The 72,089-nt window shown below is 41.9% G+C and overlaps 1 protein-coding gene across 4 annotated transcripts; it reads right to left on the bottom strand.

The window, feature by feature from the left end:
* Positions 1-24,986: 24,986 nt before the first annotated feature.
* UGT8 (UDP glycosyltransferase 8) lies at positions 24,987-69,522 on the bottom strand. 4 transcript variants are annotated; one of them, XM_082050535.1, is made up of 6 exons: positions 69,031-69,522; positions 50,809-51,632; positions 33,159-33,301; positions 30,629-30,705; positions 28,901-29,120; positions 24,987-27,232 (listed from the first exon to the last, which is right to left on the bottom strand). In XM_082050535.1, exons 2-6 carry the CDS (start codon positions 51,628-51,630, stop codon positions 26,869-26,871), a joined length of 1,626 nt encoding a protein of 541 aa, XP_081906661.1. In that variant the 5' UTR covers positions 51,631-51,632; positions 69,031-69,522; the 3' UTR covers positions 24,987-26,868. The 4 variants fall into 4 exon arrangements, with proteins under 4 accessions (XP_081906661.1, XP_081906660.1, XP_081906663.1 ...); XM_082050534.1 differs by having other exon boundaries at positions 69,044-69,184; XM_082050537.1 differs by lacking the exon at positions 69,031-69,522 and adding an exon at positions 68,156-68,523.
* Positions 69,523-72,089: the final 2,567 nt, after the last annotated feature.

Raw genomic sequence — 72,089 nt, 5'->3', positions numbered from 1 at the left:
CTGCAAGCTGGCTGTGCCTGCATCTCCTGCTACAAGCCTCAGACAGCCCTTACACACCCCGAGCACAGGAGTCAGCAGGGCAGCCTTGCCCTGGTAAGAAGTTTATGTTGTTTGTCCAAAGAGGCATAAATAACAGCAGCTTTCAGCAGTGCTAGTTAAACAGACTGAGTCTCTGAGTCATCCGTACGAAGCTGTCATCTGTGCATCACCCTCTCCGCCTCAGCTTCTGGCTTCTGCAGGCTTAACATACACACATAATCTGCTATTAAAGTATTTAAACATAAAACATATTAAAGCAGATTTTGTCTTCTAGGAGAGTTAGCCAAAACTGAGCACTTACAACACTCCTCCTCTTCCTAAAATTGCCCAGTGAGAACTTCATTGGGTTTATCCGCTTTCTGATCAAGCAGAAATTTAAGAGGGGCTCTGCAAACAAAGGCACCTTTGGGGCACTTGTCAACGGAGCCTTATTACTGTTTCCATCCTGACAGTTGTTGAGATAAAATGAGGAGTCCTCCCAAATAGTACAATGGATGTAATTTAATAAGTGGCCAACAAAACTGTCATGAGCAAAGAACTGTTAACTTTTTTTTATTCCTTTAGTTTTACATACCTTGCAACTCCCTGTACTAATTCTCATCTGTAGCAATAGTGCCTACACAGCAAACACAAGTGCACAGGGGAGACACCACGTCTGCCTTGTCCCCTGCTGCGGCCACAGCTGCTGCGAGTCCATCGTCTTCTGTTCACCAGACTCCATCTAACCTACCTCTCCTCAACACTTCATGGAGAGAAGAATTTGAAACTGGCACATTTTCTCTTGAGGTCATTGGGTCTTGAACCTGAGCACTTTGACTTTGGTCATACATTTTCAAACTGACCTTTTTTTTCTATGCAGTCAGCCCTATAAGTTTTATCTCAATTTTCCAGAGCGAGGCACGTAGGTTTTTAAGGACATGCTTAGCTTAAAGCAAAAGAATATATGACAGTGGAATATTCCCAGCCTTAAATTTTGGGCACATGGATAAATGTCTATCTGAACCATGATCTCTTATGGAAAATAAAGATGATTTTCTGAAAATAATTGAGTTTTTGCACATTTATTTTCCTCTATCTTCCTTTATATATCTTTGTAATATAAAATTACAATGTCTGGCATCCTCCTCTGAGAAAAATGTCACGACCTGGTTTTTTAGTATCATCTGAAATCTTTCACTCTCAGAAATGAAAAATAAAACCCGTTTTAGACTTCTTATTAACAGGAACAAATGTGCTGACAGTTTAGCAGTACATGTGAATTATAGCAGCAGTAGCATGAAGACAAGCACTGAGAGATTTATAGCTGAAACAGAACTGTCCATGCAGCCCTGGGGCTCCCTTTCTCGATCCTGATCCAAACACCATCTGCCTTCACCACTGCTTGGTAGAATGGCTTAGCATCAGGTATATTCATAAATATCTGGCCACCTCATAAAACACTTCCTTAAAAGAGAGGCTTCTTAATTTCTAACCGGGTTTCCTTAGTCTGTGGATTTTATAACTCTGATTTAAATTATTCTGAGCTTCTTTTTTCCAAAGTCTCCACCAACAGAGGCAACCACAGAGAAGTACCATATACATTTCATAGTAACACTGCAACAGGGAAAAAGTTATGAAGATCTGAACATAACTAAACATTACAGTAAACCAACTACTAAATCAAAAAGCTAAACTGTTGAGAAGAAAAGGTATCTTTTAACAGACAAGAACACTCACATCCATGCAGCATAGCTGCTGGATGGGTTAATTGTTCTCTGAATAAACCTAGTTACCTTGGCTCGTGGTAAACAGACCTGTTGTCACTTCCACTGGCAAACACTTTTTTTTTTCTTATCTGTTTTGTTGTGTCCAGCTTGTCAAACAAACATTTCCTGAGTGGCAAATCCACCCACTACCCCATGTCATTGGACTTGAGTATTTAGTAACCCTGGGTAAAACAGCACTCCAGCACATGTGTGAGAAAAGAAAATTTACCCTTTAAATGAAGTTGGCTATAAGGCCACTTGAAGAATCACAAATCACTAGGGGATGTCACTAGGGAGAGGATGAGCAGTACCAGTCCCATGTGTTTTGGTTGAGGACCAGGATCCCACAGGGCCACCCTGTTCGCACATCCCCCGAACCCAACAGCTGCCGGGAGAGACGAAAGCAGCTTTCAAATGGGAGCTGATGACAAACCTCTTCCCCCTCCTGCAGGGACAGGCTCCGTCCCCAGCCTCCTCGCACCCCCGCCTGCAGCTCTGCTGACTTTGGCGTATGCTAATTGCATCCTATTGGGCCCACAGATGATCATCATTCAATGTAATTTGCAGCTAGGCCAATTTTTAAATTATTTTGGGAACTATAATACTTTGTTCTGTAAATGTTTACCCACTAAATATCAGATGTGTTAGTTTCCCAGTGCATTGCAAGAGAAATCTGCATATGAATGAAAGGGAAGTAGATACAGTCTCTGGTATACAGATGCACAGAAAATTACAAAAGCTTTGGATCCAGACACTCGGAAGACATTATGTTGTCTCTCCAATTTATCTTGTGTTGTTCTAGCTGTGGAAAATAAAACCGTAAATAATTTCATAATTTTTGATGTCCAGCTTTTATGAATTCCAGGGAACATTTGTGGGAACATTTCCCACTCAGCTGCTAATTTGATGGAGGTTATTTGAAACATGTTGAATATTTTTCTCTTTAAATAAAACAGCCCCTCCAGGAGGATGTGGAATAAATAACAAGGGAAGGATTCAAACTGGAAAACTTCAGTCATCAGGTAAAGACAAAGCCATGGGTTTTACACACTACAATTTGTGATATGAAGACTTCTGCAACAGATATAAGTGATACAAAAGTAACTATTTTCAGATATGAATGTAGGAGAGATATGAAAGTAAGGGGTTTTAGTGACTGCACTGATAAAATTACTGTCCCCACAGAAAGTGGTCTCACACTAAGGCACATAATTCTGTCAGTGCAGGCTGGGTGACCAGATGAGATGCCCATCCTTGTTTGAACTCCTCTGTTAACTTAAGCCTTGAAGTTCTTTCCAAGGAAAAGCACATCATCCTTTGCCACCTTTGCTCTCGTAGCTTTTGTTCTCCAATGTCATTAGGATGACTCGTAGCAAGGGATCAACTGGAACTGAACCGAGGCCACCTCCAGGCTCACCAAAGGCTTGAGAAAGCTGTGAAATCCCAAGGGAAGGAGCATCATCAGCTCAGAGTTACAGGCTGGCAGATGTAACACATTTTGCTCCTTCACTACGTTTATAGAGAAATTCCCTGCTGGCAGCTGCTGTGGTACAATACCCATGGCCTTAACAGGTCACCACCATCCTGAGGATTGTATGAGCTTCATCCAGAACAAAGTCCCCCAAGCAGAAAAAAGGCTGCTCTGCTTCAGTCATTAGTACAGAGGCAATTTTGACCCTATCCTCTCTAAAAGATAAGACTTCTCCTGTGTCCCTGTGAAAATAAGTCCCACCAAGCACACCTATTGTTTGCTGATGGCGAGGTCCCTGCAGACACCCACACGTGCTGCTAGTCATTGCAGCTCACACCACACCATCGCTCCTCCCTGGCTCTGTAATTTTCTAGATGTAACTTCATAGTTACAAGGATAATTTAAGAACTCTATCGCTACTGGTGCAATTTATTATATAGCCCTCTGTCATAACAATGTGCTTTGGACAACGAATAAACAAAGTTATTCATTCTTTTCACCAGTAAAGTTAGACTATTTGTTCAAAATGTGTGGTTTCAAGCATATTCTGTAGCACAGATCTAAGCCTACTCAGTATTATTCTTCTTTGGGATTGCATTCAAATGTAAAGATTGATTCAGATTTAATCCTTATGGCACACAGGCAAAGTAAAGGGAAATAAAGTAACTTATGTTAAGCTCCTATCATCACTAGATTTAAATAAGTTCTCTAGATATTTAATGAGCAACAAAGAAACATTTTAACAGAAATTTTTGCATTTGCTACACTGGGAACAAACAGGAATTAATTTTCCAAGTATTTCTACATTTTATTTTGCAATTACTATGTGGTTTGTAGCTATTTGTAAATGAATAATTTCTGTAAATATTTATTTGTAGAGATAGTGATTTGGCTATCTGTTAGGGGGAAAAAAAGTTACTTAATTTGTGCAGCCACACTTATTTAAAAAAAAAAGAGATCATTTTCTCTCTCTTCATCTCTCATCAGAGCTGGAACAGAGGCAGCTGCTTCCCCTTTTCTCTTTGAGTCTTGGCCCATGTGGTCAGAACACGTCCTATACGCTCAAGTCAACCAAGACAGCACCACCCAGTTGGTAATTTTGTAGGTTCACCACACTGTTCCCACTTATCTCAAAAATATGCACGAAGAAAAAAGGCCAACATTTGCTTTTCAGAGCTACGTGTTTTTTTTCCTGTTAGCTCCAAGAAAGATGTCAAGAATTTGGACCATGAGCTTGTGGTGAGTGTCCCTAGCTAGCTCAGATGGAAGACCCCTGGTTAATAAACATATCATAGAATCACTTAGGTTGGAAAAGACCTTTAAGATCATCAAGTCCCACCATTAACCTAACACTGCCATGTCCCCAAGTGCCACATCTACACCTCTTTTAAATGCCTCCAGGGTTGGTGACTCAACTGCTTCCTGGGCAGCCTGTTCCAATGCCTGACAACCCCTTCCGATAATAAATTTTTTCTAATACCCAATATAAGCCCCCCTGTTGTAACTTCAGGCAGTTTTCTCTCACCCTATCACATATCTGTAAGTAAAGAAACATTTGCTTACTCTAAGTTATTGTCAAGGATTCTCGCCAGTAGATGTGGCAGCCCCATGGGTGCTTGGTATTTATCAAGCTGCCCTGGTCATGTTTGCAGGTATTAGGCAGGCTTTTACCTTGTGAAGTGATTTTTTGCAATTAGGGCAGCATTGCTTACATGTCCCCAGTTTATTACAGAAGAACAATTTGACAGGGTTTCATTATACCACCTGTGGGGCTCTTGGCAAGTAAATATACTATAAAGTAGAAACAGTAGGACGTGCCCTGCAGACTGTAGCTCTTGCTCATTTTGAATTTTTCATTTTCCTGGCATGCTGCATAGTGGTGGCCCTTTGCAATAACGAAGACTGTTGTCTTTCTATCACTATTCTGTCAGGTGCCTCTGGGGAATCAAGAATCAGATAAAAAGTACAGCTTTCACTACCCAGTATTGGCATTGCCCTCCTTCCAGCTGACAACAAAGCCCCAGATCTTCCATCTGGGTTTATTATTTATACCACAAGTGTCTCCTTTTTGCATGCAACGATTCAAGGGAGCAGGACTTTTGCAATGGCACTCCAGAAGACAGCAGCAGGCTGGGGAATGGACTGTGAAGGGCGGGTCGATGCACTTAGCATGTTTATCCTCGTTTATATATAAATTTTGACTCGTGGTTTTTGTACACTCTATTTCCCTACGTATAAAGCCACTGACTGAACTCACTCACCAGATGTCAATCGCTCCTGTCAATCAGATACAATGTTTAAATCCCAGCAGTGACCAACGCTACAGGCTTTTGAGAAAAAAAATAAGGACTCACATAGACCTCAGTCTTAAGGAAGCTTCTCCCTGCCCTGCCATGTTTAAGTTTGTTCTTCACCACTACATTCAACTCCCTAACTAGTTCCATCCTGTCTTCCCTCACCCTTCAACCCCAAGGTGCCCAACAGACCCAACAGAACACACGACTTTTGTGCTTTCCTCACATTTTCCTCCAAACTACCTGAAGATGAGATTATTAAGGAGGCACCACTAGAGGAGAGCAAAATAGAGTTTCTGTAAATTTTATGACTGACAGCAAAAATACACCTTAAATGCCATCCAGCCAGACTCTGTCACCAAGAACTAGATTAACACTGACATATCTCTGGTGACCCTCACAAAGGAAATATGTTGCGCATTTTCTCATCACTGAACAGTTTAAATACACTAGGTCATCTACAATAGTACAGCTTATTTAAATCAGGGCTTGATCCTCCAAGAACTTCCTATTCTAGGAAGAAGAAATACAAACGTGAGCTCAGGCATGTAAATATTCCCCACAAAGGCTGTGGGACCACTAGTGTGCTAAAGGGCAAACATGCAATGGATTGATACTCCCTACTGTCAAATTGCTCAAGCTCAGATGTCCAGATTCATCCATTGTGAAGACCTTGTCTAGATGGTAGCTTCTGTGCCTGATAAAATCTATCTGTTGACATTTTATTTTACAAAGTGTCATCCATCCAGAGTAAATGAACCTTTTCTTTATAATCTATTTGGTCCATGTCCAAAATGTGGCAGCACACTTCGTAAACAGGGATGTAACCAAAAACATCTTCCATGTCAAAACTTTCATATTCCCTTGTGAGCCTCAGCTGCAAACACCATAGCCTCCCATTCCACAAGCAACATTAAATCCCTAGTTTATATTTGGATTTAGTTATATGTCAGCTGTCTTCCTGAGTACTTCTTTTGTAAGAAAAGAGGGATTGAAATTACCACTGTAATTGAGAAGTGCAGTCTATTCTGCTTGTTTGTCATAATCAGGAATGTAACAAAATGTTTTTCTCAAAGCTTTTGGCCAGTAAAATTATTTAAGCCATCAAGATTTCAGTCAAGCAGTGTAAGAAAGGTTATTTTCCTAGCTTGGAGTAATGACCAGAAAAGCCTCTACGCATTGCTGTTTATTATACACCTCATTTGCTTTGATATAATGCTAATACCAAACCAAAGTTCAAAGCCTGTGAAAGTCACATTTTCCTACACAGGGAAAGCACATTTTCCTCTGAAGCATCTAAGAAGGTATAATATAACTCCAGAAGGGACAGACAGTGCCTGGACAACTTGAGATGTTCCTTGCCCCAGGACAGTTTGTGCCCTCCCACATCTGCTTAAGTGCCCCCACAGCCATGCTTGTGTCTCCTGAGAATCATCCAAACAGGTGGGGAGCTCTTGCAGAAAGTCCCTAAAAGAGGTACAGAGAACAAGAAAATGCAAAGAAAAAAAGTACCAGAAACATAATCACGTGGCTTCCATTCAAAGAGAGACAAAGCAAAGCAGGACTCTGGTTCAGAAGAAGAAGCCCTGTGGCAACTCCTCAGTGACCAATCAAGTCTTCTACAGTTTGGAGAAGACAGCAAGGGAACAAATACCCAGCCATGACACAGGGACTGGGGGGAACTTGTGGAAAGAGCCATTAGCAGGTTACAAATCACAGGGAGCATTTATCTGGAAAAAATATCAGCATATACCACAAAACTGTAAGGGGGACCACCAGCTGGCTGCAAATGCACTGGGGCATACACAGTTTGACATATAGGAAGATGTAAAAGGACCGATCAATGGGCATGGCATGACCACGATTATCTATAATATTTCCAATATATTTTCCCAAATCTTTGGCTACAGACCACAACTGCTAGGCAGAAATTTTGCCAGGCCCAGGTTTAGGTTTCTGTGTGTACCAAGAGCACAGGAAAACAACAGTTACATTATTTTAGCATATGTGACTGACTTCTGCAAACTGTGATCTATCTTACTTATCCATCTTCATTCTGCTCAGGCTGTCCCCTTGCCTTCCTTCTTTTAAAACTTTGGGTCTTGATTAATCTTTTATCCAACCTATAGATGGTGAGCTCTCTAGAAAAGGACTATTTTTCTCTTATTTGTAGAATAATTTTTTGAATGCAATAGATTATTTTAACATTAATATAATAATAAAAATACTTGAAACTTACCTGTGCAGAAGAGAGGTACAGACACACAGCCCCTCACAGACAAAAGCTCAGCAACATTATTTGATACTAGAATGAGCAATAGCCTCTAGCAGAGAGACCAAAAAAGCATAATCCCTCCTCACCATCAAAGAACTGCAGAAAAAGTGAAGTTTAATAGACCGTGAGAGGTCACTTAACCCATTCTTTAGCCCCAAATCAAGCTCAGGTGTACCTATAGCACTGCAGAAAGGTGCCTGACCCACCTGTCTCGAGTAATCAAAGACGATTACTGACACCAGAGCACCCCCTGCAAGCTCTCGCAATCCCTCGCTGGCCTTGACATTACATGGCTTTCCTCACGCCTAGCCAGAACATTTCATGCTGCAAATTAAACCCATTATTTCTCATCTGACATCCACAGTTCTCCCTGGAGGGCACCCCCAATACAGCCCCTGTGGGGGGCGGGTGCAGGACAGGCAGGGAGGGCAGGTGGGCAAAGCCCAGGCCCCACGCATCCCTGTGGTAGGGCTGGAAAGCCAGAGGTTCCCTTAGACGCAGCATGGCCATATTTCCAGCTCCTCCACCTTTTGCAGAGCGCAGTAAAGCCACCTGCTTCTTCTGCTGTGTGGAAAGTTTTGTCAGATCTTACCTCAGGCAAAGGCACAAAGCTAAGCCCAGGAACAGAGGCAAAGAGCTCCACCATGAGCCCAGAAACCGATCTTAAAGCTGAGCTGTGAGAAAAACTTGAGAAAATGGGGCACGGCTCAATCTAACATAGCACATGTAGGATTACGCTCAGCTATGAGATTTGACATGTGTTGAGGAATGTTTTCTGCCTTGTATTTAAGAGCAGGATATTTTGTATATTTATCCTTCCTAAGGATGAAAAAGATGTAGTATTCTACATGTCATTTGGATAACATCTGGATTTCTCGAGGGCTTTTCTAAAGCCCTACCAGACTTCTGCACTCTTTAACCTCCTTCCTATATCTTTTTTCATTTGTTTGTTTGTTTTTTGTCTTTGTCACAGGGGATTTCTTATCTCTTTGGGTGTCTTCATAAATTGAATACGTCTGCAGCAATGGAACTCCAAGAAGCGAAAGGCAAAATAACAACGTTGCAAAACCATATGCTTAATTTCACAGTCCAGTTCCTCAATATGGAAGACAGAAATGTCTCTCTCCTGCATCCTCCAGCCTCACAGGCCTACATTATTCAGCAATTTATACTCATCAACCACTTGACACATTTTTTATGGATTAAACTTTCAGCCAAAAGTACCAACTGACAACACAAAATTTATTACAAGCTTTAAAAAATTGTATCACCAATCACCTGGCCCCATGCAGTTTCACTGTACGTAACAAACAGTAACCCAGGCTTAATACATATAGACAGCACCTGCACCTAAAAATTCCTGAAGTTCGAATTAACTTCATAAGGGCCAGGATTTCACTGTAGTCACTCAAGAATAGCTCCACCAAGGTCAGCAGAACAGCTCTGTGGCAGGAGAATCAGACTTTGTGTTTTGGCAAACCTTTCCATCCTCTGCTAAATGCAGCAGTGATCTTGCATCTTTGGAGCTTTTGTCTTTGCACTGTAGCTTTTCTAATACTGTTTTTTGGGTTTGGTTTTTTTTTTGGAGAAGCTAACCCCTGGAACTTCAGGCTATACCCAAGATGTATTTTAATCTTCCTTGCAATAATTTTTCCTATATAAGCAGTCAAATAGCATGGTCTAGTATGGGTAAATATCCCACTGTATTAATGAAGCTTGAAGCAAAAAGCATTGCTGGAATAAAACCACACGTTAACAAACAAAATCAGGAGGAAACATGTTCTGGAGGGAATCATATGTGCCACACGAATCATCTCACAATAAACAGCATTGATATAGCAGAATGGTTTGTATACAGGTTAAATTGAAATAAGAAGCTGGAATTAAAACCCTTCACTTCTGTGATGGTCTGATTCACCTCTGCTGATAAGAGGCCTGAGGTGCTGCTTAAGCTATAACACCCGGAGTATTTTCCCCCCATTTGGTGGATTTAAACGGCTCTGAAATCTCAGCAGAATGGTCGATCACGGAAGAAATTCCCTGTTCTGTTTGAGAGGATCTGACAAAAACCCGTCTGTGGAGGCCCCGGCCGCTGTGCTGCACCGCTCTGCCACGCTCGCAGCCATCTCCCTCGTTCGGGATTCAGCTTCTAGAGAAGAAGCAAACTCTGATTGTATATTACCAGCTTAACTTGTTTTTACAATACATCGACAAAACTACTGCAGCTGTTCTGTCTCGGTGTGAAATAATAGCTCTTGAAGAGCGCATCTCTAAGAAACAAAACGTTCCCCGGTATTCTGAGCAAGATTCAGCCAAGCTAATTTCCTCTCGAGTCTTTAAAGTATTAACTCTTTTTTTCTTTTCTAAACTATTACAGTTTGGGTGGAAGATGAATGTCATAGAAAAGGAATTCAACAATGCCACTGATGCTTTGAACAACCTTCAGAGTTGCCTTGAGAAGGTTACTGTGTTAATTTATCAGGAACAAAATATTATTTGTAATATACAGTGACTTCCACTCTGTGGCTCATTTGCATCTTTCCTGAGTAAGGACAGAGGGAAGGAATACACTAAAGTCCCAAAGCAGCAACTGTCCTTCAGTATTTAGTACCTGATTATGCTATCTACTCCATACAATCTACTCTATTTTTGCATCTGACAGCAAGGGAAAATACATTGAGAAAATGTGTTCGTTTCTGACCCAAGAAGATGAGGAAGTTGCCCAAATAAAGGAAGAGGGTGGCAATATAGTTTAAAAACACACACATCTTCTTTGAGAATGAGGATCCAGCCTAATTAAGGGGTAAAACAGAACCTTGCATATGTTAAAACTGACCTTGCCCAAGGACACAGCACTGTACCTAGCCATGATTTCTTAAAGCTGACTGCCCTGGTAGATTAGAGAAACTGGTAACTTGTGTTTGCACTTGCCTGCATGGACGTGATTTCCCTGTCCAAAATAAATCTCTGTCTGCACATCCTGGCTATATTTCCATATCACATTTCTTCATCATCAGTAACCCCTTTCACAACTGCATTTTCATACAGATTTTATTTTCTTCGGATTTAAAACTGAAAATGTCGCAGAGCTGCAGCAGATTAGCAAAACAAGGCCCCATCCTTGGCATAACACAAGGGCTGCAATTTCATCCCTGAAATTCGGCTGCTCCACTTGAATTGCGCTTTTGTGTTTTACGGCATCAACAGAAACATCTCACTGAATTACTGCCTTGTACTCGGTTACAGACAGCACTCAGTATTATCCGGCTTTTTGCAAAATGGCATCTCCGAACACATCCCCAGCGCACTGGGAAGAAAAGCTCGGACAGGGCTGGAGGAGGGAGAAATGTTTCCTTTTTATTTCTGCAGAGCTGGGGTCAGCGTTATTTAGGCCCCAAACTTCCACTTCAGCAGTCACATCACTCGTCACAACCACAACGGGGCAAATCGCAGGTCAGCGGTGCCTGTCACAAGGTGCCGCGGGCTGATGCAGACTCATTATTTAGGATGAAGCAGTCTGGAGACAGGAGTGATACTGTCAGTTTATGCTTCAGAAAGATGGTTGTGATTCATCCCTCTGTCCTGGAAGTTCACCCTGAGCAGTGATTATTCAGGAGTGAGGCTCTGCCAGGATTTCTTCCGAGGGAAAAGGCTGGTTCTCACTCTTTGGAGACACGGCACCATCCCAGAAACAAGCAAGAGCCAGAAACACCAGCTAGCATTTGCAAGGCAAATTTCTTGTAAAAAAGGGTCATTTCCACATTCTGCTGAGGGAAAACAAATATTACCCTTATCTTTCACTGGCCCTCAACTCCAAAATCAGGCATGTTAACGGTTATGACTTTTGCCTGGTAGGATGCTCCACGCCCTTAATCATCTTTGTTGCTCTGCGCTGGACTCTCTCCAGCAGTTCCCTGTCCTTCTGGAACTGAGGGGCCCAGAACTGGACACAATATTCCAGATGTGGTCTCACCAGGGCAGAGTAGAGGGGCAGGAGAGCCTCTCTGACCTACTGACCAGCCCCCTTCTAATACACCCCAGGTACCATTGGCCTTCCTGGCCACAAGGGCACAGTGCTGGCCCATGGTCATCCTGTTGTCCACCAGGATCCCCAGGTCCCTTTCCCCTATGCTGCTCTCTAATAGGTCATTCCCCAACTGTGATAGGCCTAATCCTGCACTCAGAGACTTGCATGACCCAGTTGATTTCAATACGTGAAATCTCCTGTATCACAGTGATCCTTTAGTGGGAAGGTAACATGTGAACATGGAAGGCTCTGCTTTACCAGTTATAAGTATCTTTTACATTATCCCTATTTAATTTTATGTAAATTTCACAAGCTTATTAACTATATAGAAAACATTACTGGCCCAAAGTAGGACAACAAAGCACTGCCCCTTATACTGACCACAGAGGCATCTCATCTGCAAGCAGCAGAACCAAAGCAGACAGCTGTCTCTGCAACCACCAGACAGACCCCAAGTTTGGAGCCCCCCAACACTGCAGTGCAGGGTCTGCGTCCGGGGTGGCACCAGTGGGGGGACGCAGGGAGGCAGCTGGGATCACAGAATCACAGAATGTCAGGGATTGGAAGGGACCTCAAAGGTCATCCAGTCCAATCCCCCCGCCAGAGCAGGAACACCCAGATGAGGTTACACAGGAAGGTGTCCAGGTGGGTTTGAATGTCTGCAGAGAAGGAGACTCCACAACCCCCCTGGGCAGCCTGGTCCAGTGTCTGTCACCCTCACCATGAAGAAGTTTCTTCTCAACTTTAAATGGAACCTCCTGTGTTCCAGTTTATACCCACTGCCCCTCTGGATCCCTATATGGATGTTTGCAAAGAGGCAAACAGCGGGGATAGGGAAAGGGACAGCACACTGCAGCAGGGCTCAAAGCCCAGCTGAATTATAATAATAATAGCCAGTAAAGAATATATAATAACATCTAACAAAAACCTCCTCCAAATGAGGAAGGTCTAGCTTTGCCTGAGGTGCTAATAATTTCGCTCTGCTTCAGTCTTTTGTTTGTTTGTTTGCTTTTGGGGGCGGGGGGAGCTGTTTGGTTGGTTTGGGGAACGTACGGCCCCAAGAGGCAGAAGAGAAGCGCTTTTCCCTATGGATCCCCCGGCCGCCCGTTCCCGTCTCCCTCCCTCCCGCCGCCGCGACGCCAGGTGGCAGCGCAGCCCCAGCCAAGGCCGGCGGCAGCGGCGCGGGGGGGGGGTGGTGAAAAAGAGGGGGAAAAAGAGACGGGGGAAAGGGGAGAAAAAAGCAGCAGGTTTGTAACAGGCTGCCTGCGAGGAATGCACCCGTCCGGCGGGAAAAGCGCCCGTGGGCTGCTGGTGCTTCCAGCCCCTGAAGAGAGCAGCACCAGTGGCCGCGCACACGGTGCACGCACATGGACACGCACAGGACGCAGACGCATGGACACAGAAGTATATACATTTCGGGGGGGAAGGAGTGTGTGTGTCCCTCCAATCAACACGTCTGGTTTAGGCTTTTAAAAATACCTTTTTAAAGAAAAAATAGCATGCATTTCTGAGGAAAGCAACATGTTGAGACAGATAACTGAGAGAAGCAAAGCTTCTCGGTGGAAACACTGAAGTGGGCTGTTTCGGCGGTGACAACTTTTTGCCACCTTATTTCCAAGCCCAGAAATGCCTAGAAATCGAGAAGGGGAAAGCACCCCCCCAGGGTTTTCCAATCCGTGTGGCAGGAGGGGCTGGTTGCAAATTTGTCAAGATCCAGGGTGAAATCATGAAGCGTTTTCCTCCCATAACTCCGTTTAAAAGACTGTTCTGGACCTGCATGCTAAAATTAGAAAGCTACCTAAACCTAAATGTTCTCCTGGCCAACTTCTACACATCTGGTTTTGCCTCAGGACCATTCTTGGGCTAAAACAGTTTCCCAAGTCCTTTTTTTCTGTTGTGCTGCTGTACAGTCATATCTCCTCCACACCTTTGCCTTTTAGCTAGGCTGAACGAGCCAAAAGCTTTGTTTCATCCTGAGAATTAGCTTCTCCTTTCCTGAAATTGATACCTTCAGTGTCAACAAATTCACAATTTTCCATGCTCTGCAGCCCAGGCCGGGCAGGACCGAGGGCCTCATGCTGTCCTCAGAAATAGGTCTCGGGGTCAGCGTGCTAAAGCCTTTTGGATGCAGACAGCTTGTAGGGCAACCACAGGGCACTTTCCATACTGAAAAATGCCCAACCTCCACAGTGGTAATAAAGCAGCCACACCACTAAGTCCTCCAAATCACATGCTCCAAGGCCACTTGTCCCCAAGGAGCCTGTGCTGCTGGGGTTAAGCTGGGAGGAGAAGTGGGATGAGAGAGATGCCCCAATAGCACAACTTCTCCTGTGGCTTATCCTGGCTGTGCCTGAGATGTGCAGCGGGACAGGATTGACCCTCAGTCATCACTGCCCGCAGATCAGGGGTTTTGCAAATGCCCAGAGCAAAAAACAGCATTCAAATGCCGTGCGGGTGACACACAGTTGTGTGAAACAAGGTGACCATGACCACAAACGGCCAGTCAGGCACAACCTCTCCAGCTTTAACAGTGACTATCCCGCAGGCCATCCGGTCTCTTCTGGAGCAGAGATTGCTTGAGACCTCGGCAACCTCAACTACCATAAATACCTTAGATATCACAACTCACAAGCCACTGCCCCTGGACCATGTGCCCATATCCACCTCTGGTCACTGAGGATTTCGGTGCTTGTTTTCTGATGTCTCCTTCCTCCTGTGATTTCAGCAAATCTGACGATTTTATCTTGTGTATCTCTGTTATGAGCTCTTCTCACGGAGCTGGATATTTGCCAAGCACTTCCTTAGCTGCTGATCTGAAGTTTGTTAAGCAGAGAGCCAAGCATACGCTGTAGCAATCTAACCACAAAACCCAAGCAGCACAAAAGGCATACCCATTTTTCAACACCTCGTTTCACAACGTAACAGATAAAGGCAGCACCCTGTCCTCCCTTTCCCACACATGTAACCTGTGCGGTTTTGTTTAAACATCAGCATTTCACAGCATTAGTGCTGGGGAGGTAGAGAGGAACTCCTGCTTAGCAGGGACTTTTCTGGGAGATCATTCCTCCAGATTTCTCATGGAGACCAGGGTGAGCAGGAAAACACAAAGGCAATGAGGAGGAGAGGACAGCAATGCTTCAGTATCTGTAGGAATACTGGTATTCAGCTCAACTGAATTGAATAGGGTTGACACAGAAAAAAAAAAAAAACATAATTAAGAAGTAAACTGGTTTGATTTGCATGACTGGTATCTTGAAATTGATGATAATCTCACTAACACAACATGATGTGCCTGGTCGTGGTCCGGTATTTGGCAAGGACTGGACAGTGTTCTGGTAGATCTGGCAGCCTGAGAACTGCTTGTACTGTATCAGGAAATTTCTGAACCACAGAAATATGAGAGACTAAAAAGCCCCTCTCTTTATACCCAGATCTCCTCTGGACACTGAAGATGGACCTACAAGCTTGCTTTTATTTTACAAAGATCATGGGGATCAAAGCAACTCAGTCCAGAATGCAGTTTACAGTCAGAGGGCTGAAGGCTTGGGAAATGAAACTTAGAGAGTGGCAGAAGTGATATGTTGCTTAAATAAGTAAGCACTCTCCTAAAGCCCTTCAGCCTGAACAACATTTCCCTTTTAATCTGATCCGAACATCTGGGCAGTCGCTGTGGTGCTCACACACCATCCACGCTCACAAGTCCTTTATTCCCCACTCCTGTACTGTGAGGCAGCCAATGCTCCCAACCATCGCTATGAGACAAGGAGTGTCTCCTCTCACAGCACCGGGATTTTGGCAGAGCTGGCCAAACCCCTCCAATTCCTCTACATGAGAAGGATGACAAGCAGCCGCACACAGCCCTGCGGGCATGGGCAGCACAGCCACCCCACAAGACAGAGGACATCTGCCTTCTCCTGGCTCACCATCCATGGAGACCTGGCTGCTAACGACACTTGGGGAAAGATGGAGAAACGTGGTAGTAAGTGTTAGTATATTTCATTGTAACATAAGGAAATGAATAAGGTAATTCCTAGAAATGGTGTATGTAGCAAGGCATTGCACAGAAAGATCATATTTTAATAGAGGTGGGATAGCAAGCTGGGAAGTTGCAGGTACATACATAAAAAAACAGATGTTGCACAGAATGGTACAGGTCTAAAACTTGCTAAATAGCTCAAGAATGGCAGTCGGGAACGTCTGCGCCAATATCTGATCACAGCCAACAGCACAAGGGAGTGATGTGGGTGACAGAGGGGAGGACATGAGGGGGTTCTATGATGACACCCTACACAGACCAGAACATTGCTGAAGATCAACCAGCGTGTGGTGGAAAAAGCCCCTTCTGCCCTGCAATGGAAGGGGAGTGATTCTGCACACTCCTGAAGATTGCATCTTCAAATAGCTTGGCAAGTGAAGGCCCTTTTTCCAGAGGACAAAGATCTGAAAAAGGGTCCAAGGGCATAGAGGGAACATGAGGCAGACAGTAGAAGACACCCAGTGCCATGGTGGGACAGGCCTAGTGTTGAAGTCCTGTGAGCTTTCATAAACATGCTCCTCACCATAAGATGGAAAAACAGGGAAAGGAGGCGGCCACATGCTTGCTCTTCCTCCCCTACCCCTCAAGAATAATCCCTGGTTTTCTCTTACAGCAACAGCAGCATTGCACATATACCAAGGTGTGCCCTCAGGCTGAGACGCCATGCGGCTGGACGTGTGTTGGCTTATATTACACAACTGGAAGCGTCACACTTTACTTCCACACCCAGGAAAGCCGGACTGCCCAAAACGTATCCGTAAGAACAGACTTGGTGAGGTTGTTTGAGTCCATATCCAAAGGACAGGGACTTGTTTCGCTCCAAAAGAAGATCCAGTAATAAGTCTCTGCCTCTCCCTTTACTCTTGAGAGGACATGCTTACTCAGGAGCCTCAGCTGACTCCTACCACCCATACACCCCTGTGCCAGCTTCCCCACCTCTGAAACCCCTTCAAAATAACATGCAGGATAGAAAGTTACACAGGCTAAGTCCAGCCAAAAAATTTCCTGATGGGCAGATGTGGACAAAGGCAAAGGTTGAACTATGATCAGGATCCAGGTGGATCATTCTGCCCCCTGAATTACAACCCTTGCATTCATTTCCAACATGAGGGGCCTTTCCTCTCCAGTCTGATGAAGGAGCAGTATTTCTGAACAGGGGCTCTTAGCCAAGCCCACTGTGGCAGAACTGGACCATCTCCCTGGAGCTGGTTTCCAGCAGCCATGGCTGATGTTACTAGCACAGGAATGGCCCTGGGTTGTCTGTTCTTACCCTTTGCCTCATAAAACAACAGCAGGAGGAAGTCAGAAAGAAGACTGATCAACAACTTGAGAAAAACGAATGCTCACTTGACCTACTTACTCACAAGATGCTGACATGTGGCCATCCTGGCCTGACTGGCCACTGTGATGAAAGGCAAGAAGGAAAGCAGCACCAGACATGGCTAAATAGCTGCTTCTTGCCCTAGAGTCACCCAGAGGTCACCAGTGGGCTGTCAACCCTGAAAAAGCAGAAGACATCACCCTGACTCCTTTGGTGTGATCTGAGCAGATGTCTGCGGGAGGCCAGGAGATCCCAAGGCCTGCCGGCATGTCCACCTGAAGGACCCCAGCATGCAGTGAAAGAAGTCTTGGCCTCCCATCTGCACAGGGACTTTAAAAATTTTGTCAGGACCCCATAAGCCAAGAATGAGATGTTTCTTTAGGATTAGGGAAGCTGGTCACAGGTCTGGGCATTACCTGTCCTAAAAGAAATGGCTTTTATCCCATCTGATCAGTGATGACAATTTGTTTATGACAAAGAAAGTAGTCTTACCCGTATTGTTACTTTAACCTTATTAACCAAAAACTTTTTTTTTCACAAACTTAAATTCCTACAGCAATCCCATCAGTGGTGTCATGGATGGGCCGCAACATTTACCATTGTGGCTTGAGGTGGTTATTTATGTCCACTAAACACATACTTTAAAAAATTAAAGAAAAAAAATGAGGAAGCTGATGAGTCAGTCAAGAATCCTACGTGCCACACACAGGCTGTGGATTCATTTGCCTTTCCGGCAAAAGCATGGAGTCCTATGGTCCTTTCCCCTCATTACATGTCCTTCCTCACCCATTGCTTTCTTCACTGCTCGATCTGTTGTCCTGATGCAGCTTTTGTAAGGCTGTTCTAAAAGAAACAAACAAACAAGGAATGACCTAGGTTTTATTCTTGCAGGGTTATTTTTAACCTGGATTTCTTCACTGGTTTTAAGGTGCATCTCCACAAAAAAAAGTGTCTGCACAAATGAGGATGCAGGGAGCTGCATCATGGCAGAATCAGTGCCCAGCAGCAAGGAGACTTTAAAAAAGAACATAAAAAGCTCTTTCACCTGAGTAACGAGTGTTGGGATCCATGTAAAAAAAAAAGTGATGTCTTTGCTGTACCCTGTGATCAATCACACTATAAATACTATAAAATACTACATGATTTTATCTAAAAAAAAAAAAAAAAAAGAAATATCTGTTGTCAGGCGTTCTTCAGTGTCACCAAAAGACCCAACATCACACCTTATTCTGAACTGTCAGACAGAAGCTGCAGAGCCAGAAGAAACAGAAAGGAAAAGCAAGATGAACATTCCTCCCACCAGGAAGGCTACAGGCGAGGCTCACCACATTGGAAGGAGTTACCTGCAATGAAAGCAAACTTATGGTCTTCAATCAGAGCTTGGAAACATTCCCTGGAGCAACGGAGCCCAGCCAGGACATAAGGACCTGCCTAAGCTTTTTATACAGGTAGAACTGGGATGGTGCTATTGGAACAGCTTCTGGCACAGTTACTTTACCACCGGGAGCATTAACCAGGAAAGCGGTTACCGGGAGGACTGGTGAACACCAAGGGGCTTTGGTGAAGTGGAAAATCCATGCCTAGTATGCATAAAAACTATATACACTAAAACTCTAGTGAGAAAGGTAAATGCACTAAAAAGGGAAGACACGGATACACATAGAAAAAGAGGCATAAAGGTTAAGACTAGAAAAGCACATCACAACAGAGAAGAATTGCTTATAAATACAGGCAAACGCTTTAGTTCCTTTGATGCTCTATTTTTTTTAGATAAATATGCTGTCTTTTATAAAAGGGTTTTCTCAGTGAGTGTCTCTTGGAGCAGAAAAATCTTTTCCTTGCTGTAAATCTCCCAGGAGTCAAAAGAAAGGAATTTATTCAAAGCCTGTATCTGAGATTATCGCATATCTGCTGCTTAGTTTCACTAAGCAAACAAGTTGGTTGTGTTTTGAATTAGAACATTTTCTTCCTATGAAGCTGCCACAGGAATTCAGCGTATCTTTCCACAATGAATTTTGAAAATGACCATATAAGCTTTAGCCACCCTATAAGTACAGATAACAGAAAATAAATAAATTACAGAAGCATCCAAAGCAGAGATCTATCGCATCTGTCTTCACTTCATGTGGGTTTAATATTTAGTCCAAACTTGCCAAGCCAAATCTGATTAATGATCTTTAAAGTCCAATATGATGCCACTGCAGATGTAGCCCATAACTGAAACTTAAATACCAAGCCCAACAATTTGTTCCCAAACAAGCCATATTTGAGATACCAGGGAAAAGGGCAAAGCTTTTTAACAACAAAGGGGAAACTTTCTTCCCAATTCTGGTTAGCTATTTCTTATGTCTTGAACAGATAAGGGAAGTCCACAACCCTTTAACCTCAGCAAGAATAGAATCTGGCATATGCACCACATATCTAGAACAACAAAGGGTTGTTCCTTCCAACTCAAACCATTCCATAAGTGTTCAAGGCCAGGCTGGACGGTGCTTTGAGCAACCACTTATAGGGGAAGGTGTCCCTGCCCATGGCAGGGGGGCTGGAACTAGATGACCTTTAAGGGTCCTTTTCAACCCAAACAATTCTGTCATTCTTGATTATTGCTGAAGCCTTCTATTAAATGGCAACACAGCAATAGCTCAGATTAATTGCATATTATGCAATACAGTATTTTGCTTTCATGATTCATTTTTTAATGTGCTGCTCTTTAATTTTCTTGAGAGTTCATTAGGAAAGGCAGGCAGGTGAGTTCAATTTTGCTTTTGTGCCCTATTACTTTAGAGCCTTTCATTACATGAAGTTGGTTACACGACAGTTCTGTTGAGGCAGTGGTTACTTCAGCCTCGTGCAGGTGCAATACAAACCATTCTTCTCTGCCTCTTATTTTTCCTCAGGCCAAACAATTTCCATTCCTGTCCTCGTTCATTCATGGAACAATTTTTTGTCCAATTTATCTGTTGAGAGAAACTTAGTGGTTTATCCCTGAGCACTGGGCTGATACATACAAGAAGACATCCAAGAGGATGCTGAACATTTTATACCCACTGCTTGCAGCTCATCTCAAACAAGCCAATTGTTTAAAGTTTCCTCTCTCACACTTCACCTTCATGTCCAGATTACTGAGCCTGGTCAGCAGTTCCTACATGACCCTTGCCCTTCCTGCTTTTGAACAACCAATGTAATTCTGCATTTTCTTTAAACACCAGCGCAGATAAACACATAAACGACACTTATATCTCTCCCAAGTTAACTATTACTCTGCACAGCCCAGTCAGTGCTAGGCTGTGTCAGGCGATGTGGGACAAGAAATTCTTTCCTGATTTCCTGATTTGAAAAGAAACACTTAGTTTTCACTGCCACCCTTTCACAGTTTCCTACCCCCCTCTTCACTGATTTGTTTCCCGGTGTGAAAGATTTATCTAAAAAGGATGAATCTGTACTTATGCATTTAGCTAAATTATATCACTGTCCTCATAGGTAACCTCTCAGTTTTATGAGATCTGGCAAGATTTTTTTCTTAACTGAGACTAGAAACATTGTTTGTCCTAGGTGAATCTTAAACCCACAGGAATGTAGTAAAATGTTTATTTCCATGGAACTCAGATAATGACTTATATAAAACTCTAGTGAAATTTGGTTTTGTCATGCAGTAATTAAGCACAAGCAAAACAAGATGAACAGCCACACATGGAAGTAACTCCCTCTCCAGCTCCCATGTAGACACTACTGGTACAGAGATGTACCAATTGCGAGATGTATTCCAGTCTCTTAGTCTGGAATAAAAATGCCTATATGCATACTGAGATCTTAATTTATAATGAATTTTGACAAAGTTCTCTCTCTCCATCCACAAAGGAAAAACAAAGGTGACAAGAATCCCATGCCAGCAACTACAACTCCAGTGTAGCTGGGACATTTGCTCTTGAGGGTTTGCCAGTATCTTGGCATTTAGAAGTGTTTTACTAACATTCATGGCAAACTACAAGAAGCAACATAATAAAGTCAGTTTAAACTGTGTATCTGCAAGAGAATCTAAGCTTGGTAAAGCAGATGATCACGCACCTGCATATGTAAATGGGTGTGAATATCCTTATGCAAGAACCTTCTTATAGACCAACATACAAAATTACTTCTTCTCTGTCAAGCACTGTACCAGTGAAACGTCTCCAGATCTGCTCTGGAGAAATGCCCTGAAGAAGGCAGAACTTTGGCAAGAGTTATTTTTAGTTGCTTTTGCAATACAAGGAGATGGGACAGTACTGGGAACAAGTCAACACACTGGGCTGCTGGATTTTGACCATATCCTGTAAATATAAGAGATATCCAATGCAAGAGTAAAATGTCAGCAATGGAGTTTGAGGTGAATCATGAAAACTAAGGTGGTGGCAAATTCAATAGATGGCAGGACATCATCGCTGGAAGAATCAGATAAATCTTACAATGAGACAAAGACATTACAAGAATGTTCATTTTATGAGTTGATGATGGTATCATAAACTGAATCTTGGAAGGCACTGAGCACCTGGCTAGAAGTGTGACGAAAATCTGGTTTCAAAATACCACCAAGCATGGATTAGACTATCTGACTGCCAAAAATCTTCATGCTCAGTTGCAAAAAGTTACAGTCTGTGTTGCTTCTTGCTTTAGCAATCACTCCTCACCAGCCTCAGTTCTTACACCTACATAACAATTATTTCATTAACACATAATCATACCAACAGTAAAAAGCCAATTAATGCTCCACGCAGGGCAATTATGGTCTGTCTGTAAGATGATGCTTTTGTCTGTAATTTTCATAGACCAGTACTTTTATGACAGCACTTCTAAGCTCGTTGAAGGCTGCTGTTTGTGGTTCGAACATCAATTTGATGCACATTAATTGAGAGATCCTTCAATCCAAATTTCCCCAATTCATGCTGAAATGTACAATATTGTTCTTGTAAGGAACAATTCCTGACCTGGCTCACGATAACATCCCTAGGAAGCTTTGGTATGCCTCATCTCTCCATTTGTCTAGCTGCCATATAATACTTAAATAACATGAACCTCCTCTTAGCCACAAGAAACATGTGAAGACAACAGAAACTTACAGTGAATACTTTCAGAGGTTCCCCCAACTATCGTTCAAGCTTCTGTTCCCCTCCACGTATGTGAAACACAGTATTTTCTAGCCAATTTTTGTTATTTGACAACAAAGCAAATAAAGTTAAACACTGTTTGGTTTGTGCTTAAAAGAGCAAACACACCCACAGCCCTAGATTAATCAGACACAGCTGAAAGGTATCATTTTCATTAGGATAAAATACATCTCAACTGGTCTGGGATATTTACCAAGCAATAACAGAAGGCTGTCTCAGAAGAGTAATTCTCTTTTAAGACCATCTTCTCTGTTCAATGCATAATAAATGATATTGATCAAGTAGTTAAAACCTCAGGCTTAGTATCGCGATTTGGTATGCAGTCTGGAGTTACACATGTATTTTTAAACACACCTTTTTAACATGCCTTCAGCAATCTGGCTGATATCAATGCTGCCTGAGCACCAACACCAATCACCAGGGAGTCCCTTGCCTTGAAATATAGGAAATTTTGCTCGCTGTGGCAAAGAGTGACGTTTTCCCATCATTGTTCACAGTGCAGATCTGGAACCAAGATGGGGGATTTTGTTGTTAGTGGTTTTGTTTGGGGCTTTTTTTCTGCATTTCCTGAATAAAATAATTATGCAAATAAAAGGAAGGAGTTATGGCCTCCTTGAATATAGCTCTCTCTTTTCGTCAGTGCTGCTGGACCAGAATTGAGAACAAAACAAAACAAACCACAAGCACCACACTCACAGAAGACAAACATGAAACTTCTCTGAAGAAAATTCTTCCTTCCTTCTTCCCCTCGCAAGGATCTTCATCCTGTTTGTGAACTGTGGAAAAAAAACCTGAACATTTTTCTTCAAAACTCAAGGTCAACAGGGTATATTTCATGTTTGTTCTGTCACACAAGGATACCTGGAATAAAAAGAGCAGCCACACAACTTCAGAGATTTATGTAATTGAACATTCTCACAAAAGGCATTGCCTTCTTTCTTGGAAATGGGAGAATATTACTACTCCAGGCAACCCCCAATGTAAGTATTTGATAGTACAACCACCCACTTCTTTTTGCAAGCATGTGCACTGTTTATTCCTGTACAGAAGACAATACACACAATTTCTTGTCTAGTAGTGGATTTGTTGTATCCATCTTTAAACACACACCCCACCCCCCATGCCCCCCAAAAAATCACATCTCTAAAAGAAAACAAGAAGTGATCTTATTGCAGGAAAAATTACAGTATCTTTATGTCAAAAATTAAGTCACACAAAAGAAGAATGAGAGGCCATATTTGTTGGCCACTATCCATCTGTACTGCTGTACAGCAAAGGAGATAGGAACCATCTGTCAAGACACCAAAAAAACACCAAGGTTTATTAAAGGTGCTCATGTGTTCTGAATATCACCAAAGCCAATGAGGCACAGCTCAGATTCTGAAAGAAGCTGGCCACCTTCTAGTTGTTACTAGTACCGATGTGCACATGTATTACATTTCTTACACCAACTTATAGGTACCCAAACAAATTATGGGGAAAAATTTAGCACCCTAGAAATAACAGGGCTATTAATTTGCTCAGATGTATGAACACACTTATTTTAATTGTGTCTCTTTGTTGCAGGTGTACAGATCAGACCAACTGCTGCAAATATAAAATACTTACAATGCCATAGGATAAAAAAAGAACGTAATCAACTTCATGCTAAGTGGCATCTTTCAAGAACATCAAACAGATTGACACAGAATGGCATTAAAAAGCCTGACTTTGCAAGAGATCTGGGAAGAAAAAAATGCTAGCGCATTTATTGATTTCCTTAAACTATGAATACTTGATAACCATCTCCAGAACGTACTTCTGTAGGTGATAATTAAACTGTCTTGCTTTTATGGCTGCTTTCTTCTTGAAGCATTGAGCTATTCATAGGAAAGAAGAAAGCAGGATACCAAAACCTATGGCGAGTGCTCAAGTCTCAAGCACCTCTGAAAATCTTCAATGCAAGTGGCACGTGTCTTCTATACCTCTTATTGTGGCTATTTCTTGGCTGCTAGTTTTGCCCACAGTTTATTATTATTATCATCAATTGATCCAATTACCTTTTCTTGAATATGCAGATATTTGGGAGAGCAGTGAAGCCCATTCAGAGAGCACAGCCGTGCTGCTTTGCCTGTCAAGTTTTACTCTCCTCCCATCAAACATATTTTGTCAAAATGTTTCCCCCCCAAACCAGTGGCATTATCCACCCACTTAGTCTAATACAGGTTCCTGTATTGAGGCAGAGGTGGGAAATTAAAAATGGCTACAATATCAGATCATATGTGAAAATACAAGACAGTACCTGTGAATTGAAGAGGTATGTTTTGCTTTCTAAGAAATGGGTATAACTTAACACATACCGAAAAATACTTACATTTTACCAGGAAAGTTTAAAAAACTTAAAAAAAAAAAAAAAAAAAAAAAGAAAGTAAGTCTGGTTAGGCATCCAGTCTTTCAACTGATTCAATGCATCTATAGGCAACAGATCTACATTCACAAAATATAATTGTTGATTTCAGGTATGCATCATGATACATACTAAGAACAAAGAATTCATGCATCCTAATAGGCATGCACATTCATACACACACACACACGTACTGGGTGATTTGAAATAAACAGCATTCGTTTAAATAAAAATATACTTCGAACAACAGGATTTCTCTATTAAATCCATGTTTATTGCTTAAGTTTTATCACAGTGGAGATTAAATTACGCTTAATCATCCGGTCAGTGCTTTTGTACCTCCTTCAATGCCAAAAAAAACATTTAAACCAAGTCATTCATACACTCGAAGTCTTATTAGCATCCCACCATTCATCGCCTCTGTGTGCTCCTTTAGTTGCCACAAACTGCAAGATTGTAAAAAGGTATAGCTAATAGGCTTATTTATAATACCATTTTCTTCAAGTATTCAGAAAGCAGTACACGTAGCTGTACTGTATATTATAAACATATCTGTACTGTTATTTATTGCTATAGGATAGAGGCTCCTGATGGAATGATAGTGAAATATTACATCACCGTGTATGAAGATGATCTCAGCATCCTGTAATCGTCACAACTCTTCCTATGTTAGTGAACATCACCAGGTAAATGGGTTTCTTTCCTTTCTCTTTCAGGCATGGGATTTTCAAACTACATATAAATAAAGCATACACTCACAACATGTGTAGTGCAAATTCCAAGTAAACAGAATGACATGGAAATAAACTCATAGTTGCCAACTTTGGTTCAGCGGGGCCGTTATGATTTTTCACGCCCGTGTCAGCGACATTGATTGACAGCGGTTGTCGCGGGGAGGGGCTGCGGGGGGGCCAGGGCAGCCGAGCCCCCCTGCAAACCTTGAGCCCCCCCTGCAAACCCTGTGCCCAGGCAGGGGTGGCTGCTCACCCCCCAGCCCCAGAGCGCCCTCCCCATCCGCATCAGGGAGTCCCATTGGCAACTATGTGGAACATGGATTGCGTGGCCCAGATTAATAGAAGGTAATATTTTGTTTTTTTCCAGATACAACCATTGAAAGAGAACATCTACAACACTGCGATTCAGAAAGAACTAAATGAGAATTAATAGGAAAGACATTCAACTGGGGGTAGGGGGTGGGGCTTTTTTGTTTGCTTTTAAAAACAACCACCAATTAGTGGTTTGATTCTGGGCCATTACAAAACCTTCTCCATTAAGCACAGGGCCAGATTCTCTTTGTTGTTGTTGTTGTTGTTCATTTCATTTATTTTTCTTAATTATGCAAATCTACTTCCCACACAGCCATAATTTAAACTGAAATAAAACGCCGTAATATTTTCATGGCATAAATTATGTATGCAGAGAAAGGCTTCAAATAAGATTTTGTATAAATTAAAAATTAAGACATATTGTAGACTTGCTCAATACCCTTTTCTCCAAAGTACTGGTACTGAGTAGAAGAATCATGCAGCTTATCAGTAAAAGGAGTACATATTTTTGCCATTTTTCTTCAGTGCTCATTTTAAGATTTTCTTTTTTTATGTCTGTGTTCTCAGTCTGCAACTTGCTATTTCTTGCGCAAAGATTGGGATGTTTTAACAGCATCTTTATGCAACACATTGAACCTTCAACAAAGGAAACAGAGCTAGCACTAAAGTTCTCTCAGCTAAAAGACAGACATACTAAAATAATAAAAAAATAAAAGGAAAAAAATACCTCTGCAAATAAAACAAAACCTCTCGTTTGGGACGCAAACACTTAGCTTTTAAAAACTGAAAATTCATAAATATGGTCATTGTATAACTTCAGAGAATGAAGGCTTCTAAAAACTTCAGTGCCAAAATAACCTCTCTGCATCAGTATTAAGAATAACATATTTTCCATTTTAGGTTGTTCTTGCCTTTCTGTTTTTTAAAGACTTCTCTTAGTTCTGTAGAATTTTGTCACATAATATTACATACTGTAGGGGAGTGTTAGAACTGCTTATTGAGGTTTTAAGTAGTTGTTAGACTAAGTTACAGCAATAAAATTCAATTACTCGTCTCATTCATTATTACTTTACATGGGGCGGTTGGCTCATTTCACCTTTTTTTCATGCTTAATGTGGCCATTTCTTCTATACTTGCCATTTGGTATCCCATTCTGGTAATGTCCATTAACAGCGCTATGTTCGTCATTGGACCAAAGATGTTTGCTTTGCTTGCGGATAAATTTTGTTATCCTGGCCAAAATATAATAAAGTAAGGCAGCACCTACTAGTACAACAAAGGCAATATCCAGTAAGAAATACTGATAAAAAGAGATGCCGTAAACAGCGGCACGTAGATGTTGCGCTCCGTTGTGACGGAGGATGTAATCAATCCAGTAGACAGTTCGGTTAACGGGATGACCGGGTTGGTCTTTGTGAATCTCAGACAGCCGCTGGGCCCGCTGCCGGTAGCTGACAGAAAAGGGAAGAAAGGAGAAAAATCATCATCAGAGCTCTGAGCAATGCAAGCTGCAAACACATAAATATGCTTAAGCCTCTACAGATCAAGCTGTGTATTACTGCGGGACTCTTGCATACACCAGCATATAGAGGAACAGACACGGCGGATCATCCATCTTCCAGTCAGTCCTTACAGCTCCTTGATGAAGAATGACTAGAAAAGCAGATCGATCGGTCCGTGATGAAAGGCAGAAATTCACCCTCCAGCGAAGCGATTAAGAGCCAAGCTGACCTGCTGCCAGAGAACAATCTTATCTAATCCAAAATGAATCCTATCAAAGTGAGAAGTGTTTGCCCTTCCCACTGTAAAGTGGCAACATACCCCGTCTAACACAGCGCTCGTTTGTGCTGTTGTGCAACTGAATTACTAGAGAAACACAGAACAAAGCAAGAAACTCGGTTTTGATTGTGCAAGAGAGTATTTCCACCGGTGTCCAGAGTTCAGCCTAAAACTTTTTGGTTTTTACCACAGGCTGCCCCCAGGTGCCGACCATTGTCAAGTTCCTTTTCCCCCTCTGCGGCAGCTGCAAGGTCGGCAGGTTATTTATGCAGGACTCGCCTTTACGCTAAGGATAATTGCACAAGGGAAAGGTGATGCAACTGATGTTATCGAGATCTCTTTAGCAACATTCCCCATCGCTGCGGTTCTGCTGCTGGCTCCGTGCAGGTTTCTCCTTTCCCAAGGCAAGCGGCACTTGCAGAGTTTGCTCCCATGAAAGCAAGAAGCATCGTCATCACCATGCTCCAAAACTACGGTTAGCCCAGTGCAATAAAACACTGGCTAAAACATCATTCTTTTGAATCTGGAGATTGTCTGAACAACATAGATGTTTTAAAATTATTCAGAGCAAACTTGTGAAGTGACTCTCCTAGCACTTTAATATCTCTGAGCAAAGTCATTTGACTAGAAAGAGTTACAAAACCCAGTCCATGGTCTTTTACTTATTCTATCTGAATGACAAAAAAATTACAAAAAACAGACTGGAGTCCTTATATTCATAACAATTTGTTAGAATATTGCCATTGCAACAAACACAAATGACCTTTTTGACCTTAAAAAAGACTGGCCAGAACAGGAAAATATTGTCATTTGACAATAAGGACAGGAAAATATTCTCCTTTTTTTCTAAAGTTCCACAATTCTATTTTAAAAATTAAAAAGTCACTATTTTTTAATATCTCCATATTTTCAGCTGTAATCCAAACATGTCACCCGACAATCGCATAGGTGTATTGTGCTCCAGGGCCCTTAGGCAGCACAACAGACAGTCTGCTAAATATGGAGTAATCAAGACACAAAGAGAAACATTGGTCTGCAACAAGGAATAAGGACAGGTTTGGTTCTATAATATAACCTTGTTGTCCTTCACATGGCAACTGTCACAAAAAATGGATGAGATCACTGAGTTTTGGTAGGCTGAGCAACAAGCTCAGCACCTACACAGAAACCTGATCAATTGAGTAATCTTGTGAAACGGTACAACCACCCTTTCCCCCACTGTACACGCAAATGAAGCCCAATCTGCATTTCTTTTCCCTTGCACAAAGGTTCTGTATGTGCTTATTTAACCTGTAACAAAAACCTGAAATAAAAGCAAGAAACGATTGCTCATTCCATACCTGGGGTCATTAATAACTTTTACTAGGGCTTCATACAGTTCATTCTCAGTGACCGTCTTCCAGTTCAGCAATATTCCCATGCCCTTGGCCTGCACACGAGTCATGGTGTCGTAATGGTCTCCAAACAGCGGAATCCCCACCACTGGGACCCCATGGTACATGGTTTCAAAAATGCTGTTCAAACCTCCGTGACTAAGAAAAGCCTTGATGTTAGAGTGCCCTGAAAACAGAATAAGCATAAGGATTTAAAAACAACCAACCAATCAACATATTTACAATTCCTTGATGTAAAGGTATTGAGGCAAATGGGTACAACACATGTGCTGCCACGTTTCTATGGCTGAGATTCAGGAAGGTAAAATGAGGGCAATTTGTTCTAAAGTTCTCCCCCTTAAACCCACAATGCTGAAACTTTCCGTGCATTACATTATTTCCTTATACACTAAGAGAGAAGGAATGGCAAAACAGCAAAGAAAATTCTTACATATATGAGTTGTGTAAAAATTACTAATAGAGTAATTAATACACTCTTTACTCCTGAGCAACTGCAGGTGGTGACTACAACCAGTTTAGCAGTACAAATGAACCAGGGAGTGTTTTTCCTCATTATTCATATGAAACACAAGCTATATAATGGCAAGACAAATGATGTTGCACTTAGAGTTTCACATGCCTTACACTTCAGGCTAGCAACATTTGACAATAAGGAGAGTATTGCAATGGAAAAATGAGACTGCCTCAGAGCAATTCAGTAACCAAAACAAATCCACCTGGTTTAGAAGTCATCTGCCTCATCACTACATTACGATAAATACTCCAGCAGACATACACACAGCGACACACACACTTCATGTGTTCATCAGTGCCGTCGTAGCACTGGAGCTGTTTTGTGAACACAAACATCCCGGTATCCCAGAGACAACCATAAATACCCTGCGGTCCCTCAGATCTGCAATGTATTCAGCAACACTTCGGCAGGGAAGGAAGGGGGGAAAAATAAAAATACAAAGACTCTTAACATAATCTTTACCAAAAGACGGAGGAATATCAAGTTTCACCTCTGAGAACCCAGAGTACCTCAGGTTAATTAAACAGAAAGGTTATTATCAGCTCACAACATGTGCCAAATTTCTGTTGGAGCTTTCCTTGGAGAAAAATGAATAAATAAATAAATATAGAATACATACAGGTGTATGTACACACCCCTAAAACCTGTTTGGATGCAATGTGAATAAATTTTGCAAGCTCAGTTTCATGACTTTTCCGTGAACAGACCAGTGAACATCATACCATGCTTTCTCATAAGAGAAATTAACAGTTACAGTCACCAGCTCCCTAAAATGGTATATTTTAGAAGACTCCTACTTATTTATCTTCTATCTTTAATAATGACTTTTTCTTGAACTGCACAGGTTCTATGGGATACAAAGCTTTAAAGACATTTTCCCATTTATTAGGTCAAATAGTCTTTAGAATAACTATCTCCTTACACCCAATTAACTTAAGGAAAAAAATGCAGTTAGTACCAGGGAAAGACAACTATAAGAATGTGTTTTGATTTCATCATCTTGAAATTCTGACAAATTCTATACTCCTGCTCTATGACCTCCATATTACTGAAATTATGCTAGATTTCTGATGACTGCTAATTCAGTACAATATTGTTGGAAGAGCAACCCACCTCACTCAAGTGAGAATAAGCAATATGTCGTCAAAATAGATACTCACCAAGCAGGTCGTTTTGTGGTAACCATTCTATAAGCTTTGTGTTGTTGCCTAAATTCCTCGGTTTGTTTCCTGAAAACCTAAAAAAAAAAAAAATGAAATCAAATTGATGCATAAAGTCAAAACAGAGAATCAACCCAAATAATTCACGAGGCCTAAGCAGATTTCCAGTTACACAGGGATGGCATTTACTCACCATCACAGGACAACAAAATAGGCTCAACCAAAATGTTATAAATAGCTAATAAATTCAAAATATTTTTTTTCATCATTCAGTTTCCTTGCAGTCTGGACTGAAACGCAATGTTTTCTATTAATGTTATGGCAACACGGTTACTTCTCAACCCCAACCGTGAGGGCAGGGGTTTTATAACCTCTCCAGGGCTCTGAGCCCATCGCTTTACTGAAAACTTTGCCGGGTACTAGATAAATAACTCCACCAACACACGAGCCCTACCATCAACACAAGGCATTTCCTTTCAACTGGCCAGTTCCATGTACCTCTTCATAAATGACACCATCTTATTTTAAAATGTGTTACTAACACCAGGAAGAGAAAGGGTGACATCTCGGCTTATAAGGCAAAGGGCCACTGCTGAAAAGGCTGGGACCAGCCTGTGAGACAGGTCTGTTCTTCTTACTTGCTCAACTGCCTGAAACCCAATGGCAACACCTTGTTCACCTGAGGTTGATGGAAAAGTTTAGCCCATAAAATACGGGCTTGAAGTACAAACCTATTTACATATTAATGTTACATGCAGTTAATAGAGAAAGTTAAATATATTCTAAACAGAAAAGAAAGATAGAAAAAATTAAGTGACTACTAGCAGATAGAGCTGTCACAAAACAGCTCTATCGGACAACTTAAAAATATTCTGGTTATTAGAGAGCATTAGAACTATCGTGTCATAAAGATTCACCTACATATTCTTAAATTAAGCAAGTCATACATCTTTACAACTGGCTTATACATCCTATATGTTGAAAAAAGTCTATGTTACTTATGTTAACTTACAAAAACACAAAGTATGTTACTAGTCTGGGCTCTAACTAGTACTGCGCAACTGAAAGCATATAAAGAACTACAAAGATTTCCTTGATTTGGCATTGTGAAATACGACAAGCAGTACTACCTTTCCCATTTTCAGTCAGGTCTAGTATAAAAACCACCTGCATCCAACACAGACCATAGGTCAATGATCTGAAGAACAATTAAAAAAAAAAAAAAAAAAAAATCAAAGTGAAGTTGGGTTCATTGTTTCATATTCAGGTATTTAAATGAGGAACTCAAATTCCCACTGGGGTGACTGAAAGCCAGTTGCTCAGCTCTTCCAAAGACTTACACCTGGTCTCAGGGACATCCCCCTATTGCACGAATCATGACTGAAAAAAACAGCAGGAGGGTTCCCTTATCTGAAAAGTCATAGATAATAGATTGCAGATAACAAAAACAGAACAAAACAAAAACATAGCAAACAAACAAAAACAAACAAACAAAAGTAACACCATAAAACCAAAATCCACACACGCTGGGAAGGAAATACTAGTGAGGAAAATCAGAAACCATGATAAAAAAATAATAGTAAGATCAATTGGGACTAATAATTAATTGCAAGCCAAGCAGTGCTGCAGATTTCATAAGAAAGAAATACATAGCGGCTCTACCCCAAACAAAAACTGATGAGCACTTTACTACAGCTACCAAAGGTTCTGTGCTATGGCCTGAAGAATTTCCATTTTCTTGTTCATTAGTGGGGTTCACTATTTCAATTACACACAGCAGTGAAAATGGCCTCTACGTGATGGCAGGGAATGGGACACTAAATAGGCACCTAATACAGCTCCAGAAGGAGAAAGGACACCGGGCATAAATTGTAAAGACACTGATTATTTGGAAACCAACAGTTCACGTGAACTGCTCCAGAGTGACACTCCATGTGAGGCAGAGCTGACTAAACAGTTCTTGGATTTTTACAGTAAGTGTAGAGAGACACTCGAGGATGTTTTTAGAGCCAAGAAAGCTTATGACTGATTTTTACTCCTGCAGATTTTTCTTCCTCCAATTTCTCACAGATAAAGACAAGTAAGAAGAGCAATTATTAAGGTCTGTGTTCACAGATAAAAGAGGAGAAAGGGTCTGAGAAAGAGCAAAAAGAGAAGAGATAGAAGAAAGAAAATCTATGATTAAATCAGCAGGATGTCATTCTTGCTCCCTGTGGTGGCTTCTTTATCAGAAACGATGACAGCAAGTCATAACCTCAGCCTCTATTTTCACTGTCCACAGTCCTTCTAGGATATAAACTCAGTAGAGGAGTATAACCTATGCCTTATTCTGCCACAAAATCATCACTCCTCCTTATTACCAGGGGACTGCAACATTTCCACAAAGAGCATCTTTCAAAAGAGTCAGGTCCTCAGTGCCACCCAGACTGTCACCATTTCAGCTCCCGCTCCTGCAGCTCTTGATCAAGAGAGCACGAAAGGAACTGAGCGTGCTTGAAAACACCGTGAGTACATCTATCATTGCACTTACCTCCAAATAACTCTCTGAGGCAGTCTAGCCAGAGCATGTGCTAACTTATTTGCTATGTCTTCTGACAGGTATTTCACTCCAGCTCCAAAAGAGACGAGGACAAAGCCATTTTCGTTAGCACCATTCACCCACGTTTGGAGATCCTGTTAAAGTGAAAATTTATACTGAGCACTGTAGAAGCACTGGTAAACCACAGAAACGGATTAAATAAACATTGCCTAGGAGAAACAGTTGTTGGTGCCTATTATTTCAAAAGTCAAACAGTTTAGAAATTATTGATACAATGACTCAATGATTCAAAATCCGTGGTACAGGTTGTAATCAGCAAAACTCTTCCTGGTTCATTTTAGCTTCCGCATTAACAACCAGTTTCGTATGACAATTTGCCCTTTCCTAACTGATTGGCTGACACATATTCACATGTTAACACGCTACATTTTAACTCAGCAAAACAGAAGAAGATGCATCTCATCAGCCTGGAAGTGCAGCACAGGAAATACAGGAATGAAGGCTGGGACTCAACTATGTGATTGCTAGCCTTAAAGGAAGTGAGAGGACTTTAGACGGATTGTTTTTATTTCATCTATATAAAGATAACAAACACAAATTGAAAGAAGCCAGAGCTTCAAAAAACCCCTCCAGTTTCCACTGCTCCAGTATTTCAAGGAGCAAGGAACAACACTGCATTTGTATGGCAAGTTTATCAGGGGTGGATGCTCCTCCTTCTTGGACCTACATACTTTAACTTGGACAACTGTTTGCCTCTTCCGTGGCAAGTTACCAATATTACATCAAATACAGGCAAGTGTAAAAAAGGCCAAAGCCCTTTAACATCCTTAAGCTCATTCTCCTTCTGTAATTACTCTGAAATGGAGTCTCCCACAATACCAACTCTCGCTGACTGTCTTGATTCAAGGGCTGCCTCAACTTAGGAGAGAAAGGTAATGCCAAAAGCAGACGTGTGCAGTACCGCACTGCTCTCAAGTACTACAAATGCAGATAAAACGTCAGCCTGCTGGGGGTAACCTGACAGTCACCCAAAACCACAGGTCAGAAAGCCTCCATCGGCACAGCAGAACCCAAAGCAGATTTGGGCGTTTCATTGCACTGAACACCTTCAGCACAGTGGGTCCAGCCACAGGTAATTCCTTCACAGCTGATGCTTCAAGCAAGTCACAGGTTGCAAAGGGGACAGCAACACCCAAAACCCAAGGCTGACTTTGTGGAAAGGGGGTTTGTGTCACTGATGACAAAGCAAGCCAGCAGCTGTGACTACCAACCACCACGGGACGGCAGGGAAACCATCCTAGGACATGAGACAGAGCAGGGCTGCCAGCTAACCAAGTCTCAGACACAAGAACAATGTCATTTATATTCAGTATAGGGGAAGTAAAAAAAAAAAAAAAAAAGGTGCCTCGGGGTATCCTTTGCTTTTGGAAATGCACATTTAAATGCTATTTCTTCCAATGCAACTGTTGGCAGCAGAAACTCAAAAAGTGATACCACTGACATACAGATATGTCAGTCTGCCAAAGAGCATCTTTTATTTCCTAGGATATGGTTTAATTCTGGTCTCACCAAATTTAAGCATAAGCCTGCTCAACTCCAGTACAGCAATAGGAAATGTGTAAAAGGAAAATTAAGAGCCCTGTTCACAATGCATCTTTTGTCCTAGTAATAAATAGCAAGCCAGACAGGAATAGAGTAATGCTGTGCTATCGTATCTGAGCACAAAACCACAAAAGCTGCCACAAAAACCAGCAGGCGAAACAAAGACCTGCACATTAGACTGGGAACTGTACACTAGTCTCTGCTACGCAATGAAGAAGGGACTTCTATTTTCTCTAGAATTCACACTTCTTCACTTTTCCTCATCTATTCCAGTGTACTTTCCTTTCCATTTTCTCTCTATGGCAGTGGAGAGAGGGGGAAGAAGGAAAAGGAGTAGTGACTGAAACCTGCCTTGAAGCTGAATCATTTATTATGAGCTAAACTTCTGACATGAAAGCTTCCAAGTGGTTTTGTGATTTATATAGAGTTTGTCCTTGAATTTTACTTAGGGACCTAAAGCATTCTGCAAATGTAATTATATTATAGTCACTTTTGCTTAGTGGTTCAACTAGTCACATCTTGAATTACTTCCTATCTGTTGTTTAAAGCCTAATAGAAAATAACCTTTTGTGGGCTCTAGGACAACCTGTTCTAAAGAGCAATCAAGACAGCTCTGTCCCCACTTGTGACATTCGATCTAGGTTTATTCTGAGAGCTGAAGCTACGTGTTACAGGTGGTTTTCCTCCGACACCTGGAAGCAGCCCATATTCGCAGGCCCTTGTCTTCATGGAGAACTGACCACCCGAACACCTGCTGGAGGGGCAGAAACCTGGAGGGTTCTGGAGCCCCTTCTCGGTGACAGTTCCATGACACAGGTGCTCAAGAAGCCAATGAGGGGAGACACTCTGCTGGACCTCATGCAAACAAGCAAGAAAGAACCAGTCTGGGATGCAAAGATTGGCAAGCAAGGGGAGAGCAGTGGATATTTTTCACCTCGACCTGCGTAAGGCTTTCAGCATGGCCTCTCCCCACAGCCTCAGACAGACAGACAAGCTACTGGTCACACAAACAGACAGCGAGGTGGGACTGAAAACTGGCTGAACTGCGGGGCCCAAGTGGTTGTGATCAGTGGCACAAAGTCCAGCTGGAGGCCTGTTTGCTTTTTAGTAAGCAAAAAAACAGGCTAGCTGGCGCTATTTATCGCTCAAATATTTCTCATTCAGCATCAGGAAGCCCTTACCTGTGACTACTTAGACTGAGACACATGGTTTCTTATTATAGGAATCAGTCTGTTCCAGCTGAGGAATGGCTCCTAAGGCTACTGCTACTGTTTCTCTATGCTTAATTAGAAATACTGTGCAACTGCACAACTCTGATGTATTCACATAATTAAAATGATACATCATTATATACACATAGAGGAAGTATAAAACATTTCCTTATAAAGGAATTTCTGAAGGACCATTCAAAAATCCCCACGTACAATAACAAATAGCTATTAAGTACTCAGATTTTTATGTATGGGAAAAAAAGAAAGGAACTTTGCCATGTACTATGGCATTACTGCCACCCTACAGTAGGCTTCAGTGTTTTATTGTGCAATAGCAAAGCAGTCTGCTTTGTGTTATTATGGTTGATTTCATAGCCAAACCTTTGTAATCCTTCCCTTTGAAGGTAATCCCACATGTTCAGTGGAACATAACATGTACTAATGGAAATTTAAAATCTTGACAGGCACAACAAGATCCTGCCATCAGGCTCAAAAGATGGAATTTGTTTGCCATCTTAAACGGGATTATACCTATATTAATGAGAATACAAATGGTTTCACTTTTGAGAAACTGAAACCTATTATGCGAGTGCTCCCTGTCCTGACCCATTTCCTAAGTGTGGCAACACACAAATGCGCACTTGCAAGTTTTCAAAGCGTGTTCTAAGCAACATAAACGTCCACACAAGGTTTTTCATTAACTTCAGGGGAAGCATGCCTGACTACTACACATGGGTCTACACAAGGAAGAGACGTGAAACCAAGTTTCCCATGCTCCAAGTTGGACAGGTGCAAACCAAGTCTGATCTTACAGGTACATAACTGGATTAACGGGAGTGAAGCAGGTGGGGACTTATCTCAGACAGAACAACAGCCCCCATGGCTACCATGGGCTTGCCGTCAAAATCAGAAGCAAAGGAACTTCTCCTCGGGTTTTCTTTTAGGATGCTAAATTAGAAAGAATAAAATTTTAATTCCTCACACTGTCAAAGTTGTTCTGTGCCAACCTTGAAAGGATACAGAAGAGTTTTAACTCAACTTGTTATATTCTGACATCAACTGAAAGTTTCTTTTTTTTTTTCACACAAATTTGTCCTAATTTTACTTAAGCTTTATGTTGTGCTAGTAGCAAGAGGGATTGCTTGCCTTGCCTTCTGATCCGCAGCCCCCTTCCAATCCGCTTCCCCAGAGGGGTGCTGGAGACCAGAGCTGTGCATGGGCTGCAGGAAATTAACTACAGACTTGTCAGGACAAGGGTTCTCCTTGCAAACATCCATGTAACTCCTGGCATAACACAGCTTTAATTAAACGGGATCACCAAGCATTGCTAAAAATGCAAGAGTGGGATAAAAATGATGAAATTAAGAACAGGGGACTTAACACTGCATCCTTGTAGAGCCGCCTGAGTTTGTGACCTGAAGAAGACTATTAGTCTCAGGTTCCTTTAATTTTATAATTATTTCTCTTGACAGCTTTTTCATACAGATTTTCTAAACTGAAGATCTAGCAAAACCGAATCCGAGCGGTGTTCGTAGGTCTTTGGTTGCAAAACAGATCTGAATGTCCTGATACAATTACCTGCATCACAGTCAAAGGCTCAGCATTTCTTTGTACTTTCCCTGTTCTCTATGTGGCCTGTGAGGTACAGGAGTGACACAGTAGATAAAAAGCAGACTATGATCTTGGCACATCAAAGACTGAATACTTCACTAGCATTATTACTATGACCATTATTACTACGACTGTGACCTTAATTCACACATCTACATTCCTCATGTTTACTTCAGGAAGGACACGACAATGACTGATGCAGGCCGAGCAGCAAAACACACAATCTTTGACCTATTCTTGCAAAACCTGAACTGAGGAAGAGAACACACTCATGCTACAGGACAATTTTGCCCACAGTTTCAGCATATCTAGCCAGTATAGCCTTTAGTCACCTTCCTACCTTTTTATTAATTTAGACCATATTAGCCTTACCACCACAGTATTAGTCTCAATGGATTTTCTGCAATGGAAGAGGAACCAGAGAAATCAGCTTCAAGTTCAGCAGGAGAGAGAAAGAAGGGACACACTAAGTTATTGGTTATTGAGCTTTGAAGACTGGTAACCACAGAAAAAAAACAAACAAAAAGCCTCATGCCTGACTGGGAATCAAGCAAAATCACCACTTTAATGCTATGCTAAAAAGTTTCAGACACATAAGCTCATTCCCTATGAATTCACCCCTTCCTTGTTCCTAAATCCAGTTACACTTTTAACCTCCAGCATGTTTTGTCTTCCCAGTATCATAACACACTGTATGAAAACACATTGAGTCAGGGTGCGTTGTCAGAGCTGCCTTTGTTAAAACCCTGTTCTCTGTTCAGGCAGCGTTTTAGGGCTCCTCCCTTGCAGCAGGCAAACAACTTCCTTTTGCCCAGTTTAAATGATGCTCAGGTTGACTGTAAATTCAGTGTGATTTTTCTCTTAGCCTACGGAAAGGATACTTCGTATTTGAAATTACAACTTTTGAGGTCTAAACCTACAGTGAAGATTTGGGGAGGGGGTCTATTACATGAAGAGCTATATTACTGAGCCTTCCTCAAACTCTTCAAGCTTCAACTGAACACAAAAGTGAGAAGGGAACGCCTTTGACTTTTGCAGTTAATTCACACTTTACACATGTGGTAAAGCCAGGCACATCTTTGAATGGTTATCTCTTTCACTGACTACTAACAGAGCATTTATTAGTGTCAGATTAATTATTTTTTCACCAAATAAAAGCATTTTCAGTTTTTGTTATGCAGAAAGAAGAACATCTTGCCTCAATGACGTGAAGTCCTAGCACAGACAGCGCACAACATTCTCTTTACTGAAGCCGCCCTGAAAATTTGACGAACTGGACCAGACGCTTAGAAACAAAGACCTGGCTTTCCCTTTCCAAATCAGGAATCAAACCCCAAACAATTATGACCCCTAAGCCTTGAAGAACTTGAGAGCAAAATTTTCAATAAAATTTCTGAAAAAACTTAAGATCAAGCACACATATAACTTCTACTTGAAGAAGCATTAAAAAAATGTAATTATTCTTCTTTGCAGGGTCACAGCGAAAACAAGATGACATCAATGAAGTATTAAGTTGGATACACAGGTGCATAAAAGGATTTTCCAGAAAATTTAAGAGACTTAAACATAGGTAAGAAGCCCTGGGACCAGAGAGGTATTCACAAAAATGACAGGAGGGAAGGAGGCTGTTTTCTCTGGGCTATCTCAACAGTCAACGGAGAGGCTGATGCAAAGGATAAATCTGAGCACCTACAGCTGGACACATCACATGGATTCCTGCCCACCCTCACCTGCCCAACAGGCACAGCACAACCTCAGGTGAGGTCAGACCATGTGAAAGACAGAAAACCTGTCAAAGTCATCGACTATAGCAGATGTTGGGTTTCTGAACTGAATAGTGGACTAAATTTTCTATCTGAATTTTGGTTTCTAGCCAATTGGCATTAATTACTCAACACTTTCACTTAAGTGATTAACAAAAAAAAAAAATCAATGCACACTAGGTTGTGAAAACCTTAAGTGAGTCCCAATTATAATACTGTGCCAAACCATGTTAGGACTCTGCCTGTTTTCTTGTTAACTTCCAAGCAAAAGCACGTTCTTTGGGCAAAATAGAAGAATAAGAGACTGAAACTATAAAATTCCTTTTGAAAGTCCCAACCTGCTCATTCAAATCTCTAGTTTCGCTTCCATTGACTGACTGATCCTGGCCCACCAAGTCCCAAAAGAGGTACCAATTCATCTTCAACTGTATTTCACATCAGAGGCACTTTCTAAACCCCTTTAATAACTGACAATTCAGCAACTTAGGGGTTTCTCAAAGAGGCACAGCACTTGCACAGGCCACCAAAGGCAGTCAGCAGGACACTATTTTTCCTTCCTTCTCCAAGAAGGGAGCTCTCATACAGCAACAGACCGGCCTTGTGGCCATTTCAACCCTTTCAGAAGTCACGCATTTGCTTTTAAAGCTTTTCCTTGAGCTTATCAGATAGGCTGTTCACAGGTTGCCTAAGCAGGCTTCACCGTCTTCAGTATGGGTAATAGTTATTGCAGTCAGAGCTTTGCATATGAGCAGATACTATGACCTTGCCTTGTTCTCTTTTGCGACTTCAGTTGCCTGTGATTTCTGTGCGACACTATTCTGCTCAAGAGTGAAGGTTTTAGACTATGTACTGGTCTTTTACTGAGCTTCTCCCTGTGCTTGTATAGGGAGAATAAGCACTTACTGATCTATGTGTCTATAGACACGAAGCAGGGAGGAATAAAAAAAATAAAAATAAATAAATATTTTTACCATTCTCAGACAGCAATGCTATTGTGCCGACTCTACTATGTGAGCTTTGTTCTGTTTGATTTTCTAATTAGCTATTCTTAGCAGGCTTAGATGCTAAATGCACAGCTGTGACTATAGAGTGAGGGCCCAGCTGGCAGTAACCAGTGGTGCCTAATACTGAGTTTTGTTTCAGATAAACAAAGTACACAAATACAAACATAACCGGGTTTAATATCCGAAGCTTTCCCTGTTCAGCTGCTCGATTCAAATGTGTAATAGCACAAGTGGCTCTTCTTTGAATATGGTTGCAAACCATCATTCCCCAATGGGGAGCACAGGCATACTATGCAATTTCTACTACAAAATGCTGCTAAGAGTGGACAAAACCAGATCTATTTCAAAATAAATAAATAAGAAGCCACATGAAGTGATCTTTAGAGACACTCACTGATAAATAAACAGAAAGGTACACAGACCATTTTTACAAGAGTCCTAACTCTTCTGAAATATTCTACATAGTACTTCCCTCATGTAAAGTATTTAAATGCTATCGTAACACATTTTTAACCTCATTTCAAATTTTATCAAAAAACAACGTTTCAGCACGGGCAGTTAAAGGTCATACACATGCCATTATATGACCTTTATTATCACTGAACAAATGGTGTCCTATCATATAACCTGAAAGTTACAAAATCATGTGTCAGTTTCCAGCAAACCCAGAGAAACGCCATCACTTCAGGCAAAGTACGCTGTTTGTATTTACTCGCTGCAAATTCCTAAATCAGTTTACAACCAAAAATAGGTTTTGGGATTTGCTTTTAATTTGCTGTAGCGAGCAAAGGACACAGGACAGCAGAGGGAACACGTGTCCGTCCCAAGCAGAGGACGCTCGCACCTCCCTGACTCGACACCTCCAGCTGCCACTGCTGGCTCAGCCCGACGGCCCCACACGGACCAGCGCCCCGCGCCGCTCCCAAGGTTATTTTTCCGCTGATCAGACTCCTGCCTCCTGAAAGCGATGGTCACAAGGCAAATGTGCTCATTCCATTTTATTTGTTTGTTGCTTTTGGTATCATCAGGCTCAGGCGGTTCAATCAGTGGCAGCCAGGCTGCTCCCAATCAGTACAAGATCCTTCCTCCCTTCATTTCCCTCTGGATTAACTGTAAATTAATTGTTCTGTTTCCTCAGGTACAAGTCGCTGTCAGTCCTTGTAACTAAACATATTTTTTTCTGGTCTCTTCCCCTGTCCTCTCCCTTCATTTATTCTCCTGTCCAAAGTCAAACAAACTGAAAATGAAACAGAAAAGGTGGTGGTTTTGAAGTGTCTCAACAGGCTTTACATCTTGTCTTCCCTTAATATATTGGTGTTGGCTGACCTGCGCCACATACTATTAAAATGCTGATAAATCTCATTCTATTACTGACACCTAGAATACACAAAAAAGTCCACGCAGTTAATATTCACGTTATTCTGTAGTTCATATTAGCATAGAGTAATACAATTCCCAAAACAATACTTTTAACTACATTAAAAAAACCAACAAACCCTCAGATTATGGAATGAGATTAAATTCCTCTATTTTCTTGCTGGTTAAAGCCATGCTAAAACTCTCAGTTGTGAAACGAACTGAGGTCTGAACTGTTTTCTATTGGGACCCCAAGCACACTGTCATCACATATTAATCTAACAGTGCCGCTGATAAAGTGCTTCCTCAATAGTACGAGACACAGATTGAGTCCTGTTGAAATACAGACTGTTTCCCTACCATGTTTCTCACTAACTATTTGGTATATACACTGCATATTTGGCTTATCAAAATGCATTGGGAAAAGAAAGAAAAACAAAAATCAACAACCAGAAACAACAACCAAAAAAACCCACAAAGTCTTTAAAGCCTTATGAAGCTTTTTAATGCCTAAAATGTTGCATTTTCTTGTCCCTGACCTCTACTGCCTTTTCCTATTTAACTTTCAATACTAACGGAGCATTTAAGTCTACTTAACTTTAAAGAGGAATGAAATTCAGCCTCAAAAGGCAGGCAAGAAATACAGTATCGCAAGCCTCTGTCTTTTCTCCCATATCTCAGCTCTCTCTAGAGTTACAGGCATATCCAATGAAGCCTCCAATAACACAGTCTGCCTAAAACTAGAGGTCAACCAGAAAACTGCTGCGCAAGTACGTCCCTGATGCAACACTCTTCGTCAGAAATCCATTACTCACTGCACCTTTGGCAAGCACCCTGGGAAAGCAACCTTGCCTTTCAAATGAATGGAAGGTAGTAGAAAATAAGAAGCTTGCCCTTCAAGAGAGGTTATTAAAATGACTGCATAGAGTAGCAGGTGCAGTAGAGGTGTCCTCAAACCCAGGATTCAAATTAAAAACTTGTTACCACAGGGGCAATATTCTGTTAAAAAAGTACCAAAAACACCTTAGCTTTCCTAAGTGTGAAGCCCCAATATGTAACTTGTAAGCATACACAGAAAAGTTTATGATTCTTAAATGTAAATGCAAACCAACGTCTTGCCAACCCTCCTACAGTTTCAGTAGCTGCATATGAAGTAGCAAAGCTGTACAAGTAACAGTTAACACAGTTTTTAAGTATGGAGCCTGTTTTTACCTACTCTGTCTATAGAACATCGGGTCAAATTAAATTACAGTGAATACAGTAAAAAGAAAATTGAAAAGGAGCTGAACTTTAAATCTGGACTTCTGCATTATGAATACTGAATAGAGCCCCCATCCATAAATCCACATTATAAATTTAGGGGTGAAATTTTGTCTTTCATTGTTCCAGTACAACACCTGTGCTCTGTGGATGGCAGGAGATAAAATTCCCACGGTGGCAAGTCGTTCTTCATTTCTTCTTCAGATGGAACAGCTTTTCCTTCTCCCGGGACACAGCCCCGGGTTGGTGGGCACAGCCCGAGCAGGGAGCACAAGCACAGGGCTGTCCGCGTCTGAAGGTTGAAATGCAATTACAGGTGTATGTTCCTGTGTTAAAAATTAATTCTACTCACAAGTTCAAAACAAACAAACACAACACAAAACAAACACAAACTTCTGTTCAACACGCTCTTGTGACCTACAACAAATTCACTGTCAGGGTTGCTCAGTAGGGATAATAAAAGAAGGACATCCATAAAGTAAAATAAATCCACCAAACCTGGGCGCTAAAAAAAATTACCGTACACCAGGTTTCAGCAAAATGTGAATTGATTCCCAAAAACTACGCTTTCCTTGAAGGTAAGTTTTAAATGAGAATGGTGTTATATGGAAGCCAGATGCTTTTTTAGGCACAGAAGCTGAAGGTGCATTACTGATGTTCCCAATGGCAGAAGAGGACACGAACCACCTGCTCGCAGCTGCTAATGCTGGGGCAGGGAGCCAGGCCGGGGATCAACCCATTTCTCTTCCCCATCCACCCTGTTCGGTTCTTCCTCAGAAATCACTGGTCTGTCCCAGAGGCCCCCATGGGCACGGACACCTCACCACCCCAGACAATGTGTGCTGCCTCACGTTGACCCAAACACAGGGTGTATAAGTGCCTAAGCAGATTATTAGCAGAACACGAGTTATCCACTTCACCTAAACAACCTTTCAGCAGCTAGGACATCCAAAAAGTTGGCTTCGTTGCAAAGATTATTTCTTTTTTTTAATCAATAATATTACTAGCTAGGCTTGCTGCTCTCAAATGTCAGCTTTGAACATAGCCCAATGTCCCAAACTATACAAACACAGTGTTCAAACTCAAGCATATTCCAAATACAACAGAAAAAAGTATGCCTTTGAAAATACGTTCCTGTCTTTTGTTTCTCTACACATTAGAAATTATCCTACAGTATGCTAGAGAGGTAGACCAGGGAAACAAAACCAGCTCATTATTTGTTCTACAAACTACTGTCTTAAAAACTTAAAAGTAACACTCACAGCTAAAGCACTGTGCATTACCAAAGTGCACAAATCTTGTTGATTTGTGTGTTTCAATACGAAAATGAAAAATGAGAATGTTTAAAATCAAACTTGTTTGTAACGTTATGTTAAACTGTTGGGTTTTTTTGTGGATAAAGAAATACAGTAAAATAACTTATGTTGCTTTTAACTTTCAGAATTTGATCTGCAACACTCAAGGCCTGAACCTTGCATTTTCCATTCCCAATATACGCAACCATCTTACTGCTATCCGCGAACCAAGTAAACTTGCTTTTTGATGGACAGCACAGGCTTGCTGAAGGCTTGTTGTTTGTTCACTACGAGCTGGAAGCCATCTTATGGTCAGCATGGGAGGATCTGCCTTCTGGACCAAGTTTTCCTGGAGATACTTCACTGCCTTCTGAAATCGCCTTGGCATCCTCTCCCTGTGCCTTACACTACCAAGACAGATGCTGAGTCACGTACCTTCCCAAATTTAAAATGCTGCAGTGTGGCTGTTACAGACACAGTTCACCAGCCTCGCTGTACTGAAGCAACCCAGACTACAGCAGCTGTGTCACTGCGCATCTGAAGAGCTCAGGCAATGCCTACTTGTGTAGCAAAAAATCAATTGGGGCTGGGGGGAAGGAAGCTGTATCTGGAAATGTATTTCAGAGCCAAAATACACAATAATGTGGTTCAGCACAGAACATAGTGCCCCATCATCTGTAAAAGACTTTTTGCCTTCCAAGTTGACAATCACATGCATTTTAAAACAGCTCTAGATTTGCTTCACATCACCAGAAATTTATTGTCAAAAGTAGCTGTATAAGAACTATATCCCAGACTTCAAAAAAATAATAAAAGGTGGTGCTATGCCATGCACAAAAATCTATTGCTATAGCCTGCAAGAGCTTATAGAATGTGTCCTTGAATTGGAGTGAAGGAGAAAAATCTAAGGAATAAAATGTATCTCTACTCTTCCACCTAATTCTAAAGATAAACAGCAGTATCAGCTAACACTAGCCCAGTAAACACTGAACTGTCAGCAAGATTTGGGAAAAAAAAAAATTAGTGAAGATATTTCAAAGCCACCAATTTGTTACATAGATCCAGCTCTATATAATAACAAGATTAGATAAGAGATCTACAGGGAAACGAGTAAGTTACAGCTATGCCTGGAAGGACAGCTTCTTCTTCTGAAAAATGAACCCCATCCTTTGTAGTGTAAGTTTAGTTTACTCAGGTACAGAAGAATTAGAAAAGAAGACAATATAGAAGATTGTCATTTGTTTCTCTTTTCCTATGAGCACCAAATCCCATTCAGTTCAAAAGAAGTACATCAATATCAGCACTGAAGAAAAGCATAGCATTCCGCAGAAGTAGTTATGAAACTTTTAAAAACCATGCTGATGTGAAACAGGAGAAGCGCAACTCACAAATTACATGGTATGTGTCACTTTAGTTTCAGTGATTTTTTTTTTTTTTTTTTTTTAGTAAACATTGACACAGATTACCTCAAGTTCAACTGTATCTAAACAGCAGGATCCAACCTACCTCCAAACACACTTACCTAACCAACTGATGATGGAAACGACTCCTTCTGAAAGACCGTTCAACTGCTTTTCTTGTGGCAAAGACACCTGCTCATTCCTAGTGCCCTTCACTCCCTTCTCACCAGGGACCAGGTATTTCCCAAGGCAGCTGCTTGTAGTGCCTGTTGGGTTTCTGCCCTGATTCAAGGGCATATCTTATCAGGCTGATTAATGCCTAGCTACATTATCAACCTAGTCACAAAATACAAATGCCATAGCAGAGGTTTCCCCATTGTTTAAGATGTGTGTTACTTTAAAAAGCCAGCTTCATTCAGCTTCACAAAATCCCTCTGGAGAAGTGTAATAAGAAAGAGGCAGAAGAGCCTTTTACTTTCCTAATGGCCACTGCCAGTTATGTGGAACATACCACCAGCTAACACCACACACTGAATAATTTAAGTCAGCTATGACCTTAAAGATTTGGTATTCAGTCTGTCTCTTGCTTTTGATCCTTTAAGGCTAATTCTGCTCACACTGTCCTTCCTACATGCAGTTCAAAGAATGCTCTTTTTAGTTAACTACACAAACTCCAGGCTCTTTCCCATGTACACGTAAGATTTTATTCCCTTACCAGTAACAGGTGCAGCCACATTAACCATCTCCGTGCTTTTAGAGAGGATACAGTATTTATGCACGAAGCACAGTCTAAATCTACATACTTTAACCAGCAGAAATAGCATGCAGAAGTTTGCAGAAAACAGCCACAGAAGATGACTCCTAACTGTGGGGTGTCTATTGCCTACACTGAGCTTTGTGAAGTGACGATCAACCCGCTTGCCACAATCAAACAGAGCAACGCAAGCTCAGCTCAGCTTCGTCAACCTGCAGCAGGGAACAGAAGAGCACAGGCAGGAATGCACCACCACTGTGAATTTTAGCCACCCACCAGCACACCTCCTCTCTGCAAAGGGCAAGGCTAACCCCGCTACCCCGAGGGGAAAGGTCCCACTGGCGCACGGAGCCAGGCAGAGCGGCGCGTGGTGCAGGGGGCTGACCTCCAAAAGGACCTGCTGCTCTCCCCTCTGCCCCCTGCTCCTGGGTGGGACTGCAACTGCACCGAGGGATGCTGCACCAAGCGCAGACCGGAGCACTGCCTCAGAGGGAGAGCAAAAAGGAGGATCAGAGCCCAGCAAGGGCTTCCTGAGGCATCTGGGCAGGCTGCATCCCAAAGATATATTTGCAGCTTGCATACCACAGGTGGGTGCTGCACGCTGCAGCCGTTAATCGTGATAGGAGTTCAGCAGCAGCTAAAAAATCACGCCCATCACACACACTAACCGCATGATCAGCTACTGCCGGTTCCTGGTCTGTGCAGGGCAGTAAGGATATGTCCTGGTTAGGCCAGCTCCCTTCACAGGTGACGCACAAGATGCACAGTGAACATACGGTCCCTGCAAGAGACCACAGCCTGTGCCAGCGCAGCAGGACGGACGCGGCTCTGCACACACACCGTGTGTCCTCCAGCAGCTTTGCTCTGGCTGCATTTATTCTGGTCCCCGATCTGAGTGTCGCCCCATGAACCGCATCACTTAAAGTCACCGAAAAGGCCAAACGCTGCTACAGACCCTTATGCCTCCTATTAGACGCCAGCACATGTTTCGTTGGCAGGTGAAACAAAGCTTGTAGCTTAACATCTTCCAGAATAGGTCTAGTTTACCTGCACCAAAAAATATTCTGCAAAGAGAAGCCACATGCAGTTAAGTGAGGATAACCGAGAGATTTACAAAGCCCTTCCACTGCCCAGAACCAAAGTACTAATGTCGATCTGACAGGTACAGAACAAAGCAAGAGTCAGGTTAATATCTCCACACATGCACACGCTACTACATGTCATGGATATTCAGCACTCCCTGCTACATGCTATCTTCAAGGCTGTGTTTTTCTAACTTTTCTTTAAAGAAGAGTTTAGGGAAAACACAGGTGCAGACTGAGCAACTGCAAAACAGAGCTACCGCATCCCCTAGAATTAAACAACGGCAATCGCGTAACAGTTTAAGAAGCCTCAACCTCTGTCTCCTCTTTGATTGTTTAACTATTACTCTGCCCCTTCTCAAGACTTTACTTAGTTACAGAAAACCAGGGCTTTGCAGCTATCTGTAGGAATTTTCATTTGGTTAAACAAACTACATTTTGTTTACATTTAATAATGTAAGAGATCTGAATGGCTTGTAATAGCAGATTAAATTAGGCTGCTAAAACTTATCTCTGGACACATACCCCTCTTTTCTGATGATCAGGTCTGGGCAGGAACATGACTTTTGTTTATGAGATGGCTCCTGAAGCATCACCATTTCCGGCCCAGTACACAAATGTGAACCAGCTCCACTTGTGGCTTATCTTAAAACACCAGGTTAAAAGCTGCAGAAAATAAATTAGCAAAGGCTCTTCCTTTAGAGATACAACAATAGCTGAAAACAGAGCTAGCTATTCAATTCTAATCTGCAAGAGTAAAGCAACAGTTATGAATTTTATCTAACTGTTCAGTAAAAACAAACTGATTAACCAATACTTTAATTATAAAATGTGCCACAGTAGAATTATGTGTAACAGTTTAGGCATGGACAAATTATACGATAAAAGATGAACGCACTCACTTTGTGTGTCTTGCATTCAATCGAATCCTGTGCTTAGAACACCATGAGAATGAATATCCCAAAACTGAATAGAAGGTAAATAATGTCTCCATTCTCAAATAATTAGGTGTGGGGGGTGCGGTTCTCCCCACTGCAGTAAGTATTTGCCAGCATGTAGTCTACCTACAGGTCTACTTCAAGGTCACTGTCAGTCTGGTTATATTGAACATTTTAATTACTTTTCCACCTTCTTGCACCTTAAGGTTTTGTAACAGGTTAACATCCATGGTTCCAGAGTAAATTTAGAAAGTACACAGAAATACAATCTCAAAGGCTCAAAATATTTATATGTGTGTGTACATATATACATCTCTGTATCTATACACGCACATCACTGTAGCAAAATATTGAAAGAAAACTGCTCCTTCATTTTCTTCCACCCCATTTTAAAGAAAAAAAAAAAAAAGACAACACAAACCCAAACAAACAAAAACACATAAACAAAAACCAACAACAATCCACTCTCTACTTTTGGGGACAGTTAATTTTTCACCTTAAAGACCAACCCACAGAGACAAAAACCAGACAATGTTGGTGTAGTGCCCAAATTTATCATGCAACAAAGATATTTTTCTTCTTGCAGAACAAGAAAACATCAGTTTGGAAAATTAAGAGCTGAAACTCAATCAATCCAGCAATTTTTTTCTGGAGATAATACAGCTCAACTTTGTTCAGACAGCACAGGGCTACCTTTAGTCCACCTTCTCACTATATCTGTGAGGCCAGTCACTTTCTAAACACACATTAATGTACACACAGGAAGAATCAGGTAGGAGCAGCACTGTTATGGTCACCTCTAATGACACACTGGAGAACACTAAGAGCTTCTGCAAAAAAAAACAAGTAACTAACAGACTTGTATCCCCTGTGCATCACTACCCACATTTCCTTATATTGTTACAGTGCCCTAAATGAGGTTCAAAATTATCCTAAAATGCCAGACAGACCTTGCAAAAAGGGCTCCAAGGAAGAAACTCGGGCATGCTCCTCACTCCCAAATTGCCACTGTAGGGCTCACCCTCCTGTGCGAGTTAGGCCACCCACACAAGGGTCAGAACCAGCGCTGAGCCTGGACCAAGCCAGCCCACTGCCAAGTTTATCAGGAGATACACCAGACAACAGCATATGTCAAGATATTAATGTAACCACTAGTGCTTTCAGAGTTTGATGCATAGTGCTCAGTCTCATTCAACTGAGATGCATTTGAAGTCGGGCAAGGGAGGAAAAAAAGATGAGGGAACTGGCACAGAACTCCAGATTCTGCAGCCCAAAGCCGAGAATCACCCGGTGTTTCTTGAGTTTGTGTACAAAAAGGCACTGTTAAGTCAATATACTACTGATGGAGTAAAAAAAAGCCCAAACAACCCCACACAGCCTTCCACGGCAGTTTTCAGACTAAAAGAGATGGAGAGCAGGCCTGATGTTTTTCATGCAAAAGGCAAAGGCTGAACAAGGCATTTTTAGAAGCAAAGTGTTGAGCACTGCAGGTCTACCTACCTATTTATCTCCCAGACAGAAGCATCTGTTATTAATCATCTCCAATGCAAGATCTATTTGTTCATATACACATAAAGAGAAGTGTAAATGACATGGTTTTCTGTTAAATTTTGTTCTGCCTGTCACTCACCATTGTGTTGCTGAACAGAGGCACTCTTGTATATCAGGTATGAAAGACCACATGGTACACTGAAGTAATCAAACTTAATTATTAATCTGTGCAGCCAGGATTTCTGGAATCAATCCAGTCACTATCACTATTTCAGTCTGAAGTTCAGTACCTGATGGCCAGTAAGTGTACAGTAAAATTTCACATCTAAGTACCGTACTGGTACCAGTTACGTCAACTCACATCATCTCCATTTGATGGCCTATAAATAGTTTATTCTTCTTATATACAGCTAGTTTTCAAGACATTTTTACTTATCAAATCAAGGGAAACAAACTCTCCATAAAACACTAATAAGACAATATAAGCTATTAGTGGGCTTCTTTAAGCGTAAGCAGTTTGTTCATTCTCCCTTCTGCCCATTTTAACCTACACCTGGTTAGAAGCTACAGACGTAATTTCCAAGATAGTCTGCACTGCTTTTTCTCTACTGTACCATTAAGTACCTAGCTCAAATAGTTCCTGCAACCACAAAAGACTCATTTTGATGAGTTCATGTTTAATAGTTCCCCTCACCACCACCCCAAGATACTTCCAGTGACTTCAAGAGCATATTTCATCAAGCAACAACAAAAGACCCTTTGAAGTGTCAAGACATTGCATCCCATTTGAAATTCACTACTTAAAAAACTGCCACTCATCATACAAAGTCAACCAGATATCACAGAAATTACTGTAAAGCTCAGCAAACCTTACTTCTGGCAGAGGGCTGGCCGGTTTGGTTAGGATTCCTCCCACATAAACAACATTGGGTAGCGTGGGTCTTGGAAACTCCAGTGCTACATCAGTACAAAGCATCCACAGGCTGGATCCATGAACCAAGTCATACATGGACCGTTCTGGAAGAACCTTGTGTTTCTGCATTATCCTTTCGTATTTTGGCAGAACCAAAAAACTGACTCCAAATCTTGAAACAAGATAAACAACAGTATTTTTAATCCTCTCAAATAGGTTCATGTGATCTGTGAGCAGCGAGTTAAATTCTGGAACGTAAGACAGGGGAGCTGGAGCACCCACTTCTGCTGGATACCAGAGGCCAGTGGAAAAGACGGCATATTTAACCCCTAAAAGGTGAGCTATAACAAATCCACACATCTCATTAGGATCTACCAGGAGCAGGTCAAATTTTTCCTGTTTCAGGGCATGCATGAGGTTTCGGTTGCCAACGATCATGTCGCAGTTCTTAGAATAGTGGTCCAGGATATCAAACAGTTCGAGGGCTGTCAGTCTCCCAGAGAAGATACTCCTCATCTTGGACTGGAGAAAATCATCCGAGGTGCTGCTGTTAAAGATCCCTGGGTAGCGCTGAAGTCTATAGTGATTAGATGGAGGAATCTCTCTGCCCTCAGAGAGGAGAAACACTGTCTGGTGACCTTGGTCATGCAAGGCTGAGGCCAGAGTCTTGAAAATATAAAGATGGCTTTCAAACATAATTGGCGGCACAACAACAATTTTGGCAGCCCTTGCTATCCCGACAGCACTCCACAGGAGAATGAAAGCTGGAGCGTACGGCTTCATAGCTGAAATGAGAAACAAAAGCATTACATCAACAGAAAACAGGTTTGTATGCTACCTGGAAACTTGAAAAAAAGAGTTACTATGTGGCATCACCAAGTATGTCCCAAAGAAGCTGATCACATCTCCCTATTTCAAAGATGTCTTTGCAGTGGTCACGAGTAACAAGACAGACACTCAGCTTCAGAGTGCATTTGGCAGTGCTTGGTTTCCAAGGAGTGTGCCTTTTCTCCTCCCCTCCCATCTGGCATTAAGAGTAGACAAGAGATTTCCTCCAACACGGACACAATACAGCACCTCCACGTTTCTTACAAGCACAAGTCTTAAGAGGAGTGGCTGAGGGAACTGGGGCTGTTCAGCCTGGAGAAAAGGAGGCTCAGGGGAGACCTTATGGCTGCCTACAACTACCTGAAAGGAGGTTGTAGCATGGAGGATGTTGGTCTCTTCTCCCAAGTAGCAAGTGATGGGACAAGACGAAATGGCCTCAAGTTGCACCAGGGGAGGTTTAGATTGGATATCAGGAAAAAGTCCTTCATGGAAGGGGTTGTCAGGCATTGGAACAGGCTGCCCAGAGGAGTGGTTGAGTCACCATGCCTGGAGGTGTTCAAAAGGTGTTGAGATGAGGACCTTAGGGACATGGTTTAGTGCTAGAGTTAGGTTAGTTTATGGTCAGCCTCAAGGATCCTGAGGGTCTCTTCCAACCAAAGTGATTCTATGTTCTATTCTATTTTTTAATGTTACATGGGTTACCAGCTCACCAACAGAGCATCTCATATTTGTATTGCTACAATATAATATTGGGCTTTCTGAAAGATGCCCCAATTTTCTCCTACTCCAGTTTCCAGAAGTGATTTGACTGTGAAACATTTATAAGGTACACTGACTATTTAAATCATGTTTCTCACGTAGAAAATTTTCTTATAGCATTTGAAAGCTCTTCCACACTTATTTTCAAGAAGGTGTTAGCCACAGCCTAGGAGATTACCAATCATCACTTAAAGAACTCTATGAATTTTAAATGAATTATCACCCACCAGCAGTAGTGTGTGCAAACAGACATGCTTACACAAATTAGTTCATTCAGACAGAGAAACGTGGATTTTGTGTGTGGATTTCTTTTCTTGGGACAAAGCCACGGCACAAAATGCACAGCAAAACCTTACGGTAGCCATGTGCAGGGAGTGAGGAACTGAAACATGGAGAACTGACTGAGATCTTCACACCACACCACACCACCACATTCACAGGCTGAAGGAATGTTTGGGGAAGTACTCAGAGCTTCACTGTTTCCAGACACAAATCTCAGTTTTACAGAGATTAACACTTAGAAGAAGAGAGAGGAAACTACTTGGCGCAAATATGACCAGTAGCATACGAAATCTTCACTATACTGAACCATCACCTGACATCCAGAGAGATTAATTTGCTTCTTAAACTGTCTCAATTAGGGTGTTGGATATCACCCTAAAACATCTCCTCCCTGGCAAATAGAAGTAGTTAAATTGAACTAAAAGCAACCCCTTTCATTCTCTAATGAAATTGGAAAAAGCATTTTTACTGTACTAGAAACTGCTCACCTCCCAGCACGAAGGCCTGACCTGCCAGAGAGTTTAAGGCACTAAATTGCGGCTTTAGTTTAAGCCTTTGTAGAAAACCACAGCACCCCACAGAACTCAGCTGCCCTCCCAGGAGCTCCCGTTCAAAGGATGTGCCAGCACTGAGTCCGCTCACCATCCAACTCTGCTCCTGCCCATAAATCTTGCAGGTTTCAAGCTGCAGCAGAGGGTTGTGCAAGCGCAGAAGTACATGGATTTGGCACAGCGTTCAGTATTGGTACCAACAGGCCATGCACAGATGTCTTCAACGGGGCCACCCTGATCAGCACCACTGGAAGATAACACTCACTAGGTGAGGTTTTAACAAGTAAATATGGGTTTCTCAATGTAATATCCAAGAAAAAACCCATTACTGATTACACCTCCTCACGCTTTAAGCATTCCCAGGGTACTAACTTACAACAGCGATATTACAAAACCATGAATGGGGGCGTAGGATTGGGAAACTCAAACCATTAATGTTTCTTTCAGCAGTATAAATCAAAGGTCCTGGGAGCCTAAGGGCTAGTCACAATCCATGAAGTTGCCAGATGCAGCCACACCAGGCTGTATTTTAATCTCCCGACCCAATGCAGGCCCAGAGCACAGCGCTGGCAGGGAGACACAATCCTTAGCTCCAAGGTGTATTCTCCACAGACGGGGTCACACACCCGCCACCAAAAGCCATGGGGAACTAGAGCTGCACTTCCCGGGGATGACAACAGCATCGCCACATCACCTCCCATCCCCGCCCGCACCCAACAGCAGCGTTTCACATGGGATTCGCACTGGGTATTTTACTCTTTTTGAAGGTACTATAAAGCACTGCCTATCTAACATAAAAATCTGAAAATATAGCTACAGGCAATTTACAAAACGTCAGCTTTTCTCCTCTTGCGGTGTATCAGCATCAAGAGATGACACAACACACTTCCGAAGAAGTCAGTAACTTGTGGTATCTTCAGAACTTATTAAAAAAAGAAAGCAGTTCTCAGAAATATATTATGCAACTCCCCTCTTCAACATAAGCATCTTCCACAGGGACAGGAAAATATATGTACAGGACCTAACAAGCCACAAAACTATTCAACACATGATGCTATTAGAGAAATGTTGATTACGTGACATTTTTTGGGGGTAAAGGAGTGTTGACCTTATATTGAACTTTTGGCAGGAACCTCCAGGATGAAGCCTCATAGTTTCATCCCCTGGCCAGGCAGAAGTAGGGAGCTTGGAAGGTTTGTATTAAGCAGAAATGAGGGCGACATGCAAAACATATAATCACAGGCCTAATTCCTATTTGGCAGACTGGGGAGGAGGAAGAGGAAGGTGCTTGGTGTCATCAGCAGGGCAGCAACGTGCAACTACGTGAGCTCAGCTCCAGCCTCAGTCCCAACAAAGGACACTCCTCCAACCATCCTGAGCAATGAATCTTCTAGCATGTCAGGTATTTCTGTCAAGACAGGGAGAACTGCAGAGGCTTCCCTGTTTTAATAGGAATTTCTGAACCTCCTCATCTCCAAAAGTGGTTGGCAGCTCCCAGGCAGAGGGGGCTTTGAAGGGGCTGGGAAAATTAAGGGGTGGTGCTACGCTGGAAGCCCATCAACACCAGACCACAAGGACTCTTCCCACTAACTTCCAGTCATACTCTAGCAGTCAACTCCCAGAATATATCACCTGCCAAAATAAATAAAAAGGATCAACACCCAATGCAACTGCTTCCTGTTGTTGAATACCAGGCATAAGGAAAGAAAGCCCAACAACAGAGGATGACGTGTTTCTCCAAAGTTCACAGTGTAAAACCATTTTCTACCTCTATCTGAAGTCTTTCTGCTTAGGATGTGCCTTCATTAAATGAGATGGTTTAGTCTGAGCTGGTATATATCCTTTTATAATGGTACAAAAATGAAAAGACAAATCCAAATTTTCTGAAGTTTTTATAAAAAAACAACCAACTAAACAAAAGCACCCCACAAAACTATCACTGAACTGAAGCCATTACTACTTTCAGCCAAAAAGCCCTAAAAGCAAAAACAGATATGGAAGGGAAAAAAAAAAGGTAGAGCAGATTTATATGAGTGAACCCAACCGCTGCTGTAAAGAGTTCACCTACTGGAGTGCAGCAAGAAAAGTTAAATATTAAAGAAACACCATGAGGTTAAACATTAAACCTATTCCAAAGGCTCCTAGTAAAGTTAATGACCTACATGTGGCTTTTCAAATGAAAGAGAAAGTACAAGTTTTAGAGTGTGTTACAGAAAACCAAGCACGTCCAGGGAAGGCTGCTGGAGGGGCGTTTTTGGCTGACCAAAAGCATTCTAAATCCTGACTTTTTTTTTTTTTAAGAAATATTTTTAATTCACCCAGAAAGGCCAAGCATGATCTAGTACAAGAAGTGTGAGTGCACAGAAATCAGTCGCTTTCAGAGGATCCTTCCCCTGCATTGTTCAAAGACCTGACACTTGAAAATGAGGCAATGTGGAAACCAACTGAATGACATTGACATTTATATAAATTATATGAAAAAGTCTTAATGTCTAAATTGATATTATACAAGTGAACCACAGTTATATTTCAAACTTTAAAATGTTTTTAAAATAATTCCAATTAATTATTTATTTAACAGTCAATTACAGTACTTGAATATATACCAAGGATTACATTTACTGCCAATCCTTAATAAACTGCTAATCACTCTGTAATTAAAACTTACAAGCACGTTTGAGGGTTTTTTTATGCTTTATACCCCTGGCTGCCTACCTACTATTTCTGAAATCTCACAAAAATCATCATTTTCAAGCCAGCAATAACTTTTTCAGTGTTTTTCTCCATTGCAGTGAGATCTAGAAGCAAAAGAAGCTCTCAAGCAGCTCTGTATGCAGCACAACTTGAATTCAAACTGCACAAATATTTATCACTACTCAAAAAAGTAAATTGTTCTTACACATTTGCACATACCGTAATGATATAGAAAGAGTCCTTTTTATTTACTAGCAATACGTAACGCTCCTGACCTCTAAAGAAGGAAATTAAGTTTTACAGAGACTGTGTTGAGTGATGCAAGTACGTTTTTCAAGGTGCTCCCTTCCTTTCGGCTTTTCTTCAGATTTGTTAAAGTTTGTTGAGTTTGCCTGGGGGTCAGAAGACCAGGAGCTATGCCCAGAAAGGTGCCCTTCATACTAAACAGCATCCCTGCAACGGCAGCAAAGGAGCAATCTTTCCAGCTGCTCATCACTCCCAACCCACCCCAAGGTCTCCAGCTGCTCATTACAATTTAACAGGTGTGAGTACACATTCAAAGGAGCAGGCTTACTAACTAGATTTGCATTTGTGCAGTGTCACGTCTGCAGCCAGCCCCACCCTACCCTGTTCAACCACCACGTCCGCCACAGATAAACACATTCTGTGTTTACTTCTTTTAAGACAGTATGTGTTGTAGCTGTAAAAAGGGCACAGTCAAAAGGATGTTAAGTAAAATCCTGAGCTAGGTGATGACTGAAATACAATTGGTTACTGACAGTGCTATAAACTCCCTTGAAAAACAACTGGCGCAGCTCCTGACTTTGGTTTACTACTGCTCTTAATAAAACAGAACCATTAAAGAGGATAAAGAGATGAGCACAGATCTATTTTACACAGTGGAGCATGAGACAGTTCAAAAAGCAGATTGTTACCTGGTGTGTTACTTGATTTATTGAAGTCCCAGTCCTTCCCTGCCTACTCAAAATCCCATTGGCATTACCTTATTTTATGTGCAAATCTGTTTGCTTTAGCTGTTATTAAACATAGTTTTACAGATAAAACATGGTATCCAACCTTCACAGGCTTGTAAACATTTCAGTTAAGCAAATACAGAACCAAGCCCAACAATGCTAGTTGCATGACCAAAGGACCTGTAACGAAAGCATTTTATCAAGCCTAAGATAGCAAAGAATGACTAACAAAAAGCACTTACAGTTAAGTATAAAGCTGAAAGAGGAAGAAAATATTCCAAGACAAATAAAAGGTTCTCTAACAACACTTACAGGATGATTCCATGATAAAAATACATGCACTCAACCCAAATTTTAGCTGGACCAGCCACATGCAAGCAGCTGATATTGAAGACAAGAAAAAAAATATACCTACACGCAAGCATGAATTCAGTGAATTTATGCAAAACTGGGGAAGAGTGAACAGAGAAGAGGTCATACTTTACAGTTGTGATGTCTTCTAGACACCTCTTGAAACAATACAAATACTTTTTCAAGTCCTCCTCAAAACACTTTCTTTAAGATTTAATACCAGTCCACGTTAATATTTTTTGCCAAGCACCAGAGTAAGGAAATGCTACCAATGTGAAGAAATGCACTAACCAAATCACATATAACAACATATCTCAGGTCAAATTGTCACAGACACAGGAAGACTTTAATTAGCGGCATAACAGACAAAAATAAGGAAGACCACATTCTTCAAGCTAAAAGTACAACTTGACACCTAAACACTTTAATCTAGCAATTGTAAAATGTGTTCTTAGTATATAATACTGCCTGCTGTACCGTACATGTTCTGTAGGTAATAGGAAATACTCCTCCATAATCCTTTAGGAACATTAAAGTAAATCAGGCCCATAAACTGACTTCAGGGAGCAAATTGCAGTTTAAGATTAGGAAGTAGCTGCTACTCAGCCACCCATGTGCTGTAAAACAGAAGAAAGCATCAGAAATGAGTCAATCAGTACACAGAGCCTCGGAGCAGCAAGCCATAATATCATCCACGAAGAGGCTCTCATAACAGGTATTGCAAAACCTTCAGATTTAGCTTATTAAGTTTTTCCTACCACACATCTTGTTGTTGATTTCAACAATAGTTATTTTGTGTTGCATGCTTTTAGATAAGTTCTAAGATTCGGCTTGTAACTACAGGCTCTTGCTTCAACCAAGTCAATTAAGAAATTAGTGGAAATTATTAGTAAGAAATCACATGTGCATAAAGAAGAGGTGGCTTTTGCATTAACTTCATACAGTTTCTTCAACTCTTCTATCCGATGACTGAGGCATTTCAATGAGCACAAGAATGCCACCTACACAAAGTGAGAGGGAGATTTATGGGCACTACAATGTCACTGTCACCATCTGTCAGAGATGTACTGTGTCAGTTATGCAAACAGCTAATGAGGTAAGAGGGAGTCAAAAGCATATGCAATTTATGAAACCCTTTTTAGTGAAAACTTATTTGTGTAACAGGTTTTATCAAAAACTGAAGGATTTTACCTAAGCTTTTGTACTCCGGACTTGTGGGAAAATGATTATAAAAATCCTCACACAAAAGGTAGTAAGGTAGAAGATGCACTTATCTTTCATAACACGTTTTACAGTTAGCACACAAAAATATTTTTTCAATAGACATGCTAGCAAATCTGTTCTAAAAAATTACATGGGAATAGAGCTGTTATGCAAGGCATAATGTCCTGTTAACATGAATTTATAGCAAGTGACCAATCTAGCTAGCACTTTGTCACTGGCTTCCCAAAATAATGGCTTTAAGTGAGTCTTCATGGTTATGGAAAACAATCCTAAACTTCTGAAAAGATTGATTATATCTAAAAAGGTTATGGATTTACAAATATTATCTTTATTTTTCTGTGAACATATTCTAAATTTATACAATATTTGTAAAGATATTAACAGTAATACATTCAAGCTTTTAAACGAAGTCACTTGTAAACCACAGCAGGGCCAGCATATTTTGGGATGATAATACTGCAGTATTGACAGCATCAGTCAAGAAGAAATTTACCTGAGGATAAAGGATTAAAGCCTAATTCAATATTTTCATAACATGAAGTATGTTACAGCAGGGCAAACGCACATTTTCATTCACACAGCTTCCACTCTTAACACTCTATGTGCTAGAACTGAGCAAACAGTATTCAGTTAAAAAGATACACTTTATTGAATGCCATTATTGTACTAGTACCCATTTTCAAGACTCAGTTTAACTAACTGCATTAAAGTCAGTTTCATAAAGATTTTGCACCCTATGAAATGCTGGTGTTTGCAGACCTACCACATAAGCTAGTTAAAACTATTCAAAATACCTCAAGGATATATATTAACCCAAGTGAAAGTTAAAAAAGCAAGAAGATTCAAGTTCTCTTTTGTGCTCCTGTGCACCTCAAATGGGGTATTTTAAAGTCCTTATAATCTATACATCTTTCACCTTACATACCAGGGATTGGCATTTCCAAATACTAGGTCAGCAGTCAATATTTTGGTAAAACTGAGTGCTACTGCAAATTCTTCGGTAAGGCTTAGCCAGGCCTAGAAGTGCTGCATGAACAAAAACCTTTCTGCTGCTGGCCTAGGTCCAAAACAGCACAGCAAACCTAGAACAGGCCACCAGCCCCAGCACCCCAGCAGCTGTGCTGTGTCCCCAGACTGGGAGCAGTGGGGAAAGTGCCGCAGAAACACATCAGTGGGACAGTTCGGGTCCCACTGTGGTTATAGCTCCAGGCCCTGTGCCAGAGCAAAGCTGATCACACACGTGGTGTTGCAATGGAGCTGATGTGCCATCCTGGGCCTCAGGACAAAGGAAGCACAGCGCAGAAACCCGAGAAACAAAAAGCCTGCTCCAGAACCTATGCACCTTCAACCGAGTGCAACCTGAGTCAGCGTGCAAGCAACTCAGATTTCTCCGCATTGGCTCTCCCTATTATGCAGGTCTTCCCCTTGCTGCCCATGGTGACTCCACCCCCAGCACCTTGGAAAGATAAATGCTGACTACATACAGTGAAAAAGCCATTTGAAAGCGAGACACGTAAAGTCCTTGTGAAGGGATTTGTCTAGTTCACCCAAAACAATGTGACAATGTTTTCTGGCAAATTACACATCTTCCTCACAGGTACAGTGAATTCAAGGAAGACACAATATTTTGGCACCGACATACAAGTCACTTGACATAGTCCCTTCAACTTCTGGAGACCTTTCCTCCACGTACTGAGATGCGAGAGCAGCATTTCTCAACCTTCTCCAGCCGTTTTGCACCACAAAGCAAGCAACCAGAAATAATGTTGTGACATTGCGGGGGGAAGGGTATTAACACGGAGAAGTCAACAGGTTACTCCACATTTCCTAGAGACACCAGTGCTGCTTAAGATGTTATTTACTGGCTCACAGACTGCTGGCCCTGCTCCTGCTGCGCAACACCGCGCTGCCCAAAAGAATCCAGTAACAGAATAACTCAGCACAATCTGCTTCACGCTGCACAATCAAGAGCTACAGGAGTGAGTGCAGGAAGAAAAAGAAGAAAATCTTTTATGTGGAGAGAGCAGGGGGCATGAGTGTCACAGCAGCAAATGTAGAGAAAGAGGCTACTCCGGAGGGGTCAGAGCTGCCTAGGAAGCATTCCCTTTCACACTGGCATCAAAAGACAGGTTGAAATACCAGCTGAACAAAGTACTAAGAAAGAAAAAGTAAAAAAGAAAAAACCTGACTCTGCCTGATTTTAAACACTTTCATCGGTGACAGATTCTCTTGATAAAATGACCCTCTGAAGAACAGGTTGGAAGAACCTGCAAGGCACAACTTTGTAGTAAGTTTAATTTGTTGGTGTGAAAAACACAGCCTATAGTTATAGGCTACCACCACGCGGGCGTGAATTTTGCCTCATAAGTGAGCCTCAGGATCTGAAACGTTAGTTTTACTGGGATTTTATTTTAACCGTAATAATTGTTTGGAAGGATGCTTCATTTTTCACTACAGCTAGCTTCAGCTTGGTACAAGCTCTCCCTGGTCACGCCATCACATGACACCCAAAAGCCTTGAATGAATTTCTTTGTTCAGTTTCTGACTTCATCTTATAGCAAATTACATTTTAATAAGTCACACAAACAGAATCAGGAGAAAGTATAGCAGGTCCTTTCTTCAATGAGAAATACAACTTCATTCAAAGTTAAAATACATTATTTAATAATGTTTTGCTCTTATTCAGCTTAATTAAAATAACTGAATTGCCCAAGACTATGCAGCAACACATTCCATCGATGTTCAGCTTGTTCAGTCTGTTCATCATTAGGTTCTGTTTTGAAATTTACAGTGGGTTTTATAACTACAAGTTAAAGCAAATGCTTTCAGATGTGTCTTTTCATAGTGTCTGCTTTGAACTACTTCCTACTATGATTCAGTAGTTAGAATGAAGATAATGGTATCATACACAGGCTTTTCTCTCTACATAATTTAATCCCCAGACTCTGATTTTAAGAGCAAGACCACATAACTTATCAGAATGAGAAAGGACAGAAATCAACTCAGGAACCGTCTGGAAAGGTGCTGACTACACTCCAGGAAGGGTTAAGACAAGACTCAGGGGTGTTTTTACAGTAGCTGTATAAGCATTTTTAAATACACAAACTTCCTGCCAATTTCCAATATCAGTAGTTGAATAAAACCAGATTATAACTTCAGAAAGGAAAGGATCTAAAGATAGGGTTTGTGGGGGTGTTGGTAATAAAAGTAAGATTTTCAGAAACAACCTGAAAAGTACAATCTGTTCATTTTCCAATACTGGGAAAAAAAAGAAAAAGAAATAGATCCAAAGGTTGCAGAGGATCAGGATAAAGATGACTTGCAGCTCTAAGACTATGATTCACAGAGGACGACCGGGGTGTAAAACCAAAACAAATCAACAATAAACCACATAGATGCGCATCAAGTGATTGTACACGTGCACATGCATGTGTTCTTACCCAGTGAAACTGCACCTTCTGGGACATGGGAAGATCCTCCTCCACTTCTGGAAAAAAACTATAACTTTTTGAAGACTGTCACTATAGCCTAACAAACACTGGAACTACAGCCCTGCTGTGGACTGTCAAGTTACTTCACTAGTAAACAGTTTAAAAATTACGGTAGGATCAACCAACAGCTCGCATTTACAGACTTCCAGGCCCTACAACCAAAGGATGCCCCAAACCCCAGATTTGCCTATCTAGTCATGTTACTAAAAAACACCTTAAATTTTCCACTTTACAGTGGTGTAAAGAAAAACTTCGGTAAACAAAACTTTCCACAAGCACTTTATGTTTGATCTGTTATGAGAAACTTCTGTGCTCAGGGACCAAACACCATATATACCAACATACACCTCTTGAAATTTAGTTTCTTTGAGTCTACTGAAATCTCCCAGGTACAGGAAATAACATTCTTCCAAGAACCAGCAAGGCTTAATCAAGGGTCTAATTCTGCAAGAAACCTTTCTCAGTATTTACAGTACGCTGATGTACACATTTTAGACTACTGTGACAGTCTCCTCCAAGTTCACCCAGGCATAAGAGGCTTAGTGGAAGAGAACCCTAGAAAAAGCAGGAGAGATTTGAGATCTTTTTTGCCAGCAAGGTGTAGAGAAGCAGCACGATTGGCAGGGCCAGCAGCCTGCTTCATGGAGTACCAGCATGGCAGGTTTCCTCTATGAAAAAACGATGCGCCTCTTACACCACAATGCCATTTGCAGCCAGCACTACCTATGGCCCATTAGCTATAAACACAACTTCAGCTGGTGCCCTGAGGACCAGTCACATACAAAAGCCTGACTTGGCAACCAGGCAGTAACCCATAAAAAACAAGAGTTTTCAAAAAAAAATTGCAGAGATTGGAGTTGTTGCTTCCATCTTAGACAATCCACCTTGTAGGTCTTCCCATTTAGCTCCATAGCCAAACTCCTTGGCTATCAGTTTACCATTACTGGAGGGAACAGTAACTGCAACTTAAAAACTTCAGACTGACACTAGAAAAATCTTTTCCACTGGAAGAGTGGTGCAGCACCCTAAACTACCACCACAGTTCAGTAACAGCTGTTGAAAGGAGAAGGGAGAAGCCAAATTAAGTGCTCACTTGAAATAATATTTCATTAAAGAATTTTCCAGCAGTATGAAATGCTTATGTATTGGGCACATCTCCCATGTTTGCATTGCTATTCCTATGTCTATTTTCCATGCTTCATCTTAGACAAAAACATTTAATCGAACAACGGTGGGGCAAGGGAGAACATTATTTTCCATGAAACAAAACCAGACTCAATTTAATAACTAAATCTGCATTTGCAATCGGATCAGAAACAAGTGTAGCCAAGAGGAGAGACACAACTGCAGTGAGAAGAGCAGCTTCCCCCTCCAGACAACTGCACACTGCAGAAAGCACATCCAGCTGTGCTGCTGGGTTTGACAGCTGCACTGGGCCCCTCCAATGTACTTCCCACTTCACCTCAAAAGCCACCTGTGCATCTACCTGCTGTTTAAATTATTCTGCTTAAAGCAGTATTCTGACCAGAATGCCTTTTCCTAACCCACACTTCATTCAGAGAGACGTGCCTCTTTGATCCCATTACAGTGCAAACTAAGAAATGCCCAACATTTCTCTGGATTTGAAAATTTCTCATTGGAAACATTAAATTTGGAGGACAACAATGATATCCTGAAAAGAAAGGTAAAGGCAAGCAACAACACATGAGTACTGGCCATGTTTTTTTTAATGCTAGTATTTTTGTTGGAAGTTTATACAACTAATTTTTATCCATAATACCTTTATTTTATGAATTGGTGTTCTTGGCATTAAATTACAAAGCCTGCCTAACTCATTTGACTGAAGGCAGATAACTTTCAACTTCCAAATTCAGCAGATTTAACTGCATTTTAACCAATATCTTCACAACTGAGGCCCTGAATTTCAGAATTTAATGTTTGAAGGTTGTCCTAGAACTATGCTCTCAATCCTCATGAATGTATAAAACAACTCTTTTAAAACTAGTGTTGATGTATGGGTTTAAACAATTTCACTAATGGAATATAGTGTCTTAAATTAAGGAACTCAGAAGGTCCTCTACCTTTTTTGTTCACACCACTACCTCCCCTTAAATGCACTAAAAGACAACCTTCATAATTTTTTTAGTTTGATTTTTGAAAAGCTCATTGTCTCACCAGGGCATCAAGGCTCATTTCCAACTCCGTTCAGAACGTGAAGCTGACCCATGATTTCCCATTTATTTCCCCTTCAGTTATTGAGTAGGAAAACAGTCGTAAGTCATTTATTTATTTGTCCCCCTATACAAATAAAATTAGGTGCATGACAACTGTGCTATGTAAGAGAAATTGTCAAACAAATCGGGTTATCACTACTTTTTGCAACTCTGAACTGTAGAATTTAGAAAACAGTCATCTACATTGTCTTTCAACTCCCTCTTCCACACCTTAAATCATAACTGGTACAGTTAGTTGTAAAAATGCAAAGTTTGGTGGCATTCTTTCCATTTACCATCCCTTCTTCCCCATAAAAACCCACATTTTGGACTGATTTAGTAGCTATTAATTTTCTAAAAAAAAAAATTTAAAAATCTACTGCTTCAAAGAGTTCAAGGCTTAACAAGGACACTGAAAGTGTTCCTTAGTTGCAGATATAATTATTTGGGTGTACTGCTTCTAACAGCTAAACAATTATGTTATTTCATTAAACCAAAGGTAACATCATCAACTCTTTCTATACTTAGGAATTAAGAACACACATAAAACTCTGTGTTAAAAACTAAAAGTCTCAAAAGCTTCCAAAGAAAAGAACTCACTACTGTTCCAATTCACTGGCTCCTAGTCAAGAACTGTAGCATGAAATCTTTCATGTAATTAGCAAAATAAAAATTAAAAATAATTTTAAAATAGCGTGGTGTGATTATGTAACAGCAAAAAGGAGTTTTTAGTTACTGAAAATTATTTTCCTATTAGATGATAAAACATTATGAAGAAAAAAAATGTAATGGACTTGCAATGAAAAATACTGGTGACCAATTTCCAAGAGGTTTTCTTTACAAATTTACAGACCAGTTTAAAGACTTCTTCCCTACAAGGGAGTAGTAACAGCATCCCATACACGGAATACTTAAGATACATACATCCTAAATACTTTAAATATTTTGTCAAAGGGTTCAAGAAACCTTATAGCACAACTCTCGTAAATTTACTCCAAGTAAATTCTTCTGGGGGAGAAATGGAAAAAACATCACACATTTTAGGACAGAGAATTTTATTAAATGGTTCTAGTGTATTTTCCTTCCTGGAGAACATGGCAAAGAGCCCTCTACAATGTCTATTCACAAATACTTTGAGCTGTATTAGAATGTCAGTTTTCAGCCCAGATAGTTTCTAAAATTAAAAAAAAAAAAATCCGTGCTGAAAACCAAAAAATAAAACTGAAAAATAAAAATCCCAACAAAAGAAGGTGAATCATTACAAACACTTCTAATGTATCAGCATTTCTCAAACACAATCCTTTTCTTAAATATCACTCTAATACTGAAACAGCAATAAAATTATCTCTGTTAAGAGTCAGGATCTGGAGAGAAAAGGTATTTCATTTAGTAAGCATCTCTTGAATATGATCTTACAACAAATATCTCAATAGCTTTTCATACTGTAGTGCAATTTTCTAGTAAGTAACTCAGAAGAGACTCATTCAAGATGAAGTAAACTGACATGAATTCTTAGTGCTATTCTAAAGGAAGCAACCTGACCAAAACAATTACGTGGAAAGCAGCACTTTTAATAGCCCAAATCAGAAAACAAAGGAAAATAGGTGCTGCTAGTAAAATACTCAGCAGTTAAAGTCAGAAATAACATAGTTCATTCTCAGAGACATCAATTAGAAAATAATCATGTCAGGATAGGCAAGTGTTGCTACACTCATAATTATTTGCACAACATTTTTGAAGCAGCAGGAGCAGTGTTCCAGCAAAACACATCATCTGTACAACTCTCAACAGATACAGAAAAGGCCATGCACAAAACTATGCTCAGTGGCATTGTTTTATGGATAACAAGGCTTACCACAGCACCTTCTCACTCAATGACGGCACATATAGTAAGACAGCTACCACATGGAGAAGACTTTGATAAAGTTGGGTTTTTTCCATTCCTGGAAATAAAACATATTGCTAGAAATCAACCAAGTCAATCTGTAGCAAATTATAAATCGCAGAGAATTAGTGGAGGTCCTCTCACTTTTTCTTTACAAACTGATCAGACTATGTTGTCATGAGCCACAGCACCCCCAGCATTTGTATACTAACCCCATAGAATTCCTCCAGGTAAAATGACTAACACAGTTATCATTCTAAAGGGGCAATTTGGATAACATGACCTCTAAAGTGTTTTAGATCTGATAAATGCAGCATTAACATTTAATTAACATGGTAGTTCTGACTACCTTCAATTTCTCTAAACAATAACTAAAAGCAGTGAGTTTATCATAGGGTACCGATCTGAGTTATGACAGAGTCCTGCTTTGATCACAGGCCAAGCCTAATCTGTAGCTGCAATGACTGTCAATGAACTACAACATCTAGTAGCCATTCACTAAAATGGAGTTGCCACTAGTGTATAAAACCAACCCAGTGCTTAGTTAGCACCTCCTTGGTAAATCTGCTGCCCTCCACTCCATTTGACCAGGCAAGGAGAGGACACTCATAGAGCACAGGTGACACCACCCTGCATTGTCTCAGATGCCCTCTCCACAAGCCCCAGTTAGTCCCATAGGTTTCTCCATTCAAATCCTACTTCAGAACAACCCAATTGCTTAGAGCCCTCTAAGAATATAAAATGTAAGGGGCATTTACAAAGCACTCTTTAAAATGATTCTCACCTTAGAGTCTATATACTTAACAGACATCCATGACAAAGTAAATCATTTTCTTTCCTGGCTTCCTACAAGGAGCTTCTGTTGATGGCAAATGTGCAAAAGTCAAGAATAAAATGCAAGCATTTCAGGCCAATTAGTCGATTCCTAGTATTTCAACAAAAATATTTTCACAACAGCACAAAGGCCATCTGAAATAATACGAGGCTCTAGCAGGAACTGGTTAGTAGTTTTGAAAAAACAGCCAATGCAGTACCCAGTGTTCAGCCTGGATCAATGACCAAAACAAAAGAACAAAAACAAGGAATTGTGAAGTAAAGGTAAATTACATACTATGTTGAGGCTATAAAACTAAATATGTAAGTGACCTTGTGTGATAATTGCCTGGAGAACGAGGCACAGAGCTTCAGATTGGAAGTGTAACCAAGACAATTCTTAGAATAAATGTCTAGAAACGAGTGATATTACATAAATTATTCCCAAAACTAAGTCACCTAGTCACAACATAAAAAACAAAATTATTAGTTTGAAGGCGTTTGTTTGGAGGGAAGACCTTCATGGATCTCTACTGTTATATTACCCACTGCTGTTCATCCCCAGGCAACTCCGGTGAGCATGCAAAACACTCTGCGCGTTTTTTAATGATTTCCTATTGTTCCACAGTCACTAATGAAGTATGTAAAAAAAAGTAATAAAAACCAAGATACTATTTCATAGCTGTTTAAATACCACAACTTTATTGACATATTCCCTTAAAAGTTTATGCTTAACTCTTTTTCTCCTTTTTAAACCCACTGGGGAAGCAGAGCAGCAATTATGCAATGTTCTTTCTTCAAAGGCAAGACGGTTCTGATTGAAACTCGGTTAACGTTCAGCACACTCGAGCCACGTCCCAGGCCAAATACTCACATATAGGTCCCTCACGTTACAAGTTTGCAGACAAGTAATGAAATAATTATTCGCTATCCACAAGCAAATGTAGCTGCCCGATTTATGTAACTTCAGGATGGCTGTGGCAGTGACAGCCCCTCGTGGCAATACCAAGGGCCGAGTAACGGCTCTGATTAGTTAGTATAGAGGGTCAAAGCGAAACGCAAAGCTGGACTAAGGCGAAGTGGGTGCCTGACAGTAACCGCCCCCCCGCTCCCGCCCGGGCCTGCGGCAGCGCCGGCCCGAGCGCCCCGGCTGCGGAGCGCCAGGTAACGCGCGCCGGCCGCGCCAACGGTCGCTGCCAACGGTCGCCGCGCAGGCCCCGGGCAGCCCCGTCCCGGCACGTACTGTCACCGCTCGCTTCATCCCCCGAGCTGCTCCGAAACGCCGGGCGCTCCGAACACGAGTAAGTGTTCGCCTCGGCGGCCACAGCCCCGTCCTCCTCCTCACACGGGCTCAGGGGGCTCAACTTCTTCAAGGCGCAGCATGGGCACCTGGCCGGGCCTCCGGAGCGGGCGTGGGGCGCCCCGGTCCCCCTGCGCCTCTGCCCGCACTCACCGCTGCGGCAGCGGGGCGGGACAGACCGCCCGCCCCGGGAGGCCGTGCCACACAGGTGCCGTGCCCGACGCGCAGAAACCCGCTCCCGGGGACGGTGGGGCTCCTGCCGCGCTCCCCTCCAAAACCCTCCTCTCCCTACGGCAGCAGCCCGAGCTCACCTCCGGCTGAGGGTGGGGGGAGCGTCCTCTTTCGCCCAGAAATGACTCCCCTCAGCACCTCTGCAAGGGCACGGCGCTGCCCGCCCTCCCCAACTCCCGGGTCACACCGTCCCCGCCGCGCCGCTCCCCTCGCTCAGGGACACCGCATCGCCACGGCCTCCCAGTGCCCTGCGGCTTCTTTCTAGGCAGCCCACGGCTCCCTCACCCCCACCGCACCCTCCAGCCCCTCCGCGGGGGTGATGCAAGGCGCCCGGGGCTTCCTCTTGCGTTAAGGGAGAGAGGAAGGAAAGCAAGCAGGGGCAGAAGGGGGGGGCTGAAAAAAGGAGCAAGGTGAAACGACAGCCTCCCTCCTCTTCGCCCACCACCCCACCGCCGGTGCCCGGGCAGGGACCCCCCGCCCGCCCGGGGGCCGAGCGGGCCGCCCCCGCCTCTCGGAAGCGGGGCGCCGGAGCCGGGACCGCCTCACCCTGTCCCCCGACCCCCTCCCGCCGCCCCCGGGGGTATTACCGAGCTCCCTCACCGCTCTCCCTTCAGGGCCGTTTCTCTGCGTCGCTGCCTCTGGTAACGAGCCGAAGCCTGGAGCGAACCGCTGTTCGGGGCTCCGCTTGCCGCTCTTTCCCTTCAGCTGAGCGGGCGCGGGGGCTGCGCGGCTCCGTCCGGCCCGGCCTGAGGCCCTTGCTCCCGCCGGAGCCCCTCCGCTGCGGCGCCGGGCCCGCCTGTCCCCTCCGCCCAGGCTCTGCTGCACCTGCTGGGGGCTGGGCTGCTCCTGCGGTGCGGGCCGAGAGAGGAGACGGCACCCTCGCTCCGTCCTCCCTCAACTTCTCATCACTTTCCTCTGCCCCCACTCCGCTCCGTCGCGCTGCCGCCCCGGCACCCCACCGCCCGCCGGCCGCATGCACCAGCGCTGCCGTCGACCCCCGCGGAGGTGCTGCCGCCGGGCCCCTCGGCCAGATGAGGAAAGGCTCCCCTCAGCCCTTCCCCCTCGCTGGCGCGGAGAGCTCCCGTCCTGCTCCCCCAGCACCCTCCCGCCCCATGCACTGCCCCGGCTCCCAGGACAACGCGGAGTTCCCGGCGGGGCAGGTCCCCTGTGCCCGCCTCTGGCGGGTGGGACCGGGGCCGCCCTCCGCCAATCAGTCCGGGTGCGGCGGCGAGGCCGCGGGAGGTATCGCCGGGCCCGCCCGCAGGAGCGGCCGAGGTGCTCGCCCTGTTAGCGTCGGGGCTTCGCGGCTCCTCTCGTGTGTGCCGGCAGCCCAGCACGCTGCCGTGTATGCGCTGAAGTACGTGTGGCGAGGCGTGGGGGATCTGCAGGGCACAAGCCGGCACCCCTGCGGGAATCTTGATCTGCGCCTGTCGTAGCCGTGAGGGGTGTCTCGACGGAGCCATGCCTTAACATCGATTCTCCTTTTCTAGCTTTGTTTAAAAAGAAAACACACAAATGCTCAAAAACTCCTAAGCCTTTGGTTTCCCACCGCTTCATTGGAGCTAAACGCCGTTGCCCAATTGATCTTGCCTACTGAACTTATACACGGTCCTTTATTTCCTCCTTCCACAGGGAAAGGTGGTCAGCTCGCTGCCGCTTTGGTCCCTGCTTGGGGAAAGCTGAATAAAGGGATGTAATATTTCTATGTCTCCTGTCCTTCATCATCCTGGAAAAGACCTACCAGTGTCATTCCAAGCCATCACCTGAGAAAGTTTAAATAGAAACGGTAATTCAATTAGTTTTAAGGGTGTGGTGGTTTTGGTTTGGGGTTTTTTTGTTTGTTTTTGGTTTTTTTGTTTGTTTTTTTTTTCTGTAGTATAATAAAAGTGTAATTTAATAGCTAACAAAGTTCTCTGGAAACACAAGATTTGCCCTCTGACTGCCATATGATTTAAAACCCATACTTTGCTCCTGCTTGCTTCAAGTTCAAAACATGTTTTATGGATCCACTGAGGTAAATGCTTCTTTCTATAATGAGCTTTAAGGGAAAAGATGCTCCAGACAGTCTTTCTGATTTCACAGAAGATCACATTATTCCTTTAATAAAAGTGAAGGTTTAAGTTTCATCAGACAAAACAAGAAAGTTAATGAAAATCAAATGATAAGTTGAGATGCAAAGAAAACTGAACCTTTAAATTGATCTCCATTCTAGTAAAGGTGGCTTGCAATAGAAAATGAAACATTAGTTTCATTCAAATTAATTCATTTATTTGGGACAAAGAACTTCTTATGATATTCATTATAGAGCCTTTGAAAAGCTCTGCTGTTTCTTACATATAAAATAAATCATTACAGTTTCTCAAATCTCATGCCCAAACTGATATCTAGTTAACAGTAAATTAGCTGTTAGGCTTTAGTAGGTGATACTCAAATCCTACAAGCTAATAGTGGCCTTTGGCTTTGAGGTGCATATTGAGCCTCTGAAAATGAGGTTCTGAAGTTGAATGTCCCAGAATCACGCATACAGAACCACTGATGTGTTGATAGTTTTAGTTACTTCCAGGCAAAATAAATTTCAAACTCTAATGCTAATTGAAGGCAATAGGTAATAGTTGAATAAATTCAGCTCCTCTGCATATCTAAACTGGCTTCTTGTTCCAGTGGTAACTGCTTTAGTAAAATACAAATATGGCAGAGCCATTGTTAGGTTTAAGTCTAGATTTGAACCAAGTGAACAAGTTGTTCAGACTTCCCTGAGATATGTTGGTATCTCCTGCATGTTTATGAGTATTCTTGTTGTTTCTTTGGTAGCAGGTTTGATAAAGCTGTTCTTGCTGTGGATGTAGCAATGCTGAAAAGTACTAATTAGTGCAATTACCTGGGGAATTTTATTAAAATTACTTATTAGATCTTGGTAAAAAATAGAGAGTCTTTTCACAGAATGTTGTACTGAAAATGTCTCACAGTGATGGTAGCATTTTGAATTTAATTACTGTGTACTATTTAATACCAACTCAGGAAAGAATGTTACTTCTAGGAGCTTTTTTTTATTCATCCCACACCTTCTACCTTTACTGACATTAAGTCAGAGTTGCTTGATTTTATCAATGTTCTGCCTTCTCATTTTCCTATCTTCAGCAGACTGGCACAGGTCAGATAAAACATTGTCTTGAAAATTAATGTGTTCAGAGTTAATGATTTCCTCATAAGATTGTAGATTTATTTGAACATGATGTACTGATCTTTCTTCAGTGCAAGTATTTCAACTCAAAGTACGTGATATTGTCCTGTCTTTGCCTGTTCTGGTTACATACTATTGCAAAATTGTTTTTATTTCAAACTCCAGAGTGCATATAATTTTGTATTTAACAGTTTTGCATTTCTTTCAAGCACGATCTTTTTTTTTTTTTTCATTTGAGAGAAGCACTGAAATACAGAGTGTTTTAGAAAGGTAGACCCAATGCCAGAGACTGTTGTCGCAATTTTGTCTGTACAGCAGGTGGAGAGAACATAGAGCATAGGCTACTAAAACTTAATAAGTCATTAAACTGTTTGTGAATATTTGTGTAATTGTAACAAGTTGCCAGCATGAAATATACTGAAATTGGGTCTATCTTTTTTTAAACACCCTGTATATGGTATCTAA

This window comes from Streptopelia decaocto (genome assembly GCF_964273445.1).
Source record: "Streptopelia decaocto genome assembly, chromosome: 4".
In the NCBI taxonomy this organism is placed as follows: Eukaryota; Metazoa; Chordata; class Aves; order Columbiformes; family Columbidae; genus Streptopelia; species Streptopelia decaocto.
The sequence above is the reverse complement of the archived record's forward strand: the minus strand, read 5'-3'. Positions and strand labels throughout refer to the sequence as shown.

Excerpts from the sequence above, each read along its gene's own strand:
- UGT8 (XM_082050535.1), bottom strand. The coding sequence starts at position 51,630 with ATGAAGCCGTACGCTCCAGCTTTCATTCTCCTGTGGAGTGCTGTCGGG. Across the intron at positions 29,121-30,628 it reads ACCACAAAACGACCTGCTTG|GGCACTCTAACATCAAGGCT; the intron begins GTGAGTATCTAT and ends TTCTGTTTTCAG. Across the intron at positions 27,233-28,900 it reads AAAGTTATTAATGACCCCAG|CTACCGGCAGCGGGCCCAGC; the intron begins GTATGGAATGAG and ends CTTTTCTGTCAG.